Raw genomic sequence first — 72,089 nt, forward strand, 5'->3', positions numbered from 1 at the left:
TCCTGTGTAGAGGTCACACGGAGACAAGGTTATGCGCTGTAAGTTTGGAAAGAATATCATATAATAAGTAATATATCTAAGGATAGGTTGAGTATAGAAACTGGAGGAAGGATTTGTTTGTTAAGAATAAAATTTTGATGGGCAAAGTTCCACGTTTTCGTGAATTTACCCTTATAAAATTTGATTAAAGTAATTTATTCCTTTGAAACTTGGAAGAGAAACTTAGCGGCGTTTTAATATTAAAGATCATGTTATTAACAGGTGGATTATAACTCAAATATTGACCTAGACTAAGTGTTGTCAAATGTCAAGGCAGAAGGGTTAGCGGGCAACCACTGTGTCAGTATTGATTTTTCTTTTATCATGTCATGTTGGGGTCATGTGAGAAATTCGTCGTCTTTCACATATCTTCCGGACATCTTTATATAAAAATTCAGATTTGTCAGTAAACACACACATTTATTCACACACAACCAAACACATTACACAAGGTTCATGGAGGTTGTGCTGAGGCAGGGGACGCTCACAAGGGTCTCCATCTTGCTGAACTTGTCATCTCGGTGCTCGGGAAATTGATGCTCTGGAAACACAGTGCCAGTGTTATATGTATTGTGGCTCTCTAGCGTGGCACTATAAGCTCACACAGGTATATTCAATGTAATACACAAAATAATTTCAAATAATTTCATACTTGCTGAAGGTAGTGGGGGACAGTTGCCTCAGTACTTCTTACGGATGGCCTCATAAACCTTCTTGGCCACTCCATACATCTCCTCGTAAGGGATATGGATGGGGTCGAAGGTGCGGGCGTCGGTTTTGTCAAAGAAGGAGATGGCCACTAACAGGGCGCCTACCACCACTACCCCACTGATAATAACAATCAGGAGGTCATCATCTTTCTTGAAGTCAAATAGGCCTTTGTTTTTTTGCTCTTGGATAGGGTAGTAGTAGTAGTAGTAGCCCTGTTGGTCAACAGAAGCTGTGGGGTGGGGTGCGGTGGGCCGAGGGGCGCTGTACGTTGGGGAAGGGGCTGCAGGAGATGGGGCAGGCCTTGGGCCGGCCACAGGCTCAGGGTAAGAGTGGACAGCCCGGGTGTCTGGAGTAGCGGCAGTGTTGACGTCCGCTGAGGTGTAGTGATGGTGATGGAGACTATCCCCCAGCACTGATGCTACCACGGCCAGTACTAACACGAACCTCTTCATTGTGGTAATCTGTTGTTGAAAATGGCGATGTTGTTAATAGATAATAAAAATACATTAAAATAACTGTTCTTACTAGTACTATTACTATTTTTTTTAACGTGGCCTCCAGCCTTCCCCAATAGCCACACATTCGTCGCCATTTTATTACCTTAATTTTAATATCTTAATACAAAAACAGCTACCCTAGCTGTGTTGAGTTAGTTCAACCGAAGATCTATGCGGCATTCAGTTACTGTTGCCTCGTAGTCAATATCTGTGACTGTTGTTGACTTTGGCGCCGAAGATCTCGTTTCCTGGTTGTAGAGAGAAGGGCAATCGACGTCTCAACCAAGCTGCAACGTGGCTTCTGGGCTGTTGGTATTGTTCAGATAACATCCCAGCCACTACTACTACTATTAATAGTAATAATAGTAATAATAACATCATTGGCATAAAATCAAGTGAGCGATGCTTAATATTAAAACCTGGAAGGTGAATCACCCCAAATGCAACATAACATTATACGGAATTTATACCGAAATATTAAGACGGTACCTGTTCCAGAAACTCATACCCTGTACACGTACGTCTCTCAAACAGAACCATACTGCACTGTAGGCCTATATCTAAAAAAATGGTTACAATGAAAAGAAAACACAATGATACTGTATAATATTGTAGGGTAAAGTTGCCTTTGACAAAAATTAATACTTTTCCCTTGTGGTTCTTATGCCTCTTAACATAACACACACATCAACACATAGCAAAAACTTCTTTACATAACATGTCAGTATTAAAGGGCGAGAAAGAAAAAACTATATTTGTCTACAGTCAAAACTCATATGCCTAGAGACTTTCACCCACGGGGAGGACGCTCAGCTGTTTTCTCCTAGTCACACGCGCTTCCCCATACCTTCTATACTATTACAGAAAACGTGGCCTGAGGAATGCCTTTATGTAGGTCAAGTTTCTGGCGCGCTAGGGACCTATGCGTCATTAACCCCAACTCAGCCCTATGGCCGACATGGCTGACCCCCAGCGGTTTCTCGTCTTCTCATTGGCCCACAAGAGATACTAGTGTTTCATTGGCTGGTGGGAAAGTGCACTCGTTGTATATGTGAGGTTGATTGGCTAAGCTACCCTGCATTGTAACTGGTTAGCATAAGGACGTGATTGTGGAGTTTGATGGAGCTCCGCCAGGGTGACTCGGATCACCACTCCCACAAACTTAGAATAATATATACGAGAGAACAACGCTCAAATGTTGGATCTATTTATCATGTATTTACATACTTGAATAATATATACTGTTGATATTATCATATTACTTGTAATATTCTAGCAGGATAGCGATGCTAATATTTTCCTCACCACGTATATATATATATACAGTATATATATATATATATATATATATATATATATATATATATATATATATATATATATATATATATATATATATATATATATATATATATATATATATATATATATATATATATATATATATATATATATATATATATATATATATATATATATATATATGTGTGTGTGTGTGTGTGTGCTAAATAGCTATAATCTCCGATTAAGCTTTAAAAAGCAATTGTTTTTTTCCATTAGGGATATATTTTTTGTAGCTTATTGAAAATTAATTTGTATGTAATATAATTTTTTCTTTTTCATTTAAGACATCCCGTTACCATCACATGATGGCCAAAGTGTAATGAAGTAGGTTAGGTTAGGTTATATTTTAAATTTTAATCGGAATTTTCTCCTATCTCTCAGATCAGTATTGAACTAACTAACCTCACCGGAAATAATCTGAATTTTAATACTACCGTCCATAGAAAAGTTTAAAGCACAGTCAGGGCACCAGGTACTTTTCTATATAACAGCACCGTGACTCACACCTACAGGTAATTCTTCAGTTATTTCACCTTTGATTTCATACAAATTGTTGAATAAAAACTGGACTTGACGCAGCAAGCCTACACGCTGAACACAGGACACAGACAAGTTTTTATGCAAGAGCAGGTCACTGTTCCGACATATTCTCTGCCTGACCAAATAAGTTCATGGAGGCGTGACTCGCCCAGCACCAGCAACATGTAGAACTACTTTTTGTCATAGATTCTTCAAGGTCATGGTCGAATACAATTTTTTTTTATAACCCAATGCTATTTCCTCATGTAATATATCTCGAATAACAACAGGTTCCTCCACGAAAATAGTATTTTCTAGATACAGAGATCACTCAAGGATGCGAATGGACAATAAATTATATTACTTTGGTTCTCATTTTACGATATTTTAATCTACTTTTCTGTCAGACAATTGTGTTTGTTTAGAAGAAAATAAACAGCAAACCCCAGAAAGTCATATATGTATATTATCTAATTACCTACACAGAACTTTATTGTTGACGCACCTCGTAAAGAAACGTATTACATGAAAAGAAAGTATCGGTTACTTTTACTTAACACGGCAGGGAGCCTCACGTCACCACGAAGGAGGCTCATTAAAGTTTTTATCTCAAGTACAGCTCAACTAAACGTGTATTCATAATGGTTCGCCTGATGAATATACTTATTAAATGGCGTCGAAATTACAGTAAGACTCTACCCGGTCTACCACATCTTAGTGAGTTTTCTCATCCCTCTCAGAGAAAGAGGACCTGCGAGTGTTAAGAATCCAGGTTCACGTATGGTAGGTTGCGTGATTAAGTATAGTGTCGCGGCCCTCAGGTGGGAGTCACGCCTACACTGCCTAAGACATCAACAAATGAAGAGTAATAATGATAATAATGATAAAGAGACTATTAACTCTCATGTTGATTAAAGAGTAGTAATAATAATAATAATAATAATAATAATAATAATAATAATAATAATAATAATAATAATAATAATAATAATAATAATAATAATAATAATAATAATAATAATAATAATAATAATAATAATAATAATAATAATAATAATAATAACAATAATATAATTTGTACTATTAATAATATTCTATTATTATTATTACCATCATCTGTGTTTAGCGTCATGATTATTACTCTGCGTGATATACTGTATATAATATTATCTTTAATATCACGACTATAAGTGAATTTGAGATAGATTTCTATTTTGTTGTAATAATGATAATAATAATTACCAGCTAGAAAAGCACGATATTGATAGTAACAAGTAATATTTCTAATAGCACAATAGTAATAATAATATTAACAATAAGAAATATATTTATAGGTCGAGTTTTGACAACGTATTTTCACACTAAGAGACTGAACGCATCTATCAGCGTTGAACATATTTATACTATGACATTTGTATTGGAAATTTTACGTAGATTATTCTCCTTGTCTACAATGCTTCCCTCTCTTGCCATTCATGAGGATGTGTCTGCCTTAAGATGAACAATGGGATCCTGAGTCTTTTAGACATTTTCAAGAAATATATCACGAATTGAACGCTCTTTACATCTTAACGTTGACACTGAATTATTTGGAGAAAGACCAGGAAAATGGTTCCCTGACAAATTAAAATATTAATTGATTATTCTAATAGTTATATCGGTACTGGTGAATAAAAACAACTCTCTTACTGTGCCATCATAGTACAATAAGTTCATTTTCAGACACAAGAGGAAAATTTCACTTATGTAAAACGAATTAATAACTGAACAAGAGGACCCAACTATCCCGGGGTCACCCAAGAGGACGGGACCTCTGAGGCACGCTCACACTTCCATTCTTTTTCCATATTACACTGTGTATACATTCACGTCAGAGCCAAAACCACCTGGGAAATAAATCCCCTTCACAATTCCTACATCATCTACACCACCTGAATAACACCTACTGGCTGAGGGGTCACGGTAGGCTGTACTAGCTGTTCACTACACTGCAGGTCTCTCGACAGTGGCTCCCGAAATGCGCTGACCTCCGTTTTTCTAGCGGCGAATGACGGATCTAAGACACAGGTATCCTTACCCTGACGACCGGCGAGCCAGCCCTGCCCATCTCCTCATGATTCTGTATTACGTTTCTCTATGTCCGTTATAGGTGGTACTGTCTCTCACGTATCTGTGTTTAAAACCTGCCACAGTTATAAAAAAAATGAATATGAATTGTAGTTAATCATTGAAGTAAAATTAATAACAAGAACTATGGTGTATGGTAACCTTCTGTTATTCATGCTCCCTACCTGTATCACACACGCACGCCAGGTAATCCCCCACCAAACACCCCCCACCACCCCAGCCCATCCACCCTCCCAAGCAAGCAGTGGTAACCTGCCGTAAAGGTGGGCGCCACCTTCCTCTTCCCTCCACCCCTCACCAAGTCTGCCACCTCCCAAATACATTCCAGCTTACCCCCCTAAGTCCTACCCATTGTCTTCAGGCTGTTCTTTGGTGATAGTGGCATTATTGTGCAGGAAACCGAGGTGTTTGTGAAAAGAATAGTAAACAGTACTAAATTATGTTAACGACAGGTAGGGGTGTAAGGCTGAGAAAATGAGATGGATGGGTTTTAATACAGAGTCAAGGCCTGGCACATATTTGCTAATCATCTGAAATACAAAGAAATTTAAATCTAAGAGAAGTTGTTTAACTTCCCACAATTAAGTTATTCTTTCTACCAACTGTGGATGTTGTAGACTAGAATAACATGCCATTTCGTCTTCTTATCAAATAGGAAAAAAAAGAGTCCATAGCACATAATATGGTATTAATGCTGCTAGGTGTTGGTTTCGTCGCGGTCGATGTTGCTGGTAAGCAGAAGTTCCCTGGTACACAAAACAGGACTTTACATAATCCATATAGCAATATAAACGACGTTCAGCATTAAGTCCATGAAAACAGAAAAAAAACAGCGATCAGTCGTAGTATCTGGACCATCGTTATATTAAAATTTTAGTAATTGCTAATCAGTCACTTACAGTCAGAGTTATTATGAAAGCTCCTCAGCCCGCCCATCGCTACCAGTGTATGTAGCTGATTCAGAATCTTCCTATCTTTACTTTTTGAGGATCCTGGCTGGCATGCCCTGAGCTCGTGACGGTTCCATCCCCAACTTCAGGTCTTTTGTCTCGTGTCCCGGTGGAGTTCGTCATATCGAGGACTCATTATAATACAGAATTTCTGTCAGGGCATAAGTCAGGCTGCTGAAATCATCTAAGATCTGAAGCTGATATCAATCCAGAGGAGTCAAAACGGACCCGTGAAGGTCAGTACAGCAAGAACACTTTTCTTGTAGGGATACTTACTAATACTATCAAGCTGTAATACTAAAATTAATCATAACATTAACAATCAATCAACATGATGCCTTGTGGTTTGTTCGCTGTTACTGGGAGTGAAATAATAATTATCTGTATCCTTAGTTTCCGACGACCACATTTGTTAATGGAGCTTTTACTTAGGGAGAATTTTCTTTAGACTACAGCGAGTGGACTGGTTCTAATTGCTTTGCATGTATGTACAGTACAGTATTTAATCAATAGGTCAGTGGTCCCATGACTCAGTTGATACACAGGATAGCTTAAGTCATAATTTTTAGGTTAGATGAAGTAATGTTAGGTTAGGTTAGGTTAGGTACAAATATGTACACTCACTACTTAAAAATACAATATCTTCCAAAATTATAATGGTCTTGTATTTGACCATCTCCCAGTCTCTAAAATACTTTTTTTCTAAAGAATGGTTCATAAATCAACTATGTAAACTCTAGCACTGAGTTTCATCCTCGTTTCAGCATTTTTTACAAAAGTTAAATTTACGTGGATATACTCGGGTATTTCAATATAAAATTTGAACTTCATTATCATCACCGCCAAAAACACTCGGGGTGAATTTCGATAAAATCATTTTGTTATTTCAGTTATGTGAAATAAATTCCCAGTTCAAATGTTGTTATTCGTAAATTAACTGCATTTTATTATCAAGCTGTTAAAACGTTGATCTGGTATAAACATACAACAGTTTGTTGAGTAACGAAGGTTACAGCTTTAACTCACACAAGAGCTGTAACGAATACTGCGAATTTTCACATGAGTGGTGTTCCCAGCCACTTCGTATTGCATATCAATATGATAGTACAAGTGTCCCAGTTTCTAATACTGTATTCCAAGGGGACACTTGTGAAATGCAAAAGTGACGTAAAATCAACTAACCTCTCACTTACAGTCGTAATTCCCATGTTATCCTCTACATATCCCAGAACAACGAAATATCAAACTCAACTTAATTTATCCCTAGAATGCCATGTTGCTCTCAAGTTCTTATATCAAGGTCATTCAGGTCAACAGGTGAATGAATCCCACCTGGAACACTAATATATTACCAACGAGAAGGAGAACTTAGGGGAGAAATTGTCATCTGGGGTCGTGAGATTCGAGACCTTGGGAACTGTAGCTTGGAAATAACCGCTTGCGTGGCCTATCCGAGTCCGTCATCTTCATTCCAGGTAGACGAGACTCCACCTTGAGATTTCAAAAATTTTTCCTAGGAGAGTAGGTCAGATAAGCACCTAGAAACAATGGTACAGTTCTAGGCTTACGCATGAAATGTCTTTAGCTGAATACGATGACATGCTTTTGTTTACCCAACATTTTTTTTTTCGAATCTTAACAGAAAATCTTATGTTATTCAATAAGAACAAATTACTATGAGTTTTATATTTCTGAGAAGGTGTGACAGAGGCAGGAGGTGTGACAGCTGTAGGAGGTGTGACAGCAGCCCCAGGTGTGGCAGCAGTAGGAGGTGTCAACAGGTGGAGGTGTGTAAGTATTAGGTGTGTCAGCAGTAGGAGGTGTGTTAGCAGTAGGAGGTGTATCAGCAGTAGGTGTGTGAGCAGTAGGTGTGTCAGCAGTAGGAGGTGTGTCAGCAGTAGGAGGTGTGTTAGCAGTAGGAGGTGTATCAGCAGTAGGTGTGTGAGCAGTAGGTGTGTCAGCAGTAGGAGGTGTGTCAGCAGTAGGAGATGTGGCAGCAGTAGAAGGTGTGTTAGCAGTAGGAGGTGTGTCAGCAGTATGGGGTGTGTCAACAGTAGGAGGTGTGACAGCAGCCCCAGGTGTGGCAGCAGTGTGTGTGAGGAGTAGGAGGTGTGTCAGCAGTAGGAGGTGTGTTAGCAGTAGGGGTGTGCCAGCAGTAGGAAGAGTGTCAGCAGTAGGAGATGTGGCAGCAGTAGGAGGTGTGTTAGCAGTAGGAGGTGTGTTAGCAGTGGGGGGTGTGCCAGCAGTAGGAAGAGTGTCAGCAGTAGGAGATGTGGCAGCAGTAGGAAGAGTGTCAGCAGTAGGAGATGTGGCAGCAGTAGGAGGTGTGTTAGCAGTAGGTGTGTCAGCAGTAGGGGTGTGTCAGCAGTAGGAAGTGTGTCAGCAGTTGGAAGTGTGTCAGCAGTAGGAGGTGTGTCAACAGTAGGAGGTGTGACAGCAGTATGAGGTGTGTCAGCAGCAGTAGGTGTGACAGTAGGAGGAGGTGTGGCAGCAGTAGGAGGTGTGTCAGCAGTAATAGGTGTGTCAGCAGCAGGAGGTGTGACAGCAGTAGGAGATGTGGCAGCATATAGGAGGTGTGTCAACAGTAGGAGGGCGTCTTAACGGCGTTGACGCTTGTCTGCCTCGGTTTGCAGTCGGGCTAACTCGAAAGTATTGACACCTTCTCGTGTGGTGCTCCTACAAGCGTTACGATGTGGTAAAAAAATCCTCAAATTTGACACATATATTCTTTGTACGGGTCATATAATTTAAGCACGAGTACACAGTAATCATTTGATGCCACAAGTAGGGGGTCCCGTTCCAGCGATATATAGTGCGGCTGGGGCGAGGTATGCCATCTGTGATTGTGTTTAGATTCATAATATAGAAAATGACCTGTGATATCAATAACTTTCAGTGAGAAAAAAGTGATAGAAGTGTGAGAATTATATATATATATATATATATATATATATATATATATATATATATATATATATATATATATATATATATATATCACCCCACAGGCGGACTTCTACATACAATCAACACTACCCCGTTAGGATTCGAACCCACGATCTTATGAATGTGACCAGGGAATGCTACCTCTGGGCCACCAGGACACTAAAAGATTGTGGGTTCGAATCCTGACGAGGTGAGGTGTTGATTATATGTAGAAGTCCGCGTGCTTTATTGGGCTAATGAAATATATATGGATCCTCGTGTTTCGAAGCTGGATTTGATAAGATGTTACTCTGATCACCTAAGCGGCACGGGTAGTCCCCATTAGAGGTTCACGGCGCCATAAGCTCGTTGAACAGGTTTTGTGTGATATATAATAGAGTCTAAGACTGCTTTTAGTGTCCTGGTGGCCCAGAGGTAGCGTTCCCCAGTCACAATCATAAGAACGTGGCTTCGAATCCTGGTGAATCTGATGGCACGATATATCTCAAACACTGAACAACTACTTCAGCCTCTATAATTGACTTAAAAGTGAATGAGGGGCATAAGGTAAAACAATTAAGTAAAGCAACACATAAATCAAGAACGGGAGGAGAGACACATTTAAAGACATTCGAAAGTGAGATAAAGCAGAACCCTGTTGGGACACTAGGGAGCCGAAAGGGACATGGTGGGGTAACCCGGAAGAAGACATGAGACGCCTTGGGCTGGAGAACCCACAGAGACGGATGGAGAAGAGAAGATCAGAGACAGGATCGCGGAAAGGTGTGTGGCGCGACCAGTGATAAGCAAACCAGAAACCACTGGAGAATTATATTTATTTATTTATTTCATGTAGATCCACAATGAAAACGTGGATAAGATAAATCTTGATAAAATCACACGGGGAAAAGGGAAACAACGGAGCACCTTAGCTTTTGTCTTTATTCAAGACATTTTCAGAGCTACGGTGCTCCGTTGTTTCCCTTTTCCCCGTGTGATTTTATCAATATATATATATATATATATATATATATATATATATATATATATATATATATATATATATATATATATATATATATATATATATATATATATATACACAGTATATATATATATATATATATATTTTTTTTATCTGTTTTATTTCTAAGCTTACCCTATGTAGTTTTGCTTCGCTGTTTGTGTTTTGTGTTTTTATCTTGTCTTACTTTACTAATATTTTTGCTCTTAACACCTTATCTTCTGAATGTGTTTCGTGTCAACTTTGTTAAGTGCCTCTATCCGTTAATCCTATTCCCGTCATCAACCTATCGCTATAGAGTTGTATCTCTTTCTATCATGGTTTTCATTTTATTGTATAATCTATATGTTTATTCACTATCAGTTATGTTCCTTTACTTATATGGATGCCAATAAAGATATTCTTTTCCTATGTAAATATTAAAGTAAGTTCGCCTCCACAATTATTTGAGATTTTTTGACGGTTTCTTTAAAGACACCACTGTTATAATGCACAGAATATACCTCAATGCAGAACCAAGGAGAATACGAGATTGAATTTACGAAAGTAACTTCTTTTTGTACCAGCAGAACGAGGACAATTCGGCTATAAACAATCGGGCTGGACACCCGCACAAAAAACGAAATAAACAAACCTGGACTAACTGATAAAAAATCTTCAATAATTTTGTTTTAAATTGGTTAAGTTAAGCATGACTAGTTCGTTTTCTCTGCCGTCAGATATTATTTAATCCCATGGTCTCTGGTCTGATTATAAACAAATGAAACTGTTAGCTCACCTTTTTTTCTTTCCTTTTCTGCCCCGCCGCTGGATATTTTATTCACTAAAACGTAAATAACTCGTCATAAATTATGAACAATGATGTGGTTCTCTTATGCTTTACCTCTACGTTCTGCATGTTCTTGCAGTTTACTGTAGTTCTTCCATAATAAATAACGAGTTAGACATTGCATCTTACTTGTTTCTTTGCCTTTTCAACCCACAGATAGTTGTCAATAAATCAATTCTTTTTCCTAGGATATATATTTTTATTTACTTCTGTTCCTCAGATGTTACAAATTGCCTAGGCTTGCTATAAGCATCATCATTCTCCCACGACCTCTTCCTATCTACAGTATAGTTAGTTGTCAACAAAGTGAGAATCCTCCTATTTCCCTTTTCCATTTTCTTATTATATTTTCGCTCTACACTTTCATTTATTAGCGGTTATACGTGACACTCGCACGGCCATGTGTTCCCCAGCCAATTCCCGGTCTTCCAGTTGACCTCCGCCGCCCACAGGCGCCTCACCTAAATATTTGGGCGGAGGTACATGTACCCTCCCATCTTGTGAGGGTGCTGCTAGTGGCCCACTTTTTTCTAGCCCACATTTTTAAGTCTTTGCTTCAACTCAATCGAAATTCGATCATTTCAAAGTTTATTACAATTATATTTCATACAGTAAATTATTTCTAAGTTTTATTTATTCATATTTTGCAAACTTCATTATATTATATTCTTTAAATGTCTTTTATTAAACGAGTATCATTTTCCTCATTATATTTCTTCTGTGCTTATTTACATGTTAGTCACACCTGGGACCTTAACACCCACCTTGTCTTCACCAGACTCCAAGAAATTCATTATCACCTACTTTAATGTACCACCATTTTCTCTGCTCTACATCTACTTCCTCTATACCACCACTACCTCTTCTGTTTCGCCACTACCTCCACTACTCCACCACTACCCTTTCTACTCCATCACTACCTCCTCTACTCCACCACTACCCCTCTTCACCACTACATTCTCCACTCCACCACTACACCTACTTCAGTATCACCCCATCTACCGTACCATTACCTGGTCTTTCTCATAATAGCCTCGTTTACCTCATCTACGTCGCCAACACATACACTCTATTCCATTACTTCAGAATTCTCAAGACACCATTTTTTTTTATCCATTGTTGTTATCCATCATGGTTCCTTTCTGCACTGCCATAATGTTATTTAATCCAGCCACGAGTGTCTTTAATTCATAACGACTTCCTCTTCGCCATAACTTTCTCTATGGACTTCCGTTACTGCCACACGACCTTCACTCCACCACCACCACGACCTCCCTTGTCCCAGTTTTCACCTAAGATGAGAGTGGCCTAGGCCCTAGCATGCCCTCAAGCCCAGCTGCCCCCCCCGTCACACGTATACCTCCTTCTACTAGTGCCCGCCTCTATAGCAACACTCCCTGGGCGTCCCTCATGCTCCGCCCAGCCTTACACTCCCTGTATTCTCCAACCCTCCCTCACTCTCTCTATACCTCTCTCTCTCCACCCTCCCCACCCGGCACCATCCTTTCCCCCCCCATCTCATTTTTCTTGCTAGCCCTCCACACAACGCTAGCTGAGCTCTTAAACCCCTCCCCCTCCTGGCTTCGCGACCCACCCCCACAAGGAACAACCTATTGAGGGCTGGCTGGTATCCTGAGCCAAACTCGTTGTGCAACAAAAAAAAAGAAGGTACGGGGTATATAAAGAGCGAGCAGACAAGGAGGGAACCATAGCAGAGAACATATCCACTAGTGGTCGACAAGTTGCGTCGCTGTTGTGATTGTTGGAGTTACCTGAGAGGAGGTAGGCTGTGAGACTTCTAGCCCGTGCTGGTGCTACTTGAGACGAGCTCTGTACAGAGTGTTCCCATTCCTGTTTTAAGTGAATTAACTACTGCGTGTGTTATTAGATTAAACAAACAAGACGGATCAGTGGTACACATTTCAGGATTCCCTGCACAGAATATTTCATAGTGGCCAAAGAATCGATTGTGTTGATTTTACAACGTATAAAGTGTTGAAATTATTACAATTGAATTTTCGTATGAAAGATTGCCTCGGTACAATCGCATTTGTGTCATGCTTTTCAGTAGAAAATGCACGCACGGTTTCTACTAAAAATTGCAAATGAAGAGATTCTGTGACGGATTATCTAGTGGTGGGAAGCGCACAGCCAGGGAAAGGCAAGTGTTCTGTAAGAAAACAAAAAGATCCAATGGTAACAGGCAATAGTTGAGAGACCCGACCTTACAGTAGAATAGTGATAATATAGTTTTTAAAGAGTTTATGAAACCATTGAAATAATAATTATGATCAGTACAACCAACCTATTAGGATTCTTTTATAATATGCATGGCAGGTAAACGCTCACGTCACAGTTTCTGAGTGCGGGTGAAGTGAAACGACAAAGAAAACAAAGCAAAAAACTGAAAAAAGATATTTTTATCTTTAAGTGCAGGCGATGTCGTGTAAACTATTTCCACCAGGTAACCTTATGTGTATGTATAATAATCAAACATTATTTACCTGTACCTGCACACATCTGTCTCTTGAACATTTGGCGGAAATTATTAAGTTTGTATAGATGAGAAAATAACCTTTGATTTGTTGAGAAGTAGTTTATATTTTAAGAGTTATTATAAAACATAAATAATATTTTTTTCAGACTATAAACCGATTCCTCTTTAATAATCAACAAGACGTCTGAAGCCCAGCAGTTTATTCACATCTTAATTAATCTAACTTAGAGGAAAACCTGAACACCAGACAACAACGATTTATAACTCAGGTATAAGTGATATGATATTATTATAGAAACACATTAAAGAAAATAAAAAATAAAATGCTCTAATACAATATAAATTTGGCTCAGTTGTCGAGATTTTAGTAAGCCCGTAATTCTATACTTAGTAATTATATATAAAAGAATAAATTCTAAGAAATATTTTCCATTGAAAAAGAAATAGTCACCCATATTAAAGACATCACCAAGATATGACTTTCTGTGTAAACCAAACGTTCAAACGTTCTTCTGGGTGTTACTGTGTAGATCAGACCTATCACAAGGAGGAAACTGTATGAACCAAGAGCTTCTACCAGGATGTTATTGTGTAAATCAAACGGCCATCAGGATTTCACTTTGTAAACCAGAGCGTCTGCTATGAGAACGTCTATGAAAGCGTTGTAGATGATTATAATTAGGTTATAATGAAGGTTGTGATGGGGAATATACATAAAACATTCGTAAAGAAGACTGATAGAGTGTTGATCAATGGCTGTACTTGTAAACAAAACATCCCCCAAGAACGGAAAATAAACCTTAAAGGTCAAGTCAGGTTAGGAAAACTTTAAGCTGGCTCTGTCTATCTCTTTAGTTATCTATATCATTTTATTTGCGCTCTCTCTCTCTCTCTCGCTCTCTCTCTCTCTCTCTCTCTCTCTCATCCTAAATTATTTTGAGCTTCTTTCTCCCATATATTCTTCGCCAGGACGGGAAATTTACATGGCCTGTCATTTCACCCTCCCTCACCATACTTTGCAATGACCAACTCTTGGAACCAATACGCCAGACGAACGTTAGACCGACTTTAGTTTGTACCAGCGACGCTCATTTTACGCAGAACAAAAAATGAGTTCATTCAGGATTAGTACAAACTCATGAGCTGCATTTAAAAGGTAAATTATACTTGAATCTACAATGAAAAAAAAAATATATATATATATAATAATAATAATAATAATAATAATAATAATAATAATAATAATAATAATAATAATAATAATAATAATAATAATAATAATAATAATAATAATAATAATAATAATAATAATAATAATAATAATAATAATAATAATAATAATAATAATAATAATAATAATAATAATAATAATAATAATAATAATAATAATAATAATAATAATAATAATAATAATAATAATAATAATAATAATAATAATAATAATAATAATAATAATAATAATAATAATAATAATAATAATAATAATAATAATAATAATAATAACAATAATAAAAATAATAAAAATAATAATAATAATAATAATAATAATAATAATTATAATAATAATACGAAAAAAAAGTCACGGATTTTGTATCTCGACCTGGGCCGTGTTACAGCGTCCCATGATGGCTCCTGAAGGAATGTAGTAGTTAGCGTATAATTATTTTTCATATCTGTATGTTACCTGTATTTTACTACTAATAATAACACTGGTAGTACTTTAACACTAATACCAGTAGTAATAATGATATTCTGTGTGTCTATGCATGATGTGTATCCAGAGAGCCTATTACAATATTATTAAAATAAAATATTTAATTTCCTGGAGTCTTCAAGCCCAGTAAACTCTAAGAGTTATAGGTCATGGTATTGAAAATATATATACAATAAGATGCTATTGTGTAAATCAGACCTTTTCCCAAGATGCCATTTTTCAATTCAGATCGTGCACCTTGATGCTCTTGTTTAAATCATTATGATCATCAGGAAGCAACATGGTATGCGGGTAACCCGAGGTATGGAAGAACAGGTCTGGTCGAGCGACACCCAACTCCCCGGTGTAGGGGTTGGGAAATGGAGAGATGGAGGTCAAATGTATAGAAATTATGAGCGACCCAAATTCTCGACCGCCTCCCCGACTCTCTTTTTCTTCCTCCACGAGTCAATCGATTCTGCCACAAGCCAACAGAATCAGCCATAACTCGACGTAATCAGTTAAAAGTCGACATAATCAGCCACGAGTAGACAAAGTCAGTCACAAGTAAACATAATTCAGTCACAAGGCGACAGAATTCAGCTAAAAGTCGATGTGTACTGTATAGTCACAAGTCGACAAGATCAGTTACAAGTCACAAGTTGAAAGTAAACCAGATATCGTCAGTATCTCCCACAAATCGACAGTGTATGCCAAGAGACGACAGTTACCTAATGCGTCACAAAAATGAAAGAAAAAGGTTGGTATATATACAAAATTATATAGTTTTTTTATCTATAAACTACAAATACCATTAATCTCGGACCATGTTTTCATGGTTTGAGATGACCGGCTGAACACACACACACACACACACACACACACACACACACACACACACACACACACGGGGGTCGATGAGCCCTGCTGATCTTAAGAGTCGGAGTTTACCTGACTAACTCACTTGTGTAAGTAATAAGTAACAAGAGTGCAGAGGTCTTATTGCAACTATATCTTGCGCTAGTCAGGCCGCACCTCGATTATGCGGTTCAGTTCTGGTGCCCTTATTATAGAATGGATGTCAATTCACTAGAGTCGGTGCAGCGAAGAATGATGAAAATGATTCCGGGACTTAGAAACCTTCCATATCAGGATAGGTTAAAGAAACTAAACTTGCATTCCCTAGAAAGACGAAGAGTGCGGGGAGACATGATAGAAGTATTTAAGTGGGTAAAAGGAATCAATAAAGGGGATATAGATAAAGTTCTTATAATATCCAAGCAGGATAGGACTCGGAGCAACGGATTTAAGTTGGATAAGTTTAGGTTTAGGAGGGAGATAGGAAGGAACTGGTTCACAAATAGGGTGGTGGACGAGTGGAACAAGCTTAGCAACTTGTAATAAGTGCTGGAACGCTGGAAAGTTTCAAAAGGAGGCTGGATAGATTCATGGATGATAGAGAGTGGTAGTAACTCTCGACAGGAGCTGCCATGCACAGGCCAACCGGCCTATTGCAGACTCCTTATGTTCTTATGTTATACACATGACTCACCTAAACACTCACCCACACCTGACTCACCCACGTACTCGCCCACTCACTCGCCCACGCTTGATGCCTCCTCACACACTCACCTATTTTACACTTTCGGTTTTAGATTCAATTAGATAAACACTCGCAATAAATGATGATGTTCTTGATGTTGCTGTTGTTTGTTTTAAATAATTACGTAAAATAGCATAAATATTAGCACAAGACAAAAGGGTCGATTTATCGCGTAATTCTTGAGACACTTCTTAAAATTCACCCACAGTAGATTATAATTCCCATTTCTCTAAGACAGTTCATATTGCTTTAGAAAATAGTGTCTCCGTCACAGACAGTGTACCGACCATGAGTTCACTGTTGGAAGAATTGTTCACAATACAAATGCAACAGATTAAATCTACTTATGGATATTGACTTTTTTACGCGTATAATTGCAGCATCATAAAGACGAAAGACAGAAGCTACAGCGTGTGTGAACATATACCATAATCTATAATACAATCTAACATGTTAAAGTGGTGTGCCTGGAGCTTACAGACAAGTACTGGTAACTTGTAGAAAACTTCAGCATAGTCCTTTTCCGTTTCTTAATTATTGTTAAAAGTACAAGGAAAAAACTAAACCTATAACCTACGAAACGTAGAATTAAAATTAAAAATAAACAAGCGTGTAGGAAATAGTCAAAAGAATTGAAAGTGTGTAGAGTGGCTCCGGTCTGGTGTTGGTGGGTCTCCAGCCACTAACATCTGTACCACACACACATGTTAATGTTTGATGTGTAAACTTTTTCTACCTTTATATCTATCTAGAGCTCATGAGTCTCATCTATAATCTCTTATGTTGATTTTTGTTTTCAAAGTGAGTCGTCAGATTTATTTCATCATCGTCAAAACTAACCAGATAAGTATATTTCATTGTATAATAGTTAATGCCCACAGGTTCAATCAAAGTAAATTTAAACTGGACTGGGATCTGGTCTCACACTAACGGCACTTCAAATACCAGAGTAAACTTTGGCATATTGTCACTGTACTGAATTGCTTCATCCTGTTCAATCAAATCTCGGTCGGCTGATTTCAATGGCTCTTAACTATGTACAGTAGCTAAAACAACTCTCTGTGCATACTTTGTGGGAAACAATATAATACCATGGACGATAAATTTTGGAATATGAGAGCTGTCACTAGTCACAGGTAAAATTTCGGAGCATATCGACCCCCATCTGCACAGATAGTTGTACTAGTTACATACCTGACACACAGCACAGAAACCCTCCACACAGCACAGAAACCCTTCACACAGCACAGTAACCCTCCACACAGCATAGAAACCCTTCACACAGCACAGTAACCCTCCACACAGCACAGAAACCCTCCACACAGCACAGTAACCCTCCACACAGCCCAGAAACCCTTCACACAGCACAGGAAACCCTTCACAGCACAGTAACCCCCACACACAACACAGTAACCCTCCACACAGCACAATAACCCTCCACACAGCACAGTAACCCTCCACAGCACAGTAACCCTCCACACACAACACAGTAACCCCCCACACAGCGTGGCCTCCACAGCACAGTAACCCTCCACACAGCACAGTAACCCTCCACACAACACAGACACCCTTCACAGCACAGTAAACCTCCACACAGCACAATAACCTCCCACACACAGCACAATAACCCCCACACAGCACAATGGCCCTCCACACAGCACAGTAACCCCTCACACAGCACAGTAACCCTCCACACAGCACAGAAACCCTTCACACAGCACAGTAACCCTCCACACAGCAAAGTAACCCTCCACACAGCACAGAAACCCTTCACACAGCACAGTAACCCCCCACACAACACAGTAACCCTCCACACAGCACAATAACCCTCTCTCCACACACCACAGTAACCCTCCACACACCACAGAAACCTCCACACAGCACACAGCAACCCCACACACCACAATAACCCTCCACACAGCACAATAACCCTCCACACAGCACAGAAACCCTCCACACAGCACAGTAACCCTCCACACAGCACAGCAACCCTCCACACACCACAGAAACCCTCCACACAGCACAGTAACCCTCCACACAGCACAATAACCCCCCACACAGCATTAAATCACCAATTCCATTTACCTTTAAGTTTCGAAGCTGTCACCCAGCATCACCACGATCACACAACCTTTCACCACTTACCTGGAAATAACCACGAACCGCCTGCAGACTACCACCACCACCTGACAACAAACTACCACCACCTGATAATAGACTACCAATACCACCTGACAACAGACCACCATCTCACCACAGACCACCACCACCTAATAAGAGACAACCACCACCACCTGACAACAGACCTCCACCACCTGACAACAGACTACCACCACCACATGACAACAGACCACTACCAACACACAACAGACTACCACCACCTGTAAAGTGATCAATACCAGCTGCCAAGAGAGTGTACAACCAGCTGCCAATTAATCAACATACTCTAAAAGCCTATAACCATGTAGTACCACTTACCACCTACCATTAACCCAACACCACCTACCACTAACCCATCACCACCTACCACTAACCCATCACCACCTACCATTAACCCATCACCACCTACCACTAATCCATCACCGCCTACCATTAACCCATCACCACCTACCATAACCCATCACCACCTACCATTAACCCATCACCACCTACCACCCATCACCACTCAACCCATCACCACCTACCACTAATCCATTAACCCATCACCTATTAACCCATCCCACCCACCACTAACCCACCACCACCTACTAAACAACCCATCACCACCTACCACTAACCCATCACCACCCCCAACCCATCACCACCTACCATTAACCCATCACCACCTACCAAACCCATCACCACCTATCACTAACCCATCACCACCTACCACTAACCCATCACCACCTACCATTAACCCAACACCACCTACCACTAACCCATCACCACCTACCACTAACCCATCACCACCTACCACTAATCCATCACCGCCTACCATTAACCCATCACCACCTACCACTAACCCACCACCACCTACCAACAACCCACCACCACCCACCCACAGCCCACGACTCTAGCTATTAGCCCAGGAGATATAATAGGCTTTCCGAGGAGCCAACGGTCGGCCACCTTTTGATGATACGCGTTAATGAAGAACCTGGCGGCGGGGAGTAACGGAGCATGACCCAAAAGCCTACTGTACTTGTAACACGACTTCTAATCTGTTTACCGGTAGTTAATCGCATGTACTCGCCTAAGTATGAACCCGTGCGCACTGTCTTCTGGGCGGTATGTGAACAATTCCTTCAGTGTATAATGAATATAGATTCTTCTGCTACTTTGGTTCTGAGTCTGGTTTTTCAAGTTCTTTTATTGCTGCGTGGTAAGATGTGTGATAAGATAAGTGATGTTACTAACAATGCAACAATACCACACTAAGATGAGGTCGTACCATGATATGTAAAATACATTCTTAGTCAATGATATTGCTTAGGTAAGAAACAAATAAGGTGTGTGCTGATGATTTATTCAGTAGATATACCGCTCTGATATACTGTGTCTTATTCTATGATAGATAATAAAATAATACAATGTCTTATATCTGAAAGGTATTTATCATGTGGTCGGTCGTGGTGACATAAAGAGCCGGGGGAATTTTCAAAGCTTCGAATGATTTGCGTGTATTAACAAGTCGCTAAAATTCACCTCAAAAACAGAGGCTCCTTATCATTTCTCAAAAAGTACAAAAATAGAATTAAATTCATTGCTTTTATTATTGTATAACTCTTTGCCAGTCAACATGCTTCTTAACTTTCATCATGAATAACCGATTACAGTACCTTTTCATTTTAAGAAGAAAAATAAAAAAGTTTTAGGTTTCCACGTGAAAACAAAATACAGTTTTTTATTCACGTCCAACACTTAATATCAGATAATTTTCCCTCCGAGATGATAACTCGGTTTTTATCTTTTATTTATTAATTTCAGTGTTTACGAATTCTTATATTCCTTTCTCTACGTTTGTTTAGTCATTAAGTCGTTTATAAGTTTATCTATAGATCTGCAGAGCAAATCTCCGCATCTCTTTTTTTTTCCTGTTTCACTTATGTTTGCGATGTATACTTTTTGCGTATACGTATTCTGGTGAGAGATGAGGGGTTGGGTGTGTCTCGACTGTGTCTCCACCACCACTGTCATTATCCTCCGCCTTCTCTAATTGTTGGTTATTGCACAAGCTGTTCCCTAAAGCACATCAAGCCAAAAGTGTGTCAGGAGAGAGATTCCTTCAGCTTGGTACAACGCATAGAAACGTGCTGCGGCTTTCGCCGAAAAACTTATCCTTGTTCAAGGGATTACATATTACCGATGACAATTAGTGAATAATTACCAATACTCGTTGATATAATTCAGTTTCAATAATTACTCATCGGCATCCAAAATCAAGAGTATCCAAGTAATGATAATAAATTGTAGTTTATAGTATCTTACAAAATATTACAAAAATAAGTGTCATCAAAGTGTTATAGTAATGATATTTTCTGGCAGCTTATTTGACATCAGTTGATAATTAATCTACACACACACACACACACACACACACATATACCACCAGGGCACAGGTAACCGACCCACATTTGCAGCTTGGGGGGGGATGGTAGAAAAACAATTAATTGCACCAAAGATATATTCAGAAATTTAAAAAATAAAACAGATAAAGAGTAAGAAACAATATATGTGTTGTGTTGTCAATAGTAAGAGAAACAATTGAAACCTGCAATTGTGTGTAAATGAGGCAGAAAGTCAGATCAGCAACCTGGGACTTGGTCACAATTTTCGTGATGCCATATGGCAGCAGGGTCTACCATTAGACAATACATTATGCTTCCAATATCTTCCCAGGCGGTAGTACCTCCCTGTTTGGTAGCTGCCTACTACCTACTACCTACTATATATACATAGTCTATTAAACGGTCTTGCATACAACATTTAATATTGAGGAATTTATTAACTCAAGGAAACTTGAGCATAAGCACTCGCTGTTCACGTACTGTACAATATACTGTACTTTATAATATATGGTATCATGTAATAAACCCCAGCATTCTCAAGTGTGAGAGTGATGTACATTAACAGTCACGCCGCTGTCCTTGGTGTACTGTACCAGTACCTACACTGTCATTGTACTGATTGGCCGGTGACAACATTTGGGATCCTGTTTACTTTCTTGAACCCAATGTAGGTCAGAACAACACCCCAGGTAAACACATTGAGGCCCGGTTCACCTTGCTTTATGCACCATATATACAAGCACGAGTAACAGCACCTACACCATACCTGTTACTTGTGGATCATCACGGCGGCCGCCACTTACACCATACCCATTAAACTGAATCCCACTTCTTCCGACCACCATACTTATCAATTCGACCAAGAAGGGAGGGATACGCTTACACCATACCTTTTATCCTAGATCATTCTTCCTTATCATAACTGGATTGACCAAGATCCACCAGATGTGCCCTGGTCACTATAGAAACCAACCCAACACTACACACACACACACACACACACACACACACACACACACACACACACACACACACACACACACACACACACACACACGTAAGGCACCATATCTATTTGTACATGACAAAGGGCAACTATTTATACTTTATCCACAAATGTGCAGCCAACTTCTCATAACTGACACATCACCCTCTAAGAGTCTAGACTGTGACCAACTTGTCATATGTGGGGATTTGGGTGATGGCGAAGCTCAGGTTACTCATCGGAAGTCTTTGGTTAAAGTGAGAGGAGCAAGTACTGTGTGAGGTAATGACACCTACTTAGATTTTGTTTTTCACCCTTGGAGTACCTGTAGGTTTCGTTGTATTACTCAAATTAACTGATTAGCTCACTTAATGGCCGTTCTAGTGAGAGGCAGGTTGACGCTCTCGTACTTCCGCCTTTAGGTAGTTTACAAATTTCTACATTTTATCACTTTGATAATCTCATCTTCCTATGACCAGCCTCACACCTCTACTAGTACCTCCTTCCTTTTATGTTTGTATTATGCCTTTCACCTTTCTCTATCCCTCTCCATCATCATCATTATTCCCTTTCATTCTTCTCCCACCACTAAACGCGGTGGGGTTTTTCCTTGTGTACTTGGGCTGACCCACATCCCTCCGTAGAATGACCCCACCTCAGGGGACACACTGGTGGAGCTTCCCTAGTACTACGTGACCAGTGGGCCTCTTCCTGAATGTTAATGTGACTCTCTCTCTCTCTCTCTCTCTCTCTCTCTCTCTCTCTCTTTTATGAAAGAAAAATGACAAGGACACAATATGCCGAATAGGGATAATTTTTTTTGTTTTTATTGCTTTAACTTAATGAAAATTGACTCGTATAATTTAAAACTTGCTTATTGGGGACCACTTTTAGGTTGGGGCCGGTTATGAGGTAGATAGTGTTATTTGTGTTCAATTAATTAATCTTTCCTCTTCCTGTGAAGCAGTCACGAACACACTACACCTGCTGGAGAAGACTGAGACCCAGGTTAGGCAAAAGTAGAAATTCTGCAAAAGTCGAGTAAAAGGTTAGATACATAACACCGAGAAGAAAGAGTAAGAGGAGAAGGTACAGGTGAGAGGTAGGTGAGTAAACATTAGGCAAAAGTGGATAGTGACACATACAGAGGCAAGCAATAAAACGATATGAGGCAGAAACAAGGACATATGGACTTAAAGTGAAAGGAAAAAATAAACGAGCAGAGAGAAATATACAGGTCAAATAAAAATGGAGATAGACTTATATATACGATTTTTGCGGGAAGAGGAGATCTAAACAATGGTGGATAGTAGGATACAGGCGGCCATAGCTGGAAGTAGCTGATAGACCGTGAGACACAAATGATGTGGACAGACGGTTAGCTGAGATACCTCGACCAGACCACAGCTGGACAAAATAACTCCGTGAATGTGACACAAGATATGGCGTTTGCTCTTTGTAGAATTTTTGTCGGGTGGGGAGTAAAGCTTCTCCGTGTTATGATAACAACCCTAAATTACTCTCTTACAACACTATTAATGTTCTCCTCTCCTCCTCCTCAGAGCGCGCCTGAACGATGATGAAAGTGGCAACAATGTGTGTGGTGGCGGCGGCGCTTTTCGCGGTGACCCTAGCCAACCCCTCAGCGACCCTGGCCAGCCCCACCTTCCCCGAGGTCGATTCTAGCAAGATACTTCAGAAGAGAGACTACAAGACGCCCGTACGTCATATCTGTGCTTATTTTCATTTTTTTTCAACCATATAACAGAACTATTGTACGCAAAAAGTCCAACGAATTTTCACCTAGCTTATCATGCATACTGTACTTTAGGTATGTCCAAGGGCTGAGCACAGGTCACCGACCCATATCTGGGCTTGGCGCGAAAATAAGTAAATAAGTAAATAAATAAATAAATAAATAAATAAATAAAACAAATCAAGAGTGAGAAACGATGCACATGTGCTGTCAAGGTAAGAGAGAAAATACTGAGACCCAGCAATTGTGTGTAAATGAAGCAGAAAGTCAGTCAGATCAGCGACCTGGTCATAATTATTGTGATGCCATATGGCAGCAGGGTCTACAATTAGACAACACATTATGCTTCCAATATCTTCCCAGTCGGTCGCACCTCCCTGTTTGATAGCTGCCTACTGCCTGTGTCATTACGGTTGGAGATGGACGTCAGGCGCTTTTCATTGCGGGTATTATCACATAAATTTCAAAATGAGAGAGACAAAAGACAGCATTTGTACTCCATGTACTCACGCACACACGCACACACACTTGGCCAATTTCCTAAACGATGTGGCCGGGAAGTCAAGAGTCATGATCTTCCATGTTTGGAGTTACTTGCCTCTGACTACGTGTCTCTTTTTGTTGGAATTCATTTATTTGCTTTTTCGTGAATGGGTTGTAGTTGAAATAGTGCTTAAGCCAATCTCCTGGAACCAGTTTAATCGCCTAAACTATAACTAAAATGACGGTCTATACATCTTCAGTACCGCATATCAATCGGGTCAATAGTCTTTTGTTTTGACGTCGAATAGGATCTAAATGATTTACGTAAACGATTTTCATAAACGGGTATTTTTTACATCATCATAGACAAACACTCATGTCTGGAGGTGACCCAAGATTTATTTATCCAATTACTTTCTTAATTACCGTTTAGCGTCTTTGTTTCAGCCTATGACCACTTGACACTAACTATCACCACTGACCACTTGATACTAACCATCACCACTGACCACTTGATACTAACCATCACCACTAACCACTTGACACTATCACCACTGACCACTTGATACTAACCATCACCACTGACCACTTGACACTAACCATCATCACTGACCACTTGACACTATCACCACTGAACACTTGACATTAACCATCACCACTGACCACTTGATACTAACCATCACCACTGACCACTTGACACTAACCATCACCACTGAACACTTGACATTAACCATCACCATTGACCACTTGGTACTAACTTAAGTGTGTACTCTTGACACAGTTACAACTTGTGACTGTATGACCTCATGACACTATGTGGTCCTTTAATATGTGTAGCCATTTGTTAATGCTTCACCACTTGACAGTGTGTGTTGCCACTTGATACCGTGTGGCCGTTTGGCACTGTGTGACCACTTAACAATATATAACCACTTGACACCGAGTGGCCATTGACACTGTGAGACTATTTAACATTTTATAACCACTTGATGCTATCCATCTGCGACCACTTATCCAACCCTTTAACAGTATAACCACTTGACCTGTGTGACCATTCTAACACAGTATGACTACTTGACAATTGGCTCAGTGACCAAAAGTGACCACTTGACTCACTGTAAACACTTGACTATATAACCAATTGATAATGTGACCATTTAACCCAGTATGGCCACTCGACATTATTTATCAATGTTCATTTGGTTCAGTGTAATCATGTGACCCAGAGTGACCACCTGACACTATCCTTAAATGACCAGTTGATCCCATGTGACCCCTTAACCTTGTTTGACCATGAATCAGTGTCACCTCTTAAGCCCATGTGATCCTTGACACTTATCTTTGCTGCTGGCAGGGAGCACCGGCCGACTCATACAGCTCAGAAGCAGACAATGGCTTCTACTACTACTACCACCCAGTGGAGGCTGATGGAAAGAAAGATGAGAAGTGTAGTATCGATAAGGTGAGATAAAATTACAGACATAAAGTGTGTGAGAGAGAGCGAGCTAAGAGTTGGCCTTGGATAATGTATGCTTCTTCTAACTCAAATATTCTAAGTAATACCCGGTAATACTTTTTTTCTCAGTCCAAATGACAGTTGTTAAGAACATAAAAAGTAATTTCTTTCTCCAAATGTTAAATATAAAATAAAGTCTCCTTACTCTAAATCACACACAAATATGAACTTTCTCCTCAATGCATATACCACATTGGAATTATTGTCCCACTTTTTGTACTGGAACCAGCTAAAAAAAAATTATGACATGAATTTGAAATGAAAGATGTTATAGTGTCCCTTATTTGTGTTTCCAACAGCTCCTTGTCCCTCTGGTGCTCATTACCATCTTCGTGGGCATCTCGACCTTCAGTGGTCTCCTGTCACCCATCCTGGGAAAGTTTACGGACTTGCCAACCATCACCATCCCCGAGCTTGTCATCCCAAAAGCTAGGGACTTGGCAGCCTCAGCTGTCTCCTACATCCCTTGGGACTCCGTTGATAGGGTGAGAAATAATCCATGTTGGTCAAAGGAAATATATTGGAAGTCACAGGATATATTAGAGGTGACACAGGATAATACATGCATACTTTAAAGGTGACATAGGTTTTTATACATATGGATTTTATAGGTGACAAAAGCCATTATTCAGGTAAACAACCCAAGGAATCAATACACTAGTGCTTATGTTGTTGGCAACTTTTTAAAACTGTGGATTTTGTAAATGACACAGATCTTTATACAGTACATAATATGTATCGCCTACAAACTATACATTTTATATATTGTAGATGATACACTACAAACCTTTAAAACATTATACTTTGTAGGCAACCCAGACCTTTCATAGATAAATAGGACTTTAATATACAGTATATGTATTCTGTAGTTTCCTTTGAAGTTTAATCAATGCGCACCTTGGAAGAAACACTGATTGTTATGTGCGTGTTTCAGGTGACACTAGCAGTGACGGAGGCAGTGGAGAGTGAGCAGTGTCTGCCACGCTTGATGTGTGAGTCTGGCAAATACGCTAATGGCCGCAGTACTGCCCTCAGGTGAGTCTACCCCAACTGGGGCCTCCACACAGTGTCAGCTGACATCATTTCTCCCTTATAAGCTTAACCATTACACAATTACGCAAAAGAATTATATTATATCATCGACATAATACATGAACTATCCATTGTAATACCACTTCAGCGAGTGCAATTTTCAATAGAAGTATTAGTGAAACACAGAATTTCCTTAGTTCTCCCACACAATATAAACTGTACAAAGTAAAGACTTCTCATTTGCTGCTCCCAGGTCTTGGTGGGACAAATGGTCTGGCAAGTAACTCTCCATCTGTGGTGAACACCTTCCAAAACATATTCACATTACAGTAAAACAATGTATTGATGTCCTCAAGGTTGATAACTTTCAATGTTTCCTTCACAGCCTCCTGGAAATCTTCACCCCACGTAGGCTACAGGCACACATGAAGATCTTCAAGGACTCAGCCCTGAAAAACACTGACTGCACCATCTACAAGTGCAGACATGCCGATGGTAACAAGAAGGCTTAATATGTGATTGACAGCACAAGGAGTAGCAACCTGCTGAACAATAATATATATTATTTTCAGTATATGCTAGAGCTAGGAGGGAGAGGCAGTCCTCTTTTCTTGTTTCTCTCAGATACAAGTCGTGATCTCCTCTTTCATTTAAAATACCCTGTATAAGAAATATCACAGCTTGTGACACTGTGTACTTCTTTCTTTTAAGATCTGTCTATGATAAAAGTAAGATATTTAAAAGAAAATATTTTTGCATCTCTTATAACATATGTATTTATCATGATATTTTGATATTTATTACCATATTTAATTTTTATGTACCATTATGTATAAATTCATGTACTGTACTGTACAGTAACTTAAAATACTCAACATAATGCCCATGCACTATGAGAACTGTACTCATTATGTGTTCTGGGTTATAACATTAAAAAAGATTAAAGTACAGCCATTGTGTTTGTTAACCGAGGGACCACTGTATTTACCCGAAAATATGAGTTGCAAAACAATCATAACACCACAGATTGTCCCAGTAGCCTGCTGGTTACAGTGACGAGTTTAACCTGGCTACAATTCCATGATTAATCCAGTGAAATATGGCAGGGAGGAAGGAGTTACAAAAGCAGACGACACTCTAACCCGTTCCCAGGCGTACAATCGAAATACGCATAGGGGAAATACATATCTTGTAGTCTAATTTGAAAACGATGATGAGCACAGTGATAAACAAATTATATAAACCATGCATTTACCTATGATAACATAATAAGAAACATTGTATCATCACTAGAGTGAATTAAATAATATTCCTAAAAACAACAATTGATAACTCTCAGGCACCTGTGTCCCGCGCATCCTTTGAAACTTTGGCTCAAGGCGGACTTGTCATCAGAGGACAAATTTTGTTTTAACTTTTATATATTTTTTTTATTATTTTTTGGCAAATAATTTTGTCCGACTTGAGAGATATCCACCTTAACGAGGTTTTAATATATATATATATATATATATATATATATATATATATATATATATATATATATATATATATATATATATACATACATACATACATACATACATACATATATTTACCCCTTAACAGTCAATAAATTTAGAGGGTCCCATGTTAAAGTGAAATCCTCGATAAGTGAACAACAGAACATATGGGATTAATTCCAATAAAACAAGCCCGACCCCCAAACTCCACTTTTTAAAAGACATAACTGTTAGTAAAATAACATCTTAATTTTATGATGGTACATGCACACAATTAATATACTTAAGAGAAATAGAAATACGGTCATAAATTAATGTCCATTCCAAATAATGGACTCAACTCCCTCCCCCTCTCACACTACACTGCCGGCTCTTCCCTCTCAGAGAAATTTTTGGGGGAAAACCACTAAATTTTAATAAATAATACCTCAAACTAAAGTTAGGATAATACAATTGACATTGCTGGATTCCTTGTAAGACCAGGAATATTTTGAATATAAATGTCATATGTTTTGCACAAAAGATAACATAGTTACCTAGAGAAAAAATTTTATCTAAAATTTGTATGTTTAATGCAAAATATATGATGTTTATATTCAAAATGATCACCAAATTATAAGAATTCCAGCAATGTAAATTATATTCTGACCGGGTAATTTGTATGAATTTTATGAGCTAAAACAAATCTCTTCAGTTAATAAAAAAAAAATAATCTTCACGACACTATCTGTCAATCAAAGTACCCCACCTTGCCTCCCCCCCTCTTCCAACCGCGCGGTCAGTCCCAACCCTCCCCCCCACCCCCCACCAATCCTCCCTTCAAGAGAAGAGTGGGTGAAAAAAATAAATTTTAACATTTTCTATTAAATAATACCTCAGATTAAAGTTAGGATAATATAATTGACATTGCTGGATTCCTTGTAAGACCAGGAATATTTTGAATATAAATGTCATATATTTTGCACAAAAGATAACATATTTACTCAAGAGTGAACATTTTATCTAAAATTTGTATGTCTAATGCAAAATATATGATGTTCATATTCAAAATGATCATCAAAATATAAGAATTCCAGCAATGAAAATTATATTCTGACCGGGTAATTTGTATGAATTTTATGAGCTAAAACAAATATCTTCAGTTAATAAAAAAAAAAATATATTCTTCACAGGGTAACAGATGGTCGGTCGGTCCCTCCCTCCCCCCCACCCCCCACCAACCGTCCCAAGGAGATGTGTGGGATAACCACTAAATTTTAATAAATAATACCTCAAACTAAAGTTAGGATAATATAATTGACATTGCTGGATTCCTTGTAAGACCAGGAATATTTTGAATATAAATGTCATATATTTTGCACAAAAGATAACATAGTTACTCAGAGAAAAAATTTTATCTAAAATTTGTATGTCTAATGCAAAATATATGATGTTTCTATTCAAAATGATCACCAAATTACAGTATAAGAATTCCAGCAATGTAAATTATATTCTGGCCGGGTAATTTGTATGAATTTTATGAGCTAAAACAGGCAGTCAGGCAGGGTGGCGGGTGGGCAAAATCTAAAAATAGCATCTCGAGCCGGACACTCACCGCGTATATGTGGAAAAAAATCCGTGTTAAGTGAAAGTTCAGCTCTGGCAAGGCACCGCGTATATGCGAAAACGCGCTAAGTGAAACCGCGTTAGGCGGGGTAAAATATATATATATATATATATATATATATATATATATATATATATATATATATATATATATCTTGATAAAATCACACGGGAAAAGGGAAACAACGGAGCACCTTAGCTTTTGTCTTTATTCAAGACATCTTCAGTTGCCTCTGAAGATGTCTTGAATAAAACAACAAATTATAAGATGTTCCATTTTTCATATATATATATATATATATATATATATATATATATATATATATATATATATATATATATATATATATATATATATATATATATATATATATATATATATATATATATATATATATATATATATATATATATATATATATATATATATATATATATATATATATATATATACATCCTAAAACTGAGAGGAGACCAAAAATAAAACAAAATTAGATTTGAAAATCCTGTATTGCACTAAATCATAAACAGCATAATTCTACATTACAAAACTGGAAGGCCAAAATATGATGTAGTTTATACTGAAAGACTCTATTTTTCAACTCTAGGATATATTTTCTATCTTTTATAAATATTACAAAGGCACAATATATCTAATTATACTGTATATAAATATAATTGTATTGACTAAAAAAAATTCAAATTAATTTCTCAGCAAAAAAAACTTAACCATTGTCCTTCTATGAGACATGTATGTGTGTGTGTGTGTGTGTGTGTGTGTGTAAGAAATCATATAATTTTCTTTATAATATACTATAAAATCAAACTTTGCTACCCAAACCATATTCTGAAAATCCCATTTCCATTTCAATCAATGACTAAAAGATTTAATACTATGTAAATGAAGGACTGAGCCTGACCCCATTTTATGGTGAAGCTCAGAACTAGGCAACTTGCATATTATATTACAAAGTCCATGAATTGAAAACCTCAGTAAACCTGCAGACATCAGTGGCTGGGACTAATTCATGAATGTGTTAAACCTTCCTGTCATAACTAACTCCCTGAACGAGATCTTTAAAAATGGAGGACAATGAATCAAAACATCACAGTAGCCTATTTACACCTCGCCTATTAGCTAGGGCAGCCATACTGGATTGCAGACTTCACTTCTCAATCAATTCCTCAATTCCTGCTGACTTCCACAATACTCACTCGGAATATGGATAGATGAGCCACTTAGTTTCATACAGTACTCAAGTAACGACATACGATTTCAGGAACAATTCTTCATTTTTGACCTAACACCTTAAATTTAGAGGAACTCATACCTGAAGTCAGCTACAAAAATAAAAAATTAGGCACTAAATGCTCTTACTGTTAACATGACATGCACCCCCCTAAGGGAGAAAACCCTACTTTCATGTTGTAGGGGACAAGAATACTTTTACAAGCTCCCCGTTATATTCAGAGCTCTCCAACGTTATGGCAGGCATTGGGGAGGACCAGTTTCAAGCAAATAATCCAGTACTTCTTGGAGTTTAGAATTCCCTTAGGTGGGCCATCAAATTATTGATGCCCTGATGCTTCAGCCACAATACTGAAAGTTGGGCCTTTCAAGAAGTTATAAATGCAGATTTTACCTTTCCATAATGTTTTAGATCAAAGGAAATCATAAGTCGAGCAATATTATATTTCCAAAAATTTATGAAAGGTCACAATTCAAATATCAAAACCTAGCCACTTTATTTCAAAACTTTTTCACATTCCCAAAGCATCAAGAGTTTGCTTTGTTAGTCTAGACCATAATTAGCTCAATCTGTTCACTCTATTTGTGAAAATCAAAATTAATTCTGTTCAACAGGTGCAATGGAGTCTAAGGAAAGACCCTTGATCACTACTGATTTTGAAGGTTGCATGTTAGCGTGTTCTTATTCAGAAGTGCTTCCCCTCCTTCTGTTTGAGAAATTATATTTTCCAGTTTAAAATTACTAATCTTTGTATGAAATGAGTTCCTAGGATATTTTAAAAGATCTTGGGGCTTATCTTCAAGAATCATTAGAAGAAAGGGATTTTATAACAATCTATTAGGATGAGTGATTAACTCTAGGCTCCTTTCAGGGAGTAGTTAATTCAAACAGACACTAATAAAGTGATTTACATTGTTTCACAGGCAGGTTTCATTGATTACTGGGAGAACTTTGGATTTACTCCCACATTAGGGTTTTCAGAGGGAACATCTAGAATGAGTTGGTTGGCCTTTCCATGGAGAAAGTTCAGCTGTTTTACAAAGCTGGATTAGTTTTTTCCAAGAGGGTGGTGTCTCACTGACAGTGTGAGGTGATTGGAAAATTAGCTTTTGCAGCCCCCTTTGAGTAATTCCTACATTAGGTTTGTGGTTTTGAAACTGAATCAGTCTTTCCTTGCAAAATTCCGAGATGAGACTGTCTTCCCCCATAAATAAAAATTACAATAGGTGGTGGAGAAAGAATGAAACAATGGTCACAGACTTGTTCATTTGGAGAGTTGTGTTTAACCATTCTTCAGGAAACCATGGCAATAGACCCTTACAATAACCACATTAAATCATCCCATCCAATTATGCCAGCTGATGGACTTCCTGACAAATTCCCATGCATTCTGTTACTAAACATAAAATAGCACAGAGTAAATTCTCAAAAAATATTATGTGTGTTTCCTCATTCTAGGATAGTACTTAGTGAACCCACAAGACATTGCCCCCAAAATACTTCTAAACTTATAATTCAGGCCTCACCAGGATATCTCTACCATCTAAACCCAGACACCTGCATCTGGTACAGTATACGGTATAACACTGTTCTTTGACAGTGCTAAGTCAGGCTAAGACAGTCAAAATTTAAACAAAATTTTCCATATGGTATAAACAAAGGTTAACCCTTATCAATATTAAAAAATACTGAGAACTGTAAGGATCAGTAATAAGACTCCTCTAGCGATTTAATGTAGAGGCTAAGAGACTGAGTTTGTGTTCCCTCTGAAGTGTACTATACAAGGCACAGCAGCCAGTAAGCCATCTGCACAGCATGGATTCACGGAAAGAAATCCAATGGGGCTGACCAACCTAGTGCAATATCAAGATTCATTGCTGTTAACTTTAATGTGCGACTGTTACTTTTGAAAGTCCTCTTCAGGGACTTGTTAGTCCCAGTCAATGAAGTCTATATGTTTGCTGTAAGAAGCAAGTTGGTTAGTGAAGGGTGTTAAGCCATAAAATAAAATTCTAAGAAAGCAGCGTTTTTACAGTGTCTGGGTCACGAGGCAACAAAGAACTTGGGTCACTGTAGCCATGGTTGGGGTCATGGACAATGGCATGAAGCTTGGCATACACTGATGTTATGGCCTCTGCTGTTCGTTGCTGCAAGGTTCGACGAAAATTAGAGCTAAGTAAGAGACGTGTGTGAGGAAGCATCAGATGGTCAGGTGCTGCCAAGAAGCCATCAAGTTTGCTCTGGAAACAACAACAAAATAAAAAATAAGCTATCTTTTCACAATCTTTCATCCTACAGTTTTGAATGAAAGAAAAATCACAGGCAATATAAAGGGAGAAAAACATAAGGTGTGAAACAAAATATCTGGTACGCTAAAGCAATTCCAGCCAAGCCTGTTAAAAGAAAAAAGATGATAAAGAGACTAACAAAACTTGGAAAATCTGAAGGCTTGTTATGAGCAGGTAATGTAAAAGAAAAAAAAAAGATTTCCTGTTGGCATATAGAGAATGAAGATAAGGTTATCTAACGAAATTTATAAATTAAATAAAGGTAGTGCATCAATTATCCATGTCTCCATGCTTTGGCAGTCTCCAAACTCCAGCCATTTCAACCTGAGTACAGGTAGAAAAAACACACACAAAGTAGTAATCAAATGCATCAGGATTGTTTGAGCAAAATGCACCTAAAATAGTTCCCAGCAAAGCCACATTATTGTATGAGGATATCTTAAAAGAAATTTATTAAGTAAATAACAACATTAACTTATTTTCCCAACATCAAGTGGCATTGGGAAACATTTGACTAATGTGAAATAGCTGATGAATGGCATGTCTTTGCTGTGCAGTGTTAATGTTGAGATATACCATAGGTAATGATCAAGTAAACCCACAACAAACCATTTTGGTATTGGCTGCTGCTGCACTCCTACAGCCTTATCACTTTAATTTAAAATTTCCTCTTTCAGTTGCCATTGAATATTTCTTACTGAAATGATAACAGACAATAGTACCGTACAAAACCTTACTGGAAGGAACCATAGTGCTGTACCCATTTTGACCACTCTTACAACATTAAAATGGTAAGCATGTAATAATATTCAATAACCACTTAAACAAGACTCTCCTTGAGCCACTAAGTTTCTCATTGCCCACTGTTCTGCCTCATGTGGCACCTTGTCAAATATTTTCCCGATATATTTCTCTTGTAGTTGCCTGGCCAAAAATATTGCTGCTGTAGTTCCCATAACTGGCATAAACCCAAACTGCATTTTGTTAATGTCTACCTCCCCTTATTACATTCATAATGTCTATAACCCAATCTAATGCCTTCAGGCATTAATCAATTCAGTCAACAGTAATGTATCAATGACGTCAGATGCTTTCAGCATTTCAAAAACAATTCCACAGCTTTCAGATGCCTTTCCATTCTTCAATTTGTCAACTGCTTCCTTCACCCACTTTCTTTTAATCCTTGGGCATGGTCTCTGTACTGTACTGGCTCTGCTGCTCCTCTGCCGACCCTGTCCCATTCATACTCCTCATTCACCACCCATCTTCTGTCTACTACTCTGTTTCACCACCATGTTACTGCATGCCTGGCTGGGCCTGGCCACACATCTTGTCAGCTGGACTTTGCAGAAAGTTCTTTATTTTGGCCAAGCATTTCACTACACTACTCCTCACACTATAGCTGGCTGATTCCACCCTTCAATTTGCACATACTCCTTCTCAGATCAAACACATTCCTTCCCCTGCACATTTTAAGCAGCAGGACACACACAAGCAATCTGTGCTGCAAGGCAATTGAGGGGATAGAGTCACATGATAAAACAAGAGATACATCCCAGTAACTGTTTGACTCACACTTTTTATAGAAAAAAAAAAGATAATAGTTGCAGTGAGCAATGATTTTCCCAACAAGCAATTACTCTGTATAACAACCATTACCGGTAACTAATCCACACATATACTGTAATCTACTGGACAATGAAAGTTCTGCCAGGGGAGTTCTGACCAAGGTATTTCACAAGTTCAGAGATGATGCAGTAAGGTCTTCTCAACTTACCATAAAAGCTTGTATAACAAGGGGCTGACAAGCTGGATTTTGTGAGAGTGGTGTTGTCGGTGGATTGGTGATGAATGGGTACATAGAAGCCACACCAACACTGTGACAAACTCCACTGATCTGCTCTTGGGCCAAAGTGTCCAGCTGGGCATCAATCTGACCCTGTATGGATTCAAACAGCTTCAAACTTCACAGCCTATTCTTGATAAGCATATTTATCTTGAACAATATCAGTTGTACATCTTGGAAAAAAATATATAACAGAACAAGCAAATGCCATTCTAATTTCATGATGTTTCATTTTATCTATTTTTCAAATTGTAGTTGTACAGTACTGCAGAAGCAAATTAAAATATATATTTAATTTCACACAAAGACACTATGCCATGCATACCATTCACAGCTAAACTAATATACTCATCCATTGACAAAAGTTGGCTTTCTGTTTCAAAAGCACATTCACCCACACTTGCTGCTCCTGAACCAATGCCTTTCTTAATATCCTGTATCAACTCAGGGAGGAAGTTACAATTTCTGGGTACTCAAGTTCAGCTTATGACACTTAAAAAACTCACCCAACTTAACAAGACACTTGACTAAAATAAATCTGTATACTATTTCTAAAGCTGGTAAATACCAGAGTTGATGTTTTCATCCAGAACCCCATGATCATAACTTTTAGTTAAAAAATACTGCCTCTCCCTAGCTCCTACAGTCCTGAAAACAATTGGTCCTTTTCTTTTTGTCTTATTACCACATGACAGCAAAGCCAAGTGACAGTTAAAGGATATCCTTTAACAGGAAACTGTACCTTTTCCTTAAGAAATGGTTCTCTTGGTCTTATCTGGCCCTGACTAAATTAACTTTCCTAGACTATTACTTTTGGAACAGGCAAGATTCCTACTATAATACAGGCAATTTCCAAGTCAGTTAAATTTCATGTGTCCATCTCACCCATTCCTTATCAAAACAGAACTCATAAAGAAAAATATTTCTGCTACGTGTATCTTTTAATAGTTTTCCTATCTATTACATTAAACCTCTATACCAGTGGTTCTCAACCTTGTTTGCCCCATGCACCCCTTTCACCATATGTCAGAATGTCATTCCCCCCTCCTTTCCAAGATTGTCTGCCTCAAAAAGTGCATTCCAAATAATATGCATATAATACTGAAAATCCTTTATTTTTTCCATATTAGTACATATACATTCCCCCCCTGAAAACCTGAATTCCTCCCCTGGGGGGAATTCCCCCCTGGTTGAGAACCCCTGCTCTATACACTAGACTTCAATGAACTTGAATTCGCTTTTTTTTTTTTACTCTCTGGGATACTCCGGACAGCCCCTCTATTTACTTGACTCGGCCATAAGCTATGATTCCAAGATTAACTTCAGTTCCAGCCAACTTCAAAAGTTGCCTGCTGGGAAGAAGAATGGTAATTGAGCTGTTAGTCACTTTCTGTTAACAGGTTTTCCCCTTGGCATTGATGGGTTACCAGTCCAACAGCCAAGATTGCCAATGGACTCATTTTGCAGGATTACTCAACTTTAATTAACAATTGCATCATCATGTAAAACAAGGTAAATCTGATATTAGTACAGTACAGTACTACAATAACACAAAGATTGTTACAACTGAGACTGATCTAGAAATTACAATTTGTGTTCAAGTCATATGGCTTAAATGATCAGCTGCTATTTCTAAGTTTCAGCAGGAAAGCACAACTAATCTAAGAATTTGTCTCATCTAGCAGCTGTTTCCCAGGAATTTAATCTTTTATATCTGGTGGGGCAATAAATAAGTCACTTGAATCAAGAACAAGGTAAAAAATTTAATTAAAAATTTTTTGCAAATTATACAGCAAATTAAGTAATTCAATTAAAAAAACTAATGTCATAGTACCTGAATCATCTCTAATTTTTCTCCAGTAGCATGTAGAAGAGACAGTGTAGAGTGCAACTGGTGGAAGCAATTCAACAAGTAGACAGCAGATTCTACAGCCCCTAACCCTGAGGCACTCTCATTGATGGCATTCACCAGGGGATCAACTACACAGCTGACAATCTGTCATTAAATAAAATCATTTACCAGAAAAATAATCTTCAATTGGGTCTTGCACAATATGATTCAGTTAATGATTCAGTTCTTTTTAAAGTGATTGTTTTTTACCCAAACACCTTTCAAATAGTAGTGACCCCACACTTTTTATTATCTCACTTGAAGGTCAACACCAATTCAATTCATAGTACTTTCAATAAAATGAAAATGAAATTTACTCGTGTCTTACTCAGCCATAGTTTTGGCATTAAAAAGTTATTTAAGTAAAACAGGCAAAATCATTACCTGCTTAAAGTCATGCTGGGCATCATCTGCTATAGTTGCAGCAGTAACTACTTCCGTGAGTAGCCCAAGTGTACGTGCAACACCAGGTGTAGGAGCTAACATCTCACCTGGGGGCTCAATCCGATCACTGACATGACTGACCTGTAGGAAAAATAATTAAGCATTAATCCTGAAATCCCCTATTTCACAGTACAGTAATCATAACATAACCTAAGAATCCAAAGGCAGCACTTACCATTATCTGGCTGTTGAATACTTAATAATATGTCAATATTTAAAAGAAATTTTACCTTACAGAAAAAAATTTTGTAGTAAAATTCCTACTTACAAGAAACTGTGGGGAGTGGCACTTACAGTGATGGTGTGGTGTCAGCCTTCCTGTAATATCCCTGTCAGCCAAGACGGCTAATGTATAACATTTTTAATAAAGTATGTCATTTCAATTTACAGTTAGTTTAGTGAAAAATTGGAGGTTGGAAAGAGTTATATATTTCCCCCCATTTTATCAAGTCTAAAGCTTCCAGAATGTTTTTCATTATTGCGATTTCTTTTTTCTGTATCTCAAAACTCATATGGTACTTTTCAGATTCCATTAATGTGAATTTCCAAAATCAAGCTTCAATATATCAAAAGATACCTGTAATGGTAAAAGAAGATGGATGATTTCAGAAAGACAGTAAGGAGGAAAACAGCCTCTGTTAGTATACAGCATGCCTTGACAATTCGTGGATTTTTAATTCACGGACCTCGATTATTCGCGGATGACATTCTGGATGTACCCAAAAATGTCTAAAGGTAGTTTTAAAGTTGTTGGCATTTTCGCGGCCAGGACAGGGAGCCATTCATTCCAAAGACAGTAATTTCTTTTACCTGTATTGTATATGTTTACGCATGCGCACCCACCCACCCACCCACCCACGCACGCACGCACGCACGCACGCACACACACACGCGCACACACACACGCGCGCACACACACACGCGCGCACACACACACACACACACACACATACAAATAAATAATAATGGGAAAATCCTCTCTCCAAGTAATCAGAAACAAGACAACCAAATTTAGAAAAAATGTGAGTCTACCTTACCCTCAAGTCAATACAGATACCTGTAAAAGAAATAATTGTTCTAAGGGTAAACACAAAGGGAATATACATTTCTTTGTTATTCGCGGATTTGGCTATTTGCGACCATTTTGAGAACCTAACCCCAGCGAATTTTAAGGGCATGCTGTACTTTCTGTAAGGTGTGCATCAACACAAGTACATGTAGAAATGGGTAAAATTATGGAGAGTTGAGAAGTTCATTTGGAGTTATATGTTGTACATCTTGCAATAAAAAAAATTATGAAGCTATATTAATACTACTGAAGAAATAAAATATTCTCTCATACCATAACTGTGCAATCAGGAGCCCCTTCAAGAATGTTTATAAGCCTTGCTCTTACCTGACTCTGTAATGCAGATATAAACATCTTGTGGCTCAACTGGTGAAGTTCATCAAGTGTTGCTACTAAGAGACCAGCATCTGTCACCTGTAAGTACAATGAACCTATGACAAAAAACACATTAATAATAAATGTATGTATACATAAAGACCATGCCAAAATCAATTTCTGCTGAGTATTCAATATTGAAATTTTTTTAAATAATAAAATCAATGTCTCAGAATGTAAAAAAGCATATACCCCTGTACTGTACCTGTATGTGAGACAGTAGTAATAAAATGTAGGAAAATGGTTTGTAGCCTGTCCAATGAAATTTACGTCTTTGTAAGATGGGACGGGGATTATACACAAGGTGTTACAGTCGCAATCCAATGTTTCTTTACCCCTCTTGCTGGAGGGAAGACGAAGCCAAATGTTGAAGATGGGCCAGGTGAACCGACATACACTATGCTTTGTGTTGCCGTTATATACTGATACAGTACAGGTATTCAAAAAATAGTTATAGTCCCAGGGGCACCAACATACCGTATAATGTCATTGTTCTGAATCTTACTTTATACCTGTACTTGTGTGTTTTGCCTGGGTGACTGCGTTGATGTGCTGGTGTGCGATCCCCACCATCATCATGCCTCATCACCAAACTACTATACGAGTATGTCTGTTCACCTGGCCTTTCTTCAACTTTGTCTTTGTCTTCCCTTCAGCCAAGGGGGAAAAACTTTGGATTGTGAATGTACAGTACATCCTATAAGTACTGGTATTTTGTTTTGGGCTACTGCACTAGCAGTACACATTTGTTGTACAATACTGCACTCTCCTCCATGACATTCGGATGGATTCTGAACACTAGATTTGATAAAAAAAAAAAAAAGTTACCCATTCACATGGCAAAATCAAGTGCTGGCAACAGAAGTACTTTTTATAGTGTCCAACCTATCACATTTATGGTGGTACCTACAATGAAAAAGTATAGCTATACTAAATGTCAATATTTCTTATTTTAAATTTCATATTTTCACAATGAAAATCTGTGGTCTGCTGTTAAACTTTTTCCTCTTACAATTGTGAATTTTTATTTTGGGCTAAGAATAGTAAGTTCGTGACAAAATCTACCAATAGTTTTTTAAGAAGCACCAATTGTGACCTTTTTTAATCCCCCTGGTAAGAGCATTGGTCCATGTTCTGGTACATTTACAGGCTCTTCATATCAAGTATCTACCAACAGGGAAATTATACAAAATACTGTATAATAAAAATAAAAATAAAAATAAAAATAAAAATAATAATAATAATAATAATAATAATAATAATAATAATAATAATAATAATAATAATAATATACTATAATAATAAAAACACTGAATTGACCAAAACCTATGACTTGTTCAGTACATGCATGTAGAGGATATAAAATAGATACAGTAACCCACCTCAGTTACTAGTACAGTATTGAGTTATTAGCAATTACTGTATTATACAGCATAGTTCTTTTTAAAACTCTTGTATTCTTAAGGGGGTTTAACTGTTTGTGAATGAATTAGCTTTGGGTCTTTGGTAGTTAAAGTACTGCACTAATGTACAATGAAAAAGAAAGAACACCATATAATTAACGTATTAAACAACCTGTAGGATGGTATTATGGTAAAATCGCAGTAGGTTGCTGATCTTGTATAACTGTACAGGTTTTTTCCTGCCTTCCCGTCTCTGATCAGTCACAATCATTTGCTCTATTCGGGTCTTGAGAGGTCGACAAACACTCTCAGAGATGCTGGCTACAGTAGATCTTGTTTGCTCCATAGGATCTGGAATCAAGAATCCCCTGTGAGTTCTCCTTAAATAGAATACAGTAGCCTCTCCATTAGTCTGAATCGTAAATCATCGAAACACTGCAACAGCCAGATTTTTTTTTCGAGCATTCCGAGAAATTACAGGACAAATCTCTCCATTACAGGTACATAGCGGAGTGAACAGAATATGCCTACTGTAGGCTAGTGTGTAGAGGGTGCATATACAGCAACAGTGCATGTACAATCCCTCCTTCATGGGGGAAAGGAGAGTGACAGTTAGCAACACCTGTACTGTAGTATACAGTTCTGTACAGGTAATTTGTTTACTTACAATATATCTTACATATACAATGGTGTTTGCATAAATAAATTCGTTTCCATACCAGGAAATCTCTCAAATGAGGAACTGCTCTGCACCAATTATTCTGGCTAACAGGGAGAGTTACTGGGCTTTGAATAAAACATTTAAAGCCAATACCAATTCCAATCCTAATACCTGTAATTAGGAAAGGATATATTGAATAAGAATACACTAATGATATTTCATTATTATCAAATTCTGTATATGATATTATTTTTTTTGGGGGGGTATATGTAGGTTAATTTCCTTCCAATATAGTTTTGAGAAATACATGTTATCACTATTTTACAGGTATTTTCCACACTTGTGTGGGTTAGCTATTATAACCTGATGGCATGGTATTTCAGTTGATATCTGGTAAACACTCAGAAAAATATCTACAAAATCTCCCAATATGTGGAGCAAGCCAGGATTGTTTTGTTTCTATTGTAACCAATGACAATTAATGATCATGAAGTTCAGTTGTATTAGCATGGTAAGGAATTCTTTCAATATTCAGTCTATGACAAGGATTGTGTTAGGAGAGAATTATATTTTTCAGGTTAATTTCTAGAATTTAGTCCTTGTCTCACATGTGCCTCAGGTTGTCTTATTATTCATTTCACTTGGCAGTGGCAGTAAAAATTTAATAAAGTAACTCATATTTCCTTTCTTACAGTACACATCAGAAAGTTTCTGTCATCTGGCCATTTTCAAATATTTCTCTAATGATACTTTTAAATTTTTCCATCTTCTATTTATTCAATAGAGTAGTAGGTAAAATGTTTTAATATTTCAAACTTGATATGCTTTTTCCTGATTAAACTGCAGTCATTGTTTTACTATCGATTTAGTCAACCCACTTACCCATATTTGTACATTTTGCAAATAAGATCTGAGCAGCTTCTCGCTCAGATGGCAATGCTTGATGAACCCAGGCCAACATATCACCAACATATCTTAAGGGGTCATGAGCTTGAAGTTCAATGGGACGAGGAGCTCCACCAGGACCACCGATTGTGAGTGCATCTAAGAAACCCCTCACAACCCAACCTCGTCGAACAACTATCCACTCATCGACTACCAAGCTGGAATTAAGGTTTCCAATTACCTTAGCTGCCACAATGAAAAAATAAAATTTTCTAACTAAACTGAAATCAAACATTTTATTTTTACCAATTAATTATAAGTAAATGGAATGATGAAAGCTTTAAAGAAACAATGAAATACATTTTACCTCCTTAAACATCTCTTGTTCACAAACAATATGCATTATCAAAGCTCATTTCATCTTGAAGACTTCTAAAGTCAATCCTCAAACTTTATAATATTGTACAAAATGAATGACTTTATTAACCAAAGCCACTGTCAATAAGCCACAATACATTCCCAACTACAAGGTAATTATGCATGTGTAACTATGGAAACTAAGGAAATACAGTACATACTCCTCAAATACTGTACCATATATACACAAGTCTAAGTAAGTTGATTTCTCAATTAAATTTGCATGGCCACTGTCACTTCTCCCTCATCATGAGATCTGTCTCAATTCTGCATTTTTTTCAGGGGAGGGGGGAATACTCAATTCATACACTAAATTGTACAAATACCGTAAACCTTATAATTTCATTTACTCATCAAATCCTCCCAGGTCCATCTTTACCCTTTCAAGCATCTACTAAAGTATAACCACAATAAACTTTCTTCATAAAACTCTCATTAATAATAATAGCAAAAATAACATGGTTATATGTATAAGTATTTACAAGATGGTTTAATAACTCCATGTATAGTCGATATAAAATTTATCTGTACTTGGGGGTCGATGAATTTCAGAATGAACACTACGACTGTTGTCTCGGTATGGTTGTAAAAATCTTTTGTTCATTGTGTCATATTGTCTAACACAATTTTGTAAGGATAGTTTTTGATGGACTTGCATACATAGAACATTTCATTAACTTTTCCTTATAAAGATACTTATCCCAAGACATCATGAATTAAATTTTTTGTGTGCAGCATAAATGAGTAAAATTCATTTAAAACAAATGTTTGCCTTTAAATTAGAACTTTTTCAACCAAGAGGGTAAGAATCTGGGCATTTTCCTCACCAGACATGTATTTTTCTCTCATAAAAATGTTGCAGAAACTGATGCAACTACCCCAGGCTACAGTTATTCACACTGGCTACATTTGAATCCCATGCATAGAAACACAACGCATCCAAAAGTTGGCAAACCAAAAGTATTATACCAAATACCTGTACTGTACTATACTTTTTCAGGAAGTAACAGGGCTATTAGTTTTAGCATATTTTTTTCTAATTATGTAATCAATATCAATATTTTTTGTGGGTACTGTAAGTAGAAGCAATAAACTATAAATAGAGATTCTTTAGTAAATGATTTTTTTCTAAGCCTTTCAGAAAAAACAGAGAACCATTATCACGTATGAAACAAAAGAGAATTTTAAAAGTAAATTCACGAACAAAGTACAGTACACTAATATTGAAGAACATCTTTTTTCAAGTTACTAACTTAAAGAGGACAGGTCTTTCTTGTAGAGCAGCCAGGGCTTGGGTAAGCAGTGGGGATGGGTCTGGAGGACGACACTGAGACTGACACCACCTGTATAAGCGCTCCAAAGCAGCCTCACGACAGATGTTCATTTGTTCCATCACATCTAGAGCTGTCTTCTGGTGGCCAGTCTATTCAGCAATAAACATTGATAATGGTATAGTAAATATCTAAAGAGAAACTAAGGAAGGAGACAATAAGAAGACAAACTATTGTAAACAAAGTGCTAGCAACATAAAGGATAGACCATGAGGTGATAAGGACAAGTGGGATATGGAGAGTGGATGACACACAATTATCAAATGAGTTACAAAAGAATACACTGAATAAGGTCAAAAGAAAAGTGGAAGCTTAAAGTAAAAGATTAAAAAAGTGAAGGATAAAATACTGTACAGTAATCTATTGGCTAAGCATCAGTGTTACATAAAATAATAACCTCCACAGAAAAGTAATCAATAATGGAAACGAGATCCACCTGCAGAAAACTTACTTGTTCATAAAAAGTAAATATGTTCATTGTTCATGATACTAAGCACATTTTCCAGTAGACCCATAGATTCCCACTATAAAAGGTGAGGAAAGTCCTACAAAAAAAAACAAGCTACCCAAAACATCTTAAAATGTCACAAAATGCTACAAAAATGTTTATAGTGAAAATTTTTGGTATATTCAAGGATTGTAAGCAAATGAACATATTAAGTGAAAAACATGCAGTATAGTACAGTACTGTAGTTTATCAATTTGAAGACTCTTTACCTACCTGAAGCAAGTACTTGGTGTTATTTCGAATCTTTTGTGTCTTCTCCAGAACAGCAAAAAACTCCTGGGTGATCGGTGATTCTCTACTTGAGCCCTTAATAATAGACACTTCCTCAGAAGTCAGTTGGAAATTTTGCACAAAAGCATCAGCTACATCTTCTTCCATGTGTAACTTATTACTGAAAAAAATACAAAAGATGAAATAGAATGATTTCAAATTAAAATAAAATAATTAAAAGCATACAATATACAGTTGGCCATCAGTATTTATGAGGGCTACGTTCTTGAAAACCTCCTTAATGCAGAATTTGTTGATGCAAAAATCTTGGTTCATTGGGATGACCGAAAATAGATGGGAAATGGCAACACTCGAAGAACAATGACTTCAATAAACACTTTAATGCATACCAGTAAATACTACTAAACTATAGAAATAATGTGTTTTATTAACCTTCGATGATAATAATGATAAGCTGAGGCAATCCATGCAACAGTGACAAGTGCACCAAATTTACATTTCAAGAAAGCATATGTCAGTTTTAAAAACGAAAATACCCATAAAATGTCATCCATTATGGTAAACCAAGCAATTTCATTTTCACAATTTTCCAGTTCCACATATTTCCATCTCTTATGAGAGTAGCCTGACATACTTAGCTGCACATCATTACAGTACAGTACTGTATAAGAAAACTTGTTATGAATGCATGAAATGCAAATTTCTGACAAAAACATGCAGCAGCATCACAACATTATACTGTATGTATGTGTATATACTGAATGAGCATAAAGGAGCCAAAACCGTCCATAAACTAAAACAATCATTGGCTGGAAGAGACAAAGATGCTTGAACTACAGTACAGTATAATGATGCTGGTTCAAGCATCAGGCTGCTTGTTCTCTGTACTCCTTGTTTGACATCTAAGTTTTTTGTTCTCACAGTGCCCTCAAACAAACACAAAGGCGACAGAATTGAGTTTAACAGTGTTATAGGAAACAAAGTGCTGAATGCCCCCCCCCCAAAAAAAAATAATAATAATAATTCTGCAAATATCATATCAAGGAAAGAGTATGAGGAACTGAAGATTCCACACCCCTGTGATTTCACTGTGGCTTGGCTTCAAATATTTAAAAGTTTAAAAAGCCACTGGAGAAAAAATGTCAGTATTGTACACAAAGAGGCACAAATTGTTCATACAACCACCACCACCTCCAGCCAGCCACTTTCTCTTACAAATTTACAACTTTAATGTACAAAATTAGCACATAAAATTTTAAACTACTAAATAATTATCAGACAATCAGGCAAAATCAAGCAGTGGGAAAAATCAAATACATTTAACTTAAATTTTTTGTAAACCAAAGCTTCATACGCCAGAACCTACATCTAGCAAATAACCTTATGAAGTCACAAACAAATCAAATAATTAGGTTTCAGGAATCAAATGATTAATTAATCCCTTCCCTGATATTTGCATCAGAGAGGGACAACTTGACAGCTAAAGTTGCTATTGAAAGCCAGATGTCTATCACGAGCACAATTGTCAGGATCTGCTATTTTGGATTTAGCTTGACCCATTTTCAGTACAGTATTTATCCACTTTTTATCAAGTGCACACTTACCTACTCTTGTTTACTTACATGGCTGTCCACCATATCATCTTCCTGTTTTTGGAAGCTATGTGTTACTGGCCCATTTAATCTTTAGTGCTTTAAAAGGGGTTGTGCTGGAGCTACACATCCAAGTGGTACAAATACATTAAAACAAATTTGACTTGATTATGAAAAATTGAACGAGCATGACTGCCCATTAAGGACTGTATAGATAAAGTACGTTGCTTACCATACCTTCGGTACACGAGGAGTAATTGTAGATGGCACTACACTCAACAGCTTTCACATCCAACTTTGTAAATTTAGATATATACCCATTTACAGATGAGTATCTTCATTTTCCCCCCTGTTGTTAGATGTTGCTTTTAAAAAAATATTAATGCCAAATATGGACAGTTTATGGTTCTGCCCGGATAAAAAAAAAGGACCAATTAACAGTTTCATATTTTACAGGAGAATTGACTCTCCAGGGAATGCTGCATGGAAACAAAATACAGTATGTGGTAGTACTGTATGGTACACCATATGCATCCAAATGGTTAAACACCCACTCACTTCAACAGTAATTTAACTTCAAAACACTTTTTATAAAGTTATAACTCACCTTGAGTCTGCACAACCTGCTTCCCTGAATTCAATTATTCAGACTCAAGTTGAGTGATGCAGCAAAAGTACCTGGAGTGACGCAACTCGCGTGATCTGTGTATATGCTGCTTGAAAAATCCAGTTTCTTGGGAGTTCTGGTTTGTTAATGTTAAAATTACAGAGATTTTTGAAACACAGTGCAGACAGATATATCAGTTACACCTCCTCACCTCTGATTCTGAAGTGAGGTTGTCTGATGAATAAGGTGGCGGGTCTCAGATTTTGTTGCCTGTAGTCTGTGTTTCATGTCCACACATACCTCATTCATCGAGCTAACCTCAGTGTAAATATCATCAACAGCTTCCTTTACATCTCGCAGGGCATGAACAAATTCCTGAAAATTATTTAATGTTCATTAAGTCTAAGATCTGATATTCGTATGCATACTTTCGCTCTCTCTATTCACCCCCAGTCCCCCCCAAAAAATAAAACACATAACTTACATGGTTAATCAATGTATTTATTAACCCTTTAGCAGGCATGGGCTCCCCTCAGCTGAATAAAATCGTTTGACATTAGCCAGAATAAAATACATTAAGGAATGCTTGGGATTTTTATTCAAAGTAGTCAGAATACGGTATGCCTCTACATTATGATAAGTACTTTGATGCTAAAAAAAAATTCATTCAATGACAGTAGAGAAAGCCTTCAAGTATGATTTATGAGTTTCTTCAAAATATTTTGATCACCCAGGTTGCAGTGGTTACAATAGCTTATATGCAACACTGTATGTAGTAACAGCTGCTTGACCAGGCTACCACCTGGGAAGTATGGTTGCACACTGAACTGTAGGGTAGTAGTTGTTACTGGAATTAACCAAGGGTAAAAAGAAGACCATAATGTACTGTACTTACTTCACTGATTCCAACACTACGTTTTTCAATCTCTCCTCTTAAATTCCTGCGGCTCCTCAACGTATTATCTGAGAAAAATGTTGACAACTCCTTCAATGCATCAAGTGTATCCTGAAACAAATAGAAAATAAATTTTATAACCAGGCCTACAAATAATTTACAAATGCACAACCCTCCCAATTTTTTACCTACCTGTCCAAGTACTTGCCAACAGTAAGTAAGAGAACTAATTAACTGCCCAAAAGGCTAATTAGCTGACCACTGGTTAAGCAGAAAGTGTAAAGTAGCTACGTATATACCATACAGTATATATATTATTTTTAATCTTTGTCTGATATATTAACTTTGTAGTCATGTGAAGCAGGGATGTAACTTGCCCAAGGTGACTAAAATAATGTAAAGGTGACATGATCTTACTAATTGGCTGTTTAGTTTTACCCGGCAGGTAAGTTGGCCAGCATTAGGGGATTAATATGTACAGTATTATGTTCAGTAAGGCTGGATTAATTCACATCAAATTAATATGGCTATACAGTATTAGGGTTAATTAGATCAGGTTTATAGTTTCCTTCTATGAAGTAAAGAATTGTTCAGAAACCAAGTGGCCAACAAAACTCAAGTTGCTGAAAAATCTTAAGCTTTTTGGTTACTGTCTGTCACTTCGCCTCTTGTTAAGTATCACACTTTAACAATGATATGTCTTGCACATATTGCCTTTATTAAACTACTACTGTAAGTGGTTGGTAAGTATAATATAGACACTGAGGACTGCAACCAGGACCAGCTCTAGCTGTAAGCAAACTAAGCAGCTGTTCAGTGTCCTAAGAGGAGAGAGGTAAATACTATACAGTAATATAGAAAACACCTACTCCTCAACCCAGCAACAAAATATAGTTTCCCAAGTAGTGCTTTTCTGCCCTTTGCAATGGAGCTAACCATTTCCTATGAAAATGGTTTGGTATATGTTATGGACCATTTCTCTTCCTTCAATAGCTATTAACCCTTTGGCTCCTGGAGATTTCCCTAAGCAGATTAAATCTTCTGGCACTAACCAGAATAAAATTCTAATGTGTGACAATCAATGGGAAGAGATTAATTTAATTAGTTTTTAACACTGATTTTCCCAAAGCTGAGTAAAATCTCCTGGTGGTAGCCAGAATAAAATGACAATCTGCAGGAAAAGATTAATACCATTAAAGTGATCGGGGCTTTGACAAAGAGAAAATGTGGGATTAAAATATATAAAACACAGTATTTTAACTTATTTGTATAAATTATGAGGGTTAGCTGAAATGTTTATTTCACTTTCTCAACAGCTATCAGCAGTGTCAAAAACATCCAACCTCACCACAGAAAATTGCAAGAGTGTTACAGCACTAGCCTAGCCTAACCCAATCTAATCTAATCTAACCTAACATTTTTCCTCTGTTTAAAGCAGTGCCATTTTTATGGGGTATGAATATTTAAGGAAGAGAAGGCAGCCATAACTAAAAAATAATGCCATTGCACAAGAAACAGTTATCATCAGTGGATACAAAATATATATATATTTTTTTTTAAGGAAAATCCTGTTTCATCGCTTGATTGAGGAGCCCATGTTAAATATACACATTAAATATTTTCCAGAAAATATTTTAAAAGTTATATTAAACAAGGAGTGCACTTTTGGGCATTTTCATGAGATAGGAAAGCATTTATCTTCAGTGGTGACATGATTTGCAGTTGGTACGGTAGTTCAAGAGTGTTCAAGCTAACCTGATCTTCATTTCCGTCGCAAATGAGCTGTTTTGGAGATTTGACCCCCCAATTACCAACAATATTGGTTGCACAAAGTGGGCAGGGCTTTGAAGTGGAGGGAAATTGTGGTGTAAAAACACACAAAAAACACTGATGAAATTAAATCTAACGAAACCCCCTAACCAGAGAAACCAGAAAGAACCTCACCTGACCTAACTTCCAAGTCCCCCTAGAAACCTCCATTGTGTAAAAACCTTACCTTAATTAACAGATGCAAGAAGACAGAGTGATGCTACTAGTAGGATGAAGTGGTGGAGAATAGTCTTGTGATCGTTGTACATTATTAGGCTTGGAACATGTATAGAGCGAAATATTGTTGGTAATATATATATATATATATATATATATATATATATATATATATATATATATATATATATATATATATATATATATATATATATATATATATATATATATATATATATATATATATATATAAAGGGGATCCCGAGTTACGAACGGGTTCCATTCCTAAGAAAGTTCTTAAGTCGAAAATGTATGTATGTCGAAACACATGCTGTGCATACTATACTTACTGAACAATGTTAAAAATCCCACTATATCATAGCATAAGTCCTTATATACAACTAATATCACTTATTTAAGAGAAAAGAAGAAATAGAATGACAAAATACAGTAAATGAAAGTAAAAAAAAAGTCAAGTAAATAAAAGACTTTAAATTTAAAGTTTAACCTCATTCATATCAGCGGGTGTTCGTAAGACAGGGACCCCCAAACCTAACCTTACAAAACCTAACCTAACCAAACACAACTTAACCTAACCTAAGCTAGCCTAAGCCTAACCTACCCACCTGTGTGCTTACCTTAATTAGACTGATAAGACTCGGAGTTGGGGTCATCGGAGTACTCTTCGTCATCCACAGGTGTACCAAAGGTGTTTTTCAGCTTTGTATCGATAAGGGTGGTTACACTTCGCGCTAGTAACCTCCGTAGGTAAAACACCGTGTTCGTGTAGAAATTTCCATGCTTCTCCGTCTTTACCATAATAATCGATGTGAAATCTGGTGATGGTTTGGAAGTAATTCATATCTCAGCCATTGCACAAGGTAGACATCGTGGAAGTAAATTCAAATTCAAGCGGGTAGCAGCAGGGGCCTATCCCGGGCTGCGATTAGTTGATCCAAAATCATACCCTCCAATCAACGTCCAAAGAACTGTGCAGTGTCAGACTCTAGCGCATTCGCAATGCAGCATAGTAACCAACAAACGAACACACAGGAGCTCTCTCGGACGGTGGTAACATAAAAACTTAGAAAAAATACGACAATTTTCCAAATATTTATTGCAATTTTTTCGGAAAGTAATCATTTGTGCAAAAATGCTACAGAAGAAACGAGTCTTGGAATGTCTAAACTACTGATTCCAAAACTTAAAATCCTAAAATTCACTGGATGACAAAAATGATAATAACATCGTATTAAGTTTAGAGGCGTGCCTCTTAACATTTCCCATGATTGTTGTTAATAAATCAATTATTACATACAAGATGACATTTCTAATAAAACTTTTAAACTAAAACATTATCAATATTTCTACATAAGCAGCAAAAAGAAAACTTAGGAAAGTCCAGGGAAAATCTGTCAAATGCACCACATCCCAGGCAGTCTGTACAGAGGTTCTTTACAGACTACCTAACCAAAATATGACTTAGAAAACTTGATAAAACAACAAACCTTATCGTTTTCTAGTCTGGTTTCAAGAATTTTATTGATTTTCCTCGAAAGAGGGTTATTCTGGGGCTTTTCTCCACTTGCATTCTTGGTTTCTGCCTTCGTGTCACCTCCCATCTTGTTTACATCAATATTTCCTGGTTACATTATATCACTACATTTAACACAATACTGCTCTTAAGCTTACCAAAACTTAATAAGTTTCATTTTGATTTATAAGTTCCATTATTTCATTAAACAGATACAAATATATAAATATTCATTATTTTTTGTATAGTTTTATACATTTTTGTATAGCACGTAATTAACACCCAACAGTTGTGTTATGTTGACAGTCGTCGAACCTTTAAACAACTACAACTTTAAAAAGATCCTCTCGTCATTGTCGTACTTTTATTTTTATTAGTTATATCATCACTCGTGCTTTCTTTCACTTGTAACAATAACAATAATCTAATTACAGCAGCGATAACAGAATTAAAACATCATTTATCTAAAGTAAGGATTTATTAGGTTCAGCCATTGAACGATGGATTACCGCTATTGATCATGTCCCTACCCAGACATTCATACAAACTTTTCAACAACAAAAATGCATAAGGTAAGAAAATTTTCCTTTTTCACCACTGGCTTGCTAGTCGGCGCAATACACAGTAAATATCCCTCCTCCTAGTCACAGGCCTGGCATTTGACATTATTAGGGACCTGCCACTCTTTGCCATAAACAGATAAAATGTACCGGGAACTTTCCCCCCACACACTCATCATTCTCTCACTTTATGTAACTTGACAAAACCTATGACCCTTCAGGCTTTTACGCCCTTAATGTACGAGCCATAAAGGCAAGTATGAACTTTTCATACTTCCCTGTTGGGCGCTGTAAACGCTTCTGCGCTTCACCTTGCACAGGATGTAAGGGGGTGCCCAATAAACTAGCCCCCTCGGGGTCAAATCTGAATCTGAATACACAGTATTGTCCGGAATATTGCTCCACCCATTCACTTCTAAATGAATGAAACTTTTGTATATGTTTGATAGCATTTTCTCTTGGAGAATGTCTTATATTTCATTCTATTAAAAACATTAGGCTACCGTTGTTTGTATACCAGTACAATGCATTGATACTCAAACTACGACGCCATGTACGCAACTCGTAGTTAAAGTGAACATTTGTTTTACTAATCAATATAAGCCCTTGCTTGTCTGCTGCGATTCCAGGTCTGCTCTCGACGGGATCGCATTTGGATCAGGGGAAAATAAGGACCTCATCCTCCGAATACGAGGGTTAACATCCACTGTGACATTCCTATGGATACCCAGTCATGTCGGTATCTTGGGGAATGAGGCAGCAGATGGCCTTGCCAAGACTGGCTGCAACAAGGCCACACCTGACTACGTTGTTCCTCGAACACTTTTACAGCTTAGGACCCAAATTCGCCGCAAACAGAGAGAAGCTCGGGAGGCAGCCATCCCCCTGGACTCTCCGCCCACCTGGTACGATGTCCTCCGTAAACTTCCTGACCTCTCGTACGTCTATGGGAAAGGGTCGCGGAAAGGGGACGTGATTGCTGCCCGTATCATCATTGGGTATGACTTTGCTTGGGAGATTGGTATCCCGCATCCCCTGAGCAACGCTCTTGTGCATTATGTAGAAGACCCGACAGCCGCACCCTTATCCACTACCTCCTAAGATGTCCCCACACACAACGCTTCCGTGTCGCCTGCTGGACCACCACTCCACGACCCCCGCTTCCTCTATCAAGGAATAAACAATTGAAATTGAAAAAAAATTGAATCAATATAAAATTAACAGTCAGTTTAAAATATGGTTTGGTTAGATTAGTTTTAATAGAAGGAAACAGGTTTAAATTTCCTAAAGCCTAGAGCCGAAATTATGAAGATTATCAGTTTTTTTTTCTTACTGGAGACTACTGTATATGAGAAAACGTTGAACTGTTTAAGAACACTGCTAAAATAGCTTGTTATTACATTGAGACTATCGTACACAGCCAAAGTTGTCAAGGTCCTACGTAGATCCAATTACTCTGAAGGACAAGATTATTCTTAACAATCTTGTGTAAGTTCATACAGTATACTGCATATTATACAACTGAACGTGGCGGCTGTAACTCCCCTCAAAAAAAAGGAAAAGGCTGATTGTCGATTTCTTGTGAGTCTCAGTTTCTTAGATACTGATGGATACTATTGACATTCTAAGCTCCATCGAAATCCATTCCTATTTGTTTGAGACTAATAAATATGTTGGGTGGGGGATTGTGGGGGGGGGGGTTATAGAGGGGAGGGGTGTGTGGGAAGATAAATATTTCTGTAATAACAACCATACCCCCTGTAAATTTATATAAGATTTTATATTTACTTATTTTTTTTTCAGAACATTTATCATTATTTGTTAACTGGATATTTTCCTGATCTATTTAAGAAATAAATTTAAATACAAATTATTTCGAGGGGATGGAAATGTTTTTGTTTAATCTTCACGGAATATCCCCAACCCATCCACACAATCCCCTACACCCACTCCCTACACCCCACACCTCTACATCCACATAGTCCCACCCTCACACCCCCACTGAGCCACCAGATACACAACTGGTTCTATCCATTGATCCACACTACAGTTTCTAGAGAGAGAGAGAGAGACTGCTTAATGGTCACCCACCCTACGTGACGGAGTATATAAAACTTCCCGTATACAAAGGATGAATTGGTCGACGTTGCTTATATTTCACATCAGTTTATGGAAGGAGGGGATGTTATTGTTTTTTGGCGTCAACAATTATATACATTTTATTCATCAATAATTTGTTTATATATATATAGAATTGTGTATTGGTTCTGTTTACCTGTACATATATGTGCATCTGTACCTGTCTTTGAGTTAATAAATTTAAATACTCTTATTGAAATCTAGATATCTTTGGGGGGTCTGGGCGTGATGAGGTGAGGAGGAGGGGGAGGGGGAGGGGGAGGGGGGGGGAGAGTATTAGCCTAGAATCAATGTGCATGATCCATCAGTCAACACCAGGAGCTAATTAAAGTAACGTCTGAATAGTGTGGTATTTAAATTCATCTCAAGGTGCGTAAGACATTCATCATGAGCATTATAAATAAAACACGACACTATCATTAAGACCGAAACCTTTCTGGTATAAAACTTTTTGAATCTGGGTTCTCAAAGTTTTGTAAAAGGACAGAACATATCCAGTTATAGTTGAGTCTCAAGTGTATTTTCGACTCCCTATTAGATGATCCTTTCGTCACACAGTCTTCGCCACTTATAAGCCACACAGACAAGCGGCCTCGAAATTCCTAACTGGGAACTTCACTGGGTGCGTCCCTTCCCCCGCCCCCCACAGAAACATACAAACCAGGCAATTAATCTGTGGTCATCCAAGATATAAAGTTAACGCTTCACCCCGAACACGTCAACATGGATAAATGAATTTAAAAATGTATTTTCTTTGTTTCTAAAACCTATCCGTGCATTTGTTTTAGTTACGAACATGGTGGAATATATAACATGATAATGGAGCTTCAAAACAGACCACTGCTCATTTGCACCGAATATTCTACCAATGGGCGTTGACCAGAGAGATTGACAGATGCCCACCGTGCCTCGAGGATCGCCTCCGCTGACAGTATGTTGAGAAGGTGGAGGAATTTTGGGCAAGAGTTGTGCTCACCGACGAAAAAATAATTTCGTCCAACAACCATGGATGTATCCATGTGTGGCGCCGAAACTCAAGGTAGCATACTCATAAAGTTATGTTTGTAACCCGTAACGTGGTTAATTTTATTATGGCCTTTTATATATCAAAATAGTTAATGAAATTCCGCATATCTTACAATAAATAACAAATCATAATTTGACATGAAAGTGAAGAATATAGCAAAGTGATGAGGTCTACATTACATTATTTTAGGAGATATGATCGGCGATCACGGATGGACAGACGGATGGATGGATGGATGGTCGGACGAACGAACAGACGGACAGCATCATTGCTATATATCACCAAACTTTCGGTCCGGGAGGAATACTGACAAAGAAATCTAACGCTGGTGAACAAGGAACGGTGCCACACCCCTAAAGATTACATGGAAAAATACTTTATGTTCTTGAAACGAGGTGGTGGTCTAATGCTCCTTAGGTGTGAGGGCGTTCCTGAGGCCTGAGTGTGAAGACTCTCCCACACATCTAACAAGGGAGGAGATACCCAACTCAGCGAAAGCATTGGTCTCTGATGCTGAGCTGTGACGGTCAACGCTGAAAATTTCAAGATCAAATAGTTCACTATCCAAAGAGACCTTAATCCTAATCGCCCCTGAGGCAATGCAGTCCTGAGCATTACGGTTGGAGCCCATTAAAATTGGGATCCAGTGGTATTAGTACTTACTGGGATTGGGACCCGTTATTATTAAGCTCCAATCCCGATGGTTAGGTTAGGTTGTTACCAATTAGGGCGGGGACCTGTTTGACGAATCAACAGCTGATAGAGAGGACATGAAGCCTCCAAAACACGAAGCCGACTATCTAGTAACCTGTAAAGCAGGATAATGAAACCATAACAGCATGGCGAGGGTCATTTTTTCTGAGTGTAACAAGAACTTTCCAGGAGAGATACGAATGTCTCTAAAACAGGTGAGTGTGATCACTGTACCCACCTGAATGGAAGAGGTGAGAGGAGGGAGGACTCCGATACCCTCGTAGAAGGCGTGAGGGAAAGGATGGGAGAGATTCATATTCAGCGACGGGACCACAGGCGACCACAAAGACTGTGTAAGGATAAGGAGTTGGTTCGACGTCCACGTAAACTAGTGGGGGCATTACGTTGACTCATTGATAGGGGAGGGACACCGACGTCCTCAAAGATGGCGAGGAAATCATAACAATCCTTTAAAACTGTTGTGGGATGCTGATGACAAAAACGATAATCAATGAATACGATAAAATTGGACGTACCTGAGATATGGTGAGTCATTGTCCCTCGTAGAGCTGTTTTTAACTCGCACTTACCTGGAAAAAGAAAAGGAAAAATTCAGTTGAGATTACCTGCCGTCTATCCCACACACACACACACACACACACACACACACACACACACACACACACACACACACACCTATATGATTATTCACACTTAACTTACAGGGACAACTAAGACATAACCAATGATCTTAAGCATTAGTTTAGGCCAAATGGATGACTAAGAGAACTTATTCAATATATCAAGAACACAACAGTAGTATTATTAGTAATTACCTTGCGCTGGTGGCACCGTCTTGACACTTTTATGACACCTCTTGCCACTTGACGATACTTTGGTGTACTCCATGATACACTTTACACCTTGCGATATTTAAAGACACTTTGTAACACTTTACGACACTTTGCAAGACTTTAAAATATTAATAACACTGACACTTTACTACATCAGTGGCACTTTACGACACTTTGATAGACTTTAAAATATTAATAACACTGACACTTTACTACATCAGTGGCACTTACGACACTTTGCAAGACTTTAAAATATTAATAACACTGACACTTTACTACATCAGTGGCACTTTACGACACTTTGATAGACTTCACAGCAGGTTACGACATGTTTCGACACTGTACGCCACTATTGTATGTTGCTTGGACACTTTTATTCGAGACTTTGAAACTTTATGCCATTTTATGACACTGAAACTATGATTGTGGATTTTTACGGCACTTTAGAACACTGACACTTTAGAACAGTTCATGACACCTTAGGGCAGTTCACGACACTTTAGGACAGTTCATGACACTTTAGGACAGTTCATGATACTTTATAACAGTTCATGACACTTTAGAACAGTTCATGACGCTTTAGAACAGTTCATGACACTTTAGGACAGTTCATGATACTTTAGGACAGTTCATGACACTTTAGAACAGTTCATGACACTTTAGGGCAGTTCATGACACTTTAGAACAGTTCATGACACTTTAGGGCAGTTCATGACACTTTAGGACAGTTCATGACACTTTAGGACAGTTCATAACACTTTAGGACAGTTCATGACACGTTAGGATACTGACACTTTAGGACACTTTGACTTTAGGACATTTTTGACTCCTCAGGAAATTTCATGAGACCTCTGGCAATTCATAGCACATTTTCATTGTGATACGACACTTATTAGACTTAATAGCACTTTATCAGACCTACTGGCAATTAAAAGCACTTTATAAAACGTTTGGATATTACATGAATCTTTGTGACATAACGTGACACTTTATCACCTTGTGCTACTTTACGACACTTTATACCACTGTTGGACACGTATGGGTGTTTTGTCGCCCACAATTACTTTTTGACACTTATGAGTTTTCATGACACAAACACTTTTCAACACTTATAAACACTTTGAGTTACTTGAACGTTATGACACGTGTGATCACTTCACAGTATTTATGAAAACCATACGGCACTTAAAACACTTTTCTAAACTTAAAACCACTGAGACACACATAACTATTTTACGACGCTTATAAACACTTTGACACTGGCAAACACTTTGCTACATAAACGAACACTTTATTCTATTACGTTTCCATCACTAATTTTTATTTTTCGAGTAATTTAACCGATGAACCAATATTGGTTGTTCAAAGTGGGCAGGGCTTTGAAGTAGAGGGAAAATGAGGGGTAAAAAAAAATGAAAACCTTACCTAACCTATAAAAATTATAAAACTATAAATAGTTTTCCTTATTCGTGTTTTCGGTGATTAGTATGTGATGGCGGTGTTGCCCTGGTGTTCAGATGTGGACGGACTCATAAACTTGAAAGCAATTCTTAACCTATTTTAGGTTAGGTAAGGTTTTCAAAGGTTTGTTTGGTGTTCCTTTTAGTACTTTAGTCCACAAAATAATAAAAAAAATTGCGACTGAAACGTAATCGAATAAAGTTTTTTTTTCTCTTTCTCCCTATATAAATAGAAAGATGAAGTTCCTTGTTCGACCTAACACCAATCTTTCGATAATTTGCAGACCTCGTCAATTTCAGTCTCTTCGCCGGCTATTTATTTGTCTATAAGCCTTTGTGTACGTCCTTACCGGCACGAAAGGAGAGACAGCACGCACTGAGTTGGTCTTGTCTTGTTAGAGGCCTCTGTTGGCATTCTCGTAAATCCGAAACCGCGAAACAATTCAGATTCAAGACTTTAGCGAACCAGCCAAATCTCGTCACAGTGCTATAACGGACTGGGTTTAGTCGTGTTTTACTCATGTCGCTTTAGAGATCGTTATTTTTATAATATATAATGTATTACGCAAAATTATATGCCAATATTTCAGTTCGTATAATGGTTCGTTTTTGGATGATTGAATCTGATGTATCGAAAACAGTTCAGAGCTGTTCCTGAACCCTCGAAACACCTACGTCATCGGTGTCTCATCGGTGTCAGTCAACTGGTGAAAAAATATCTGAATTGTTTGTATCGTTTATCCTACTCTATATGTTTATTAAAAAAACAAAGCAAAAACAAAAACAAGCGAGAAACGAAAATAAGATAAAACTGTATTAAAGATAACTAATAACGATAGAACACATTTTATATTATTTTCTTATTCCGAAATTGAACGCTTTCGAAGACGTGTGTGTTGTCTGAGGACGAACAACCCAGACCACCACTAAACCAAAGCTACCAACAGACTCAATACATCTGTCTGGTATATTGGGTGGTTTAATATTTTTGACAGACTACAGACAAACCAAAGAAAATCAATCGCCTTAATATTAATTCATGAAAGGTGTTCAAAGTCAAGATGTAAAGCGTTTCTTAGTTTACCTGTGTAATTAAGCAAACTATCAACTACCGTATGGCAGTTTGTCAGTCCTAGCGATATTATATTGTCATTATCATAATAATTAGTCATTACTAATATTATTTATATTACTATGAGTATTATTATTATTATTATTATTATTATTATTATTATTATGGTTAAGTTGTCGTATTTAAGGTTTTGGACAGTCACCGTGATAAACGTGCATCCAGACATTGTAACACCGAAAAAAATCAAGAATAAATTGACTGATATGACGTTGGGTTGGCTGACCACTAATTAATTGCCTGGTTTTGTGTTTCTGGAGGTGGGGTGGGGGAGGGATGCACTCAGCAGAGTTGTCGGTTAGGAATTTCGAGGCAGCTAGTCTGTGTGGCTTATAAGTGGCGTGGATTGTAGTAGCTTAAGTAAACCTATTTGTTATGACAGCAGTTACGGGATGAATACTCAGACCTCTGCTAGCGAACTTCCAAACACTCAGATTTAAACTGATGATCCTCCATACACTTAGATTTCTGTGAGTGATCTTTTAGCTACTCAGACCTCTGCTGGTGATGTTTCTGGACACTTAATCATCTGTTGGTGATCTTACAAACACACAGTCATATGCTGGAGATCTACCAGTTTTTAGTATCTTCAAAAACCCAGAATTTGTTTGGTCAGGATATGGCAGTGGTTACATAATGGTCTTTTAAGGTAATTGCCCAATGTGTGTGTGTGTGTGTGTGTGTGTGACAGCTGGTGAAAAAGTCTCTCAGGCGTGCTAGTATGAGACGTGATGGGGGAATGTGTGAAATGTATAGCGGCTTTTGAAGCGTGTAAGGTGTGAGGTATTGACAAAAATAAATGAAGTTATATTAGGAACGAAGGAGCTATGTGAGAGGTAAGGAAAAAAATGTGATGATGTGTATGTAATGAGAGAAGCATATGAGGGAGTGGGAGAGATAATGTGAGGAGTGAAGAAGATTGAGGAGTGAGGGAGTATCAGGAGTCAGAGATAGGTGAAGATGGGTGTGCAGGAAAGGGAGGGAGAGTGAGGGAATTAAAGAAAGGTGTGGGAGAGTGAATAGACAGTGTAAGAGTTGAGAAGGGTTACAGGTGAGTGTGAGAGGTGAGGAGAGGTGTGAGGGTATAAGGATTGTGAGAGGTAAGAGGGTTAAGATAAAGTGAGAGTGTTTAAGAGAATAGAGAGGGAGCAGGGAGTGTGAGAGTGAGGATGGAGGACGGAAGGGACAGGGGGGTCAGGGGGAGTGAGGGAGTGACGAGGGGAGGAGTGAGGAAGGCGAAGGAGTGTAGATGTGGTGAAGAGAGGAGAGAAAGGGAGTGAGTGATGGAGTGGGGAGAGTGAGGGAATGGGGAAGAGAGGATAGAGGGAGCAGGGAGAATGGGGGAATGTGGAGGAGAGGGAGAGGTGTATAGCTGAAGTTCACAGGTGACATCAGCCACAGATGATCACTTCTCCACTTTTTAGTTCATGATTTATTATCTTAGCCTGACTCACCCCCCACACACACACATACACACACACACCCGAGGCCCAAAGATCCACATGTTGATTTTTTCTTTCAGACATCTTGTAAAAAACATTAATCATCTTTTTTTTTTTTTTTTTTAGAATCGGCAATATTCATTTTAGCCTCCATCCGTCTGTTGTTGTCTATGTTATATTAGCCAGTTAGTCGTGTTCTTACATTATCATATGGGAGGAAACTTGTGTTATACATCTGAGGAGTTCCCAGTGCCTGGCTACAGAGTTCGTACACACGTAACACAACTTCCTTACGCCCAGTGATACAGGATTACAAGGTCAAACTCCAGTGCTTTCATTCCTTGGTGACCAGCTCAAGTGTATATGTCGCGATGATTGATAGTCACTTTACGATATCCATATTTGAGATCAGGATGACTGTAAAGGTTTTTCAGTGATACTCAACATCGCTGAGCCCGTAAATTGAGTTCAGAAAGTCTTGTAGCAGAAGCCATTATAGTTATCTTAATGAGTGTCGCTAGAATGTAATTTTTGCTTCTCGTTCATAAATATATCCTGGGTTCTGTTTCGCTTTACAGAACACAGACACTACTAGAGATGAATGGATATTATTAGTTTATATTATCTCTACAGACTTACATATAGATATTCGAGGTACAGTACCGTATAAGTGCATTAACTTACGCTTCAGGGAGACATTGTAATACTGTAGGCTATGGTCATGATAGCGTATGGCAATATATCAATAGTAATCTAATGGAATTGATTTTTAAAAGTCTTACAGTATGTCGTATTCTCTAGAGACTAACACCTGTGAAGTAAGTTTATTAACCTGGTATCTGAAACCTTTACAGTAAAAACAATAATAATAATAATGATTCGGGATTTATTTGTGAATCATTATTACTCGACCTCTTGTTTTGCTATTTTATGTCTACAGTATATTTTGTTATCACCAGTTATCTATTTACCGTATCTGTAGTCATTAGGTAATCTGTTTTATAAATTTTTACTGTTAATTATCTGATAACTTTACGTAGCATTATGAGGAATATCTGATTTTAACTAATGTATTTAGTCAGTGACGTATACAAAAAATAAATTGAGAAGTGGATGGAAATCAAATAATGTCCCTTTTCCGGGTCTCTCCTCCCCCTTTGCAGACACTTATAACGCTACTGCCTTTAGTTATCTTCTGATTTATGTTTACAACCTCTTTACTAGACCACAATGTCCGCTTTCATCTTTCCGGTACCAGCATCATATAGTATCAGAATTATTTTCCAAGAGAAGATCCAATGCTGAGGTTGTTTGCTAAATGTTGTTTGTATATCCCGCGCTGGTTACCTTAACTATTGTACAATTTATGGAGTAAATCTGTGTCATTTACATGTGTCTGTCTGACGTAATGTGAAAAATCGATCGTTTTATCTCCCGTGTCAGCGTCGGCTACAAGGAAATTCTCAACCTGCCATTGCCAAGTCACTGTCCACCTGTAAATATGAATCATCCAGGGGACCAAGTGTTCCTCATTTTTCTATACAGGTACAAGCTAGATCAATAACTACACGATTCTGATAATCACAAGAAAGACTGAAATCCTCCTAATAAGGAAATATTGCAAAGTTTGAATAAAGCAATGGGGGAGAGATATAAAGTTTTTATAACGGTTGGGAGGTGGCCACAAGTAGTTTCCGCCACCCCATAAAAGCAAGATCTGCTTTTCCTAATCCTGTTTCACGGGTTTACAGTATAATACCTCGTTCGATTCAACACACATATTCCTGGAAGTTGAGATATGAAAAAAGTAAAATGGTGAATCTTCTGGTAACCACGTTGAAAATGTTTGTTTGCATGGAAGTATTCGACTAGTCAGTAAAAGCAAAACTCCATTGGGTTAAGTGAGAAATGCACTGTCGCTGAGGTTTAACCTTCACATACAAACGCCAGTCTCACCTGCCAGGCTGTAGATCCGACTTTGGCAAAGAAGGAAATGTGATTTTTTTTAATGCATTGGGATTGACCGTGGGAAGTACACAAAATATAATAGGATGTAGTTTGGTCTAATATCACGGAATATTATGCACCAATCAAGGGCGTCAATCTCAGTGGGTCTTATGTCATTGTACTATAAACAGATTGAGAATGGTTAGGTTTATTTTCCTATATTATATATTGTTTTTAGATAAGCCGTTTAGGATGTGGTATGTCACTGGTACTGGTTCATACTCGTTACCAAATGTCCCTTCAATGAGGATTTGAATCAGGCCAGTACGATGACCACTCCTCCACGGTGTCGAGGCACACAGGGTGGTACTGGTTCATACTCGTTACCAAATGTCCCTCCAAGTGAGGATTTGAATCAGGCCAGTACGATGACCACTCCTCCACGGTGTCGAGGCACGTGTGGATAAAGAGTTAAATCGTACAGGGTCGGTGGGTAAGAGTTAAAGTAAGGGCTATGGTACAGGGTCGGATAAGTAAGGGCTAAGTGGTACAGGGTCGGGTAAGTAAGGGCTAAATGGTACGGAGTCGGGTAAGTACGGGCTAAGTGGTACGGGGTCGGGTAAGTAAGGGCTAAGTGGTACGGGGTCGGGTAAGTAAGGGCTAAGTGGTACAGGATCGGGTAAGTAAGGGCTAAGTGGTACGGGGTCGGGTAAGTAAGGGCTAAATGGTACAGGATCGGGTAAGTAAGGGCTAAGTGGTACAGGATCGGGTAAGTAAGGGCTAAGTGGTACAGGATCGGGTAGGTAAGAGGCTATAATTTTGAAGCTTAGATGAAAAATAACTGGATCTAGACCCCTGGACAATCTTACGAGATACATGGATATCCAAAGCGTTCTGATCTAATAATACTCTATACTGTATGTGAATTAATGTACCTATTCTAGCAGGAACTCAGTATCTTTCCACACACACTGAGTCTTAGCTGGCGTGTGACTTAGAAAGGCGTTGGCTGTGTCCATTTAGATGTCACAGTAACCTGATCAGCTGTGACTAAGACACCTGTGACACTCCCGTTTAAAACTGACATTAATCACAGACTCACAGGAAATTTACATTCTTGACTGCGTTTGCCTCTTTCCATAGGGTCTCCCGGTCAAATTACTGGACGCTTAGTACAGGGTGTGTTACGCTACTACGGATGGCAGTTCACACAGCTAAAACTGCAAGCATGAACCTCAAGATATGTAAAGTATAGAATAATGCCAAAAATTAACTATATATTTTTCCTTACTACAAGTTCTAAAATTATGTTATTCGTTTAAAGTTTGTATTATGCAAAGGACAAAAAATAAGATTTTTCACAATACTTATTCAATAAAATCATCATATATATCTACATGTATATAGACAGTGCAGGTTTGCAATTTATTAAGTATACAACAACAGTAAGCAATTTGGCAACTCGACCAAGGATAGCTGGGGTAGCCATCAGATGATTATTGTCAGTAGAATCCTTTGGAAAATATTATAATGTATCACTGCGCTCAACTACATACATTAGTTATCAACAATATACAGTTAAGAGAGATACACTTATACAATTACGTGATGCTAATGTATTACTAGATTACATCATATACAAGACATCGACAATTCAAACTTTAAATTGATGTATTTTCTCGGGGTTAACGTTAGTGTCATGTGAATAATAATAAAAAAATAACTTTATACACTACTTAGCTGACTGTATTCAACTCAAGTTATAATCTAATATATGAAGGTAAAAGAACAAGACAATGACGAAGAAAATAAAACACCAACAAAAAAGTAAAAATAATTCAATCATTATTATCCCTACACTGTAATATTCCATCTCTAATCTTCCTTCAGTGTTAAAATATTCCAAGAGTTATACAGTTTCAGTAATAAATCCTAAAGCATCACTACTAATGATCATAACATAATACTGTAGATCAATGCACATCAGGTTAAAAAAAAATTTGTTTCTTAGAGTCCATCTTACCTCGGACAGCTGATCTAAAGGTGTCCATATATTTGGGTTTACTAGTGGGTGATTCTGTTCGTTATATATTACTATCGCTGACCCCTGCATTACCGCCCCCCCCCTCAAGTGATACACACACACACACACACACACACACACACACACACACACACACACATACACACACACACACATGCATACACACACATGCATACACACACACACACAGCAACTTTTAGGAAAATACATATACATTTATAGTAAAGCCTGGCTGGCTGAGTATCGCCATAGTCCATAAGTGTAGTAAGCCGCCTGTCATTTCCTCAGCTGTCAGATACCTAAAAGGAGAATAAATGGAAAACAGTTATCGATAAGTTTCTAATGATTATACATATAATTCGGCATTGACAAAAGATATTCGTTTCTGCAGCTGTTAAGACTTAACTACTGTATATAACAAGAATGGGCACCCGATAAAATCATGTAAAATGCATAGTTATATTATCATGAAGACTGTAAATATCATTATAGGCTGCACACAGGGGATGGTACTTAAGGAAAGCGAGAATACGCAACCCTGCTGGGGACTACCCGACTGTCAGTCTGGTAAGTTATTAGCGGAAGAGTAATGAAGCCCCGACACCAGGTGTTAGGTGCCAGACGACCATGCATTCCAGAGCTCATTTATTTATCTACGATTTTGTTTTCTTCTCCACCCATAAACATATAAGAGGACCGTAAGTTTGCGGTGGAAATGTACGGTGATTCGTATAGATCAGCCATTGAAGGCAGCACAACAAGTGGGAGTAGTAGTGAAAAATACCCAACCGGGATTTAGGAATTATATGTCGTAGCTTCATATATAAGCATCTCGTGTGTCCTCATCTGGATTATAGTATACAGGCAAGGAAACACTACCTCAAGAAAGACTTAACAAACCTAGAAAAGTGCAACACAGAGCAATTAAGATGATTCCTGAACTACGAGTATGTCATCTCAATTGTCCAAGTACTCTGAGGGCCTTAGGACTAATAACTCTTCATGCAAGACACAATACGGCTGATCTCTTAAAGACATTCAAAATCTTGAAAAAATGGCGAACGTGAAGCCATGCCATTTTTCGTGATGTCACGCAACACACCTTCAGGCTTCCCCAGATGTCATGCAGAACGAATATCATGATATACCTCAAGTTTAAGTTATCTATATGAAGCCCTAAGATCAACCTCCTCGAGATGTTGTTACTCCTCTTACTGTAAGGCTTTAAGTTTATTATCTTGATCTGTGTGTGTGTGTGTGTGTGTGTGTGTGTGTGTGTGTGTGTGTGTGTAGCAGAAAATATCGAGACTAGTTTGAGCTAAAAAATATGTTCTTTATGGATTTTGCTGAGGGATGATGGCCTTTCGTGGTCACGGTGAACGTTAGATGATCTGAACACAGGTGTCAGGTGAGCCTTAAGAGGAACTAATATTGGTCAAATTTGGAGAAGAGTCGATAAGGGAAACTGAAAAGAAGAACAAGGACACAGAGGATGGGGAAGAAAATGATTAGAAATGAGAAGGGAAGGGAGAGGGAAGTATGAGAAGAAAAAAAAAAATAAGTTCCTACTCCATAACGCCATTGGCGCCGCCACCTTCTGCCACAAGAAAGTCCTCGCTCACGAAATGCTGTTCTAAACCACAACCACATCAAACCAATGCATAAGACTTCATACAGACCGCCGCAAAAACAGCCCCATTCCAGCCATTGACCAAAAGTATCAATGAATCGTAAAAAAAAAGTATATTGACTCCATTCCTTTTCGTACTAACTTTGCACTAAAAGCTTTATGTTCAACCATCTCTCCCTCATTGTGTTATACGTCGTGTAGGTACCATATATTAGTCGGTCTTTTGAATATTTTCAGCCACTGTTAAAGATATAAGCAATGCATCAAAAAGGTTAGGTGTCCTTTTACGGGTAACTTATACAACACCCAATTTAACCTTCACACGAAAAATTACTCTCATCGTCAGAGAAAATTGTCCAGAGTTGATCATCTTACCGTCGACCGTCTCCCTCACTTCCTCCTTACCGCCTCCTTATCGTCTGGTGATCTGCCGTTATTTTCAGGGTCATATACTTAATGGAATCTAATTTATCAGTCTCCCATCTTTCAGTCTCAGCCGTCTTTAGTCTGGACAAGTTACATTTAATAGAACCTGATTATCGTTTACTGACGTCTTTCCTCACATTCTTCCATCCACCTACGGAATACAACTCTTTAAATGCAGGGTATATGAGAACCTTTTATTAAGCAGTTATATTATGTTCTTTTATGTTTCTTGTCTAAGGTAAACTAAGTCATATTCGTCATTTTGTCAGTAGGTCATATTAACACTCCGTAGTTTGAAGGTGGCGCAATAATATCTGTTTACAGATGAGGCGGCTGACACCAATTGATGTCGAGAAAAAAATGGGCAAATATTTATTACTGAAACTTTTATAAAGCATTAGAAGGGTCCCATCATACATGAGATTGAGAGCCAGACTGGTAAAGGTCATGTAGTTACGTAAGACACACTGCAGTTAATTCTGGTATTAAATATCATTGATGAATTTATTTTATATGATATGACAGTGTGTCAATTTAAGGCAAATCTATTATAGTCAAGCAAATACCCTGTTACTGGAGATTTTCTGTACATAGTTACCACCATGACTTGTGCGTATTCTATATTAATTAAACATATGTAACATAAGTAATTGCATATACTTAACATATATTTACTGTTTTATGTGATGTGAAACTACAGCAGATATTATAGAGATTTAATTGAATGGAGTTATCTCTAGAGTTTATTAATGTGACGCAGTAAAACTAACGTGACGATGGATTAATTAGAGGTGTGTATGGACTGAGGCATGTGTGGGTTCTATAAAACGTGCGTGGGCTCGCAGGTGACAAGTTACAGGTGTCAAAATTGAAATCAGTTGCCAGAGCTTATCTGACAAACAACTGTGAGAGACGGAGCAATTTCAGTTTTATTGAAAATAGCTACTTTATTCGTTGTATAGGTTTTTGGGATGTTTGATGCTTCTGGAGGCGAGTGTCATTCATCACTAGCGGCCTGGACACAGGAGGGCGACAAAAGTGGAGTACGAAGAGAAGGTGGCTGTATGGGTGTGCAGGTGCGCGGGGTCCGACGTGGCTAAGGGGCGAGGCCACAAGTGGTCTGCTCTAGAGGTTGGACGACCTGTGCAGCAGTAACCATCTCCTGCGCCTCAACTGCTGTCACAGCAGGTGCTGTCCACAACAGCAGCTACAGAACAGCAGAGGTTACAGCCAGCAGCGGACCCGGAATAATTTCAGTGTCTAAGCAGAGACGTCGTGTCACTGCACGCCACTATGGGGGCGCGTTCCCCACTTGTCGCTTTACTCTGCAATTACCGAGATATCCTATTTCTTTTGGTCCTTCTCACCTCCAGCGTCTACGCTAACAAGGTAAGCACAAAGAAGCCGTCGCGTCCATTGAAAAAAGGGGGAAAGGGGAGGGCATGAAGGACATCGTCTCCCTGAGGAACATTCACGGCGGCAACCATCCGCTGCTGAGGCGTGACCCACTCACTCACCTTACTCCACACGTAGTTGTTGTTCCGTGATGACTCTTGTTCGCACTAGTGAGGGAATATCGTCCCCTCCAGAGTGATGAAGGGGTGACGTTACAGAACTCATCCGGCTAGAACAGTGACTATGAGAAATCATCCCCTGGAAACATAAAGGGATATCCACCAGAGAGGTGAAGGAGCATCATCTGTCTTGGACTGGTAGCACCTTGTGACAGTTAGGAGGCGAAGGAAGGAGATGACATAAGCTATCAACGAATTCAAACATCTTTTGGTAGAAAGTGACAAGGACTTCTGACTGCTAATTGATCCCTCAATTGAATTAACCTAAAAGAGTTGACCGAAAAAAATGAGGAAATATTGGACATAATGTAAGTGAGAATGACAAAACTATATTTCCCTAGTGAAGAAGATTATGGAGACTGAGTAAGGTAACGCCTAGGTTGGGTGAGACTTGGAGATACTCTGCTTCATGTCATCTCGCAACATGCTGAGTGTGAGGGTTTACATGGTGCTCGGATCACTTAACTCGCTATCGGTGCATCATCAACGATAGAAGAACCTAGGTTTTGCATCTACTCCTTTCTCTCTCTCTCTCTCGTCTCCTATTTTGCTCTTATTAACTTAAAAATCTCGCGGAGTCACATTTGTTATACATCTGCACATTAAATTCTTATCAAAATGCGTCAAAAGGTGAAAGACGAAAGTTGGTTAAAATTTCATGTCCAGTATTATACACAAATCACAAAAGAGAGTTACGAGGGAGGATGTAGGTTTAAGATTAGTATTCCATGTCATCACAGACGTCGTATATCTAGATGCTAGATGTGCAATTATTAAGGAGTCTGTCTACACCTCGCTACCCGTTATCCTACGTAAACTATCATAAGCCAGGAAGGTATAAGGGAGAAAGATATCTATTCGTATTATAGAGTTTTTAGTGAACATAATGTATATAGTTCATAACTTAAAGGTCAAGTGAGACACGTCAGTTTGTTTCCAACGACAGAAAAGAAACTTCTGGGTTTTTTTTGAGATCTTTGCCCTAAGTGTTATAACTTATTACCTACAGTATTCATCTGAGACTGAAGTACAAAGACTTATGAGTGTCGGCTGATTCCTTGTGCTTAAAGTGATCACAAAACAAACATGAAGAGAACAAAGGGAACCGTATTACGTGTGTGACTGTCGGTGTCACTAAAAACATAATGAAATCAACCGAATTTTTTTTTAAATCTGAAGATGATGAAGAGGAAAAATTTTAAATATATACTAATAAATTGCACCTTTCATCTTTACTCACATTAACGAATCATAATCTGTGATATACGAAACCAGGTCATTAGTAGAATGAGACGGATACTAATTTATATTTATTAATTAGACCTTTCCTGAACATAGACTGACCAATACGTAATATAGTACAAAGTTATGGTAAGATTAATTTTAATGACAAAGTTACAAAGTTGTGAGCTGGTGGGTAGCGAGCTAGTAGGTAGTAAGCTAGTAGGTAATGAGGTAGTAGGTAGTAAGCTAGTAGGTAGTGAGCTAGTACGTTGAGCTTATAACAGAACCAAGATCACATCATAAGGATAGAGACTTTACAACGTATAAACTCATTATATCCTGACCTGACGTGTCTGAACTGTGAAGGATAAAACACAGGAGAGAGTAAATAGTGAACAACATGCGATAATATAATACTATTCGGGAATTAAATGGTAAAGAACGAGCGTCTATATCAAAGAACTATAGAAGAGAGAGAGAGAGAGAGAGAGAGAGAGAGAGAGAGAGAGAGAGAGAGAGAGAGAGAGAGAGAGATTAAATGCATCCGTACCTTACAATTTTGTAGACATTTTACTTGGTACAATTTATTTTCTAAATTTAATAAAAGTAGATGATTATTTTAGCAACAAACATCTGTGTTCTTAAGGCAGGTGACCCCAAGTAGAACCAACATAAGAGAGAATGAAGTTAATAGAGGAGAATATAATATGAATGACTTATGATATCATTATCCAAACCTCTATGAACCATGAACTTTTTATCCGCACGTCTGTAAAAAAAAAAATCATAATGAAAAAAATTATTGGATAAAAAAAATATGACAATGGTGTAAACAAACTTGATAAATTAAAATAACATTGCAGGTACCAAATGGTGTTATAGTTGTGCGGTAACTATTGACATATTGCTGACCATAAGGGGCTATTAAACCCTCTTAAACTCTTAAACCAGTGATGACTAATAAGGAGAAAATATTTGAAATATCAGTCCTAGATTTAATTAGTATTATTGATAATTACATTCGACAGTTCATTAGGTGATCACCTGTTAAATTACTCTGTATAATTTCTTCAATTCGAATTTAACTGATAATTTCGATTGACTTGTACCCGTATCAGATGTACTCAGACCTCTGATTTTATTATTATTATTATTATTATTATTATTATTATTATTATTATTATTATTATTATTATCATTATTATTATTATTTTTATTATTATTATTATTATTATTATTATTATTATTATTGTTGTTGTTGTTGTTGTTTAGATAATTATGGTTAACGATCATTTTGTTTGTGCTTGTTTCGAATGAGTTGATTCATAAAACAGTTTACTTATGTTTCAAGACATATCATTCACACATGTCAATTACTGGAAGGACATCTATTCCGGGTAACATCACGCTTAAAACCATAGAAAAGCTGGAATGAATATTGTGTTCAGTGAGACTTGTGTAAACGGACCATACAAGGGATTTAAGGTCGATGATCCTAATACAGAGGTGGTGGGAATTCACATATTACAGTATAGGGCCTTTAGGCTATGCGACTGTTTGATCACCACGCCTTACAGCATGTAGATGAAGTAACATGATGTGAAATTGAGTTACGGTAAGATGAAAATTATGTCTCAAATATAAAAGTAAGAAGATTAACTCGAGTAAATAATTTTGAACCTTTGTACTTATTGAAAATAGTAGTAAATATACACACACTAATTTCTACAAAAATCCCACTATATAATACGTTCCCTGTATGAGTGTTTGTGTGTATGTGTCCGCTGTTTTGGAGATCAAGGCTAACATTAGATAGGGAGGTGCGGGTTACCTAGGGCATGGTCGAGTATTATCTCTTGTCGGCCCCACAGCAGCCAACTACGATCCCCCCACCTGCGGGTCGGAAGCATATCTACAGTTCTAAAGACAGAGACTCGGGCGAAGTCAGGTATTTAACAAGCTAATTCCATTCATGACATCTAAACAAAATCTTTCTGATGGACTCATCACTTTTTCTTCCTTTAAGCCCCGTAGTCTCGTGTCATAATGCCCTTGACACTCGTCTGTGACCTAACTCATCCTACCGACGGTCATAACTGTGTAAAATGGGTCCTCCACAGCAACGACCAGTTTATCACTGGCAACGTTAAGATATTAAGGTGGTTTGACAAGCTCTGTAGGTGGCCTTGGGACCAAAAATAGCTTTCAGAATCTGCATTGTAAAGGCGGTCGCTCTGCTTGACTCGTCATGCTATGTTAATCAATGTAAATTTTGAAGGACTTAATTTGATGGGTCAGATTATGCAGATGATTATAGTTAGCAAGTGGACGGATTGACAGGCTTCTCTATAGTTATATAAACACAGCTAACGTAATGATATACAATAAAAGAAACCGCTGGGAAGAGACAAAGATTTATTTTGATAATATGGAAGCCATAAAAAGTCATTCCCAGAGGAGATAACACTTAAGGTTATTTCAATTTTTAAGACCTCATTCAAGATTATATACGGTAAAGACCTCAATAATATAATCTTATTGGT

The 72,089-nt window shown here is 37.9% G+C and overlaps 3 protein-coding genes across 3 annotated transcripts in view; 2 read left to right on the forward strand and 1 right to left on the reverse strand.

The window, feature by feature from the left end:
- The first annotated feature begins 12,655 nt into the window (after positions 1–12,655).
- On the forward strand, positions 12,656–28,027 carry LOC121853907. Its single transcript, XM_042348299.1, has 6 exons — positions 12,656–12,747; positions 23,853–24,010; positions 25,884–25,991; positions 26,345–26,530; positions 26,980–27,080; positions 27,463–28,027. Exons 2-6 carry the CDS (start codon positions 23,867–23,869, stop codon positions 27,587–27,589), a joined length of 666 nt encoding a protein of 221 aa, XP_042204233.1. The 5' UTR covers positions 12,656–12,747; positions 23,853–23,866; the 3' UTR covers positions 27,590–28,027.
- A 2,648-nt stretch (positions 28,028–30,675) lies between these two features.
- LOC121853758 (conserved oligomeric Golgi complex subunit 6-like) lies at positions 30,676–51,511 on the reverse strand. Its single transcript, XM_042348113.1, has 12 exons — positions 51,372–51,511; positions 47,878–47,988; positions 47,194–47,357; positions 44,766–44,943; positions 43,967–44,136; positions 42,294–42,514; positions 40,923–41,101; positions 39,300–39,386; positions 37,844–37,984; positions 37,403–37,564; positions 35,500–35,661; positions 30,676–33,674 (listed from the first exon to the last, which is right to left on the reverse strand). Exons 1-12 carry the CDS (start codon positions 51,483–51,485, stop codon positions 33,447–33,449), a joined length of 1,917 nt encoding a protein of 638 aa, XP_042204047.1. The 5' UTR covers positions 51,486–51,511; the 3' UTR covers positions 30,676–33,446.
- Positions 51,512–67,919: 16,408 nt separating this feature from the next.
- The window catches only part of LOC121853825 (serine-rich adhesin for platelets-like), a gene marked incomplete at its 3' end in the record, with an annotated part of 31,955 nt that continues 27,785 nt past the window's right edge, over positions 67,920–72,089 (forward strand). Inside the window, 1 exon segment of the mRNA XM_042348200.1 lies at positions 67,920–68,137. Within this exon segment, the coding sequence (XP_042204134.1) occupies positions 68,042–68,137 (96 nt within the window).

This window comes from Homarus americanus, unplaced genomic scaffold (genome assembly GCF_018991925.1).
Source record: "Homarus americanus isolate GMGI-L3 unplaced genomic scaffold, GMGI_Hamer_2.0 scaffold18703, whole genome shotgun sequence".
Classification (NCBI taxonomy): Eukaryota; Metazoa; Arthropoda; class Malacostraca; order Decapoda; family Nephropidae; genus Homarus; species Homarus americanus.

Excerpts from the sequence above, each read along its gene's own strand:
- LOC121853907 (XM_042348299.1), top strand. The coding sequence starts at position 23,867 with ATGATGAAAGTGGCAACAATGTGTGTGGTGGCGGCGGCGCTTTTCGCG. Across the intron at positions 24,011-25,883 it reads AGAGAGACTACAAGACGCCC|GGAGCACCGGCCGACTCATA; the intron begins GTACGTCATATC and ends TGCTGCTGGCAG. Across the intron at positions 27,081-27,462 it reads GGCCGCAGTACTGCCCTCAG|CCTCCTGGAAATCTTCACCC; the intron begins GTGAGTCTACCC and ends TTTCCTTCACAG.
- LOC121853758 (XM_042348113.1), bottom strand. The coding sequence starts at position 51,485 with ATGGGAGGTGACACGAAGGCAGAAACCAAGAATGCAAGTGGAGAAAAG. Across the intron at positions 44,137-44,765 it reads ACACCAAGTACTTGCTTCAG|ACTGGCCACCAGAAGACAGC; the intron begins GTAGGTAAAGAG and ends ATTGCTGAATAG. Across the intron at positions 42,515-43,966 it reads GAAAGACCTGTCCTCTTTAA|CTTGGTAGTCGATGAGTGGA; the intron begins GTTAGTAACTTG and ends CCTTAATTCCAG.